Genomic DNA, 72089 nt, shown 5'->3' with positions numbered 1-72089 from the left:
CAATCACCCTACCCTCCTGCATCAGAACATATCCAATACCTACCCTTGAGGCATCACAATACACGGTGTAAGAACCTAAAGCTGATGGCAGAACTAACACTAGAGTTGTGGTCAAGGCAGTCTTGAGCTTCTGGAAGCTCTCCTTACACTCATCCGACCACCTGAATGGAGCACCCTTTTGGGTCAATTTGGTCAAGGGCGATGCAATAGATGAAAATCCCTCCACAAAGCGACGGTAATAGCCCACCAAACCAAGGAAGCTCCTAATCTCCTTGGCTGAAGACGGTCTAGGCCAACTCTGCACCGCATATATCTTCTTCGAATCCACCCGAATACCCTCACTGGACACCACGTGCTCCAAGAATGCTACTGAACCAAGCCAAAATTCACACTTGGAGAACTTTGCATAAAGCTTCTCCTCCCTCAATCTCTGTAATACAATCCTCAGATGCTGAGCATGCTCCTCCTGGCTACGAGAGTACACCAGGATGTCATCGATGAATACAATAACGAATGAGTCTAAATAGGGCTGGAATACACTGTTCATCAAATGCATGAACGATGTTGGGGCATTGGTCAGCCCAAAAGACATCACTAAGAACTCATAATGGCCATATCGGGTCCTGAAAGATGTCTTAAGAATATCTGAATCCCGAATCTTCAACTGGTGATACCCGGACCTCAAATCAATCTTGGAGAACACCCTTGCTCCCTGAAGCTAGTCAAATAAATCATCAATACGAGGCAAAGGATATTTGTTCTTGACTATGACCTTGTTCAACTGCCTGTAATCAATGCATATCCTCATGGAACCATCCTTCTTCTTTACAAATAGAACCGGTACACCCCAAGGTGACACACTAGGCCGAATAAATCCCTTATCAAGGAGTTCCTAAAGTTGTTCCTTCAACTCCTTCAACTCCGATGTTGCCATACGATACGGTGGAATAGAAATGGACTGAGTGCCCGGCACCAAATCAATACCGAAGTCAATATCCCTATCAGGCGGCATGCCCGGTAGGTCTGCAGGAAACACATCCGAAAAATCCCATACCACCGGAACAGAATCAATGGTAGGAGTCTCTGCACTAACATCCCTCACAAAAGCCAAATAAGATAAGCAACCCTTCTCAACCATATGCTGAGCCTTCAAATATGAAATGACCCTACTAGGTATATAATCTATAGAACCGCTCCACTCAACCCTCGAAAATCCCGGCATCGCCAATGTCACGGTCTTAGCGTGACAATCTAGAATAGCATGACATGGAGATAACCAATCCATACTTAATATCACATCAAAGTCAATTATACTGAGCAGCAAAAGGTACACTCGGGTCTCCAGACCCCATATAGACACCACACACGACCAATACACACGGTCTACAATAATAGTATCGCCCATCGGAGTAGATACATGAACAGACGAGACTAGAGACTTACGGGGCATATCCAAAAAATTAGCGAAATACGAGAAAATATATGAATAAGTGGAACCAGGGTCGAATAATACCTAGGCATCTCAATGGAAAATCGAAACAATACCTGTAATCATAGCATCTGAAGCGATGGCATCTAGTCTGGCAGGGAGTGCATAGAAACGGGCCTGACCACCACCTCGGCCTCCCCCTCTAGGGTAACCCCTAGCTGACTGGGCGGGTAGTGAAGTAACTGGTGCTGAAGTCAAAGACTGACTCCTCTGCTGAGATAGACCTCCATGACGATGTGGACATTGCCTCCACATATGCCCAAACTCCCCACACTCAAAACAACTCCCAGGTGCTGGTGGCGGGGACTGAAGGGAGCCCCAAGCACGGGGATAACTGGTAGAAGAACCTAGTATAGAGGAGCCCTGAACTGATGGAGTATGGGACGAACTATGGGCTGGAAGGGCACTGAGTGATGAGTGGCCCTGATGAGAACTATGAGAACCATGGCCCGATGATGCACCACGGTGAACTGGGTTGGCTGGCTGAGCATGCCTGAATAGACGGTCTCTGTCTTGCTGGAACTGACCCCCATAAGGAGCACCACTAAATCCTCCCTATCCTCGAGGCCTCTTGGCCTCCCTCTCAATCCTCTCCTGACCGCGAACCATCTCAATCTGCCAAGCAATATCGACCACCTCATCAAAGGTAGCACCAGACACCCTCTCTCTTGTCATAAGCAACCATAGCTAAAAAGTGAGACCATCTATAAACCTCATGATCCTCTCCCTGTCTGTGGGAACCAACCAAATAGCGTGACGGGCCAACTCCGATAATCGCATCTCATACTGCATCACACACATATCACCCTGATGAAGCTGCTCAAACTGTCTGCGCAGCTCCTCTCTGCGAGACTGAGGCACGAACTTCTCCAAAATGACCACGGAGAACTGTTGCCAAGTAAGGGGTGCTGCGCCAACAGGCCTAAGCCTCTCGTAAGTCTCCTACCAATTGAGTGCAGCCCCAGAAAACTAAAAAGTAGTAAATGGGACCCCACAAGTCTCCAGAATACCAGCTGTACGAAGTATCCTCTGACACCTGTCCAAGAAGTCCTGGGCATCCTCTCTCTCTGTGCCACTGAAAGGTGGAGGCTGGAGTCTGCCAAACCTCTCCAACATACGATGATCATCCTCAGGCATAGCAGGAACCACATAATCCTGAGCAGCTGCAACTGGCTGGGCTGGTGGTGCCCCTGGTGTCTGGAGTTCCTGAACAACCTGCTCAGGTGTGCGGGGGGCGGGAGTCTGAGTGCCTCCGCCAGCCTGAGAAGTGGTTGCGGCCGTCGAAACAGATACCGCCTAAGCAAGGCCAGTACACACTGTCAGAATCTGAGCTAAGGCCTCCTAGAGGTCAGGAATCATAATAGGCACAGGCGGTGCCTGAGCTGGTCCCACTGGAAAATCTACCACGGGGACCTGGTCCTGATCTAGAGCAACTAGGGGGTCTGTAGGTATTACCCTGGCTGCTGCGTGGGCTGCACCTCTACCCCTACCACGGCCTCGACTGCGGCCTCGGCCTCTCGTGGCCCTGGGTGGTGGTACTGGTGGCTGGTCCTCCTGTACGGTAGTGCGAGTCCTCACCATCTGTGAGAGAATGAAACAACAAAAGTTTAGTTACCATAATCAACAGATTCGTATGACAAGAATTCAAGAATGTGAGATTTCCTAAAGGTTCTGCAGCCTCTCGAAGATAAGTACAAATGTCTCCATACCGATCCGTAAGATTCTACTAAACCCGCTCATGACTCATGACACCTATGTAATCTAGGCTTTGATACCAACTTGTCATGACCCTAAACTCAAACCTGTCATGATGACGCCTATTGATGGTACTAGGCCAGCTGACTCCCACAATACTACGATAATTCATTCAAAGATATGCCAAAAGACGTCTTGGATAGCAAAATTTCATAAAAGAAACAATGGTTGAACTCAACAATAGAAATGCGGAATAAAAAGCCCCAAACATCGGGGTATCACTGAGTCATGAGCAACTACTAAATCCTGGTCCAACAACAACAAGACGAACATAGTCTGGAAAAAATCCAAAATACAACTAAGGGGAAGATAAAGAAGAAGAAACCAGGGCTGCGATCGCCGAGCAGCTACCTTGCAAACTCAAATGATCAGCTACAGGAATATCAGCAGCCGCTACCGTGACCAAAAATGCCTGGATCTACACACAAGGTACAGGGAGTAACGTGAGTACACCAACTCAGTAAGTAACATAAGTAAATAAAGGCTGAGAAGTAGTGACGAGCTAAATGCGGGTACCGTTCATATCACAAATATTTAGTAAAGTGTGGCATGCTTTGCAACCAGATTTCAAGTCAAATCATCTTGTTTAAATCAAGTTCAAGTAAGTCAATTAGAAATATCTTTCAACAGTTCTCAAAAAGGACTCAAAGCAACTATGAGCATGGATGATGAAATCATATACTGCCTCTCGGGCTAACATCACTCAGTCCTCCCAATCACTCCAACCTCACAATCACTCATGCCTCACAATCACACAACACTCGGCACTCGCACTCAGTACGTACGTGCGCTCACTGGGGGTGTTCAGACTCCGGAGGGGCTCCTACAGCCCAAGCGCTATAATCTGCGCGGACAACTCACGTGCTATAATATCATATCAGAATTCGCACGGAAAACTCACGTGCTAAGGTATAATACCTCACAAATAGGCCCTCGTCCTTACTCAGTCATAAACCTCTCCAGTCTCTCTGGCTCTCAGAAATCAAAGAAATCAGCCCAAACAACATTAACATGATGCATCAAATAGAATAACAGAGACTATGCTATGATGTAAGAATCCATGAACATGACTGAGTACGGGATATCAACTAAAGCATTGAGAGGACATCAAGAAATGACCTCTAAGGGTCAAAACAATACTGGCATAAAGCCTAGACATGGTATCTAGCATGATTTACAGTAAATCTTTCTAAAGCACATAAAGAGCATATAGCTACAACAGGTTGTTCAACTTTATAGTTGCTATAGGATGGACCAAGTCACAATCCCCCAATGATTCATGCCCACACACCCGTCACCTAGCATGGGCGTCACCTCCAAATAGTCACATGACACAAAAATCTGGGGTTTCATACCCTCAGGACTAGATTTACAACCGTTACTTACCTCAATTCGAGTAAATCTCTACTCCGCAATGCCCTTGCCTCTCGAATCAGCCTCCGAGCGTCCCGAATCTAGCCACAAGTAGTACAATATCATTAATATATGCTAAAGGAATCAATTCCACAAGAAAACTACTAAATTAGACTCAAAACCCGAAATCGACTCAAATCCGACCCCCGGGACCATATCTCGAAATCCGACAAAAGTCACAAAACCTGAAATCTCATTCACTCACGAGTCTAACCATATAAAATTCATCAAAATCCAACATGCTAAGGGTACTTACACTCTCCAAAATCCCAAGCCCTAACCCCCAATGTTTACTTCGAAACCCCAAAAATTAGATGAGAAATCAATGGGAAAACACCATAGCTGATGGTACTTAGGCTCAAGGGACTTACCTTAGTGAATATCCTTGAATCCCCTTCAAAAATCACCTCAAAAGATCCAAAGTCCGAGTTGATGGAAATGAACAAAAATCATGAAGTCCCCTTTTTATACCTTCTACCAAGTGAAACCGCATATGCGGTCCCCTTATCCGCTTCCGCGATGCCGCACCTGCGGAAATTCCCATCGCAGGTGCGGAACTCACTTAAGATCCCAGGTTCCACATCTGCGGCCAAATCTCGTAACTGCGCCTCTCCCTCCGCTTCTGCGGAGCTAGCCAATTTCCTCCTTTCCGTATCTGCGCCCCAGGTCTCGTACCTGCGGTTCCAGTCCAACTCAACACTGCTCGCATCTGCGACCTCCCATGCGCTTCTGCTGTCTCGTACTTGCGGCTCCCTCTCCGCAGGTGTAGAAAACACCAGCAGCAGTTCTGCTGCATTTTCCAAGTTCCAAACTTTCCGTTAACCACCCGGAACCACGCCGAGGCCCTCGGGACCTCAACCAAACATACCAACACATTCCATAACATCATACAAACTTAGTCAAGCATTCGAATCACTCAAACCAATATCAAAATACCAAATTACACTCGGATTCAAGCCTAAGAACTTCTAAACTTCCAAATTTCGCAAACGATGCCGAAACCTACCGAGTTACGTCCGAATGACCTCAAATTTTACACACACTTCACAGATGACACCACGAACCTACTCCAATTTTCGAAAATCCATTCCGACCCCGATATCAAATTTTTCACTATCGACCGAAATTGCCAAATTTCCAACTTCTGCCAATTCAAGCCTAATTCCACTACGGACCTCCAAATCACATTCCGGACGCACTACCAAGTCCAAAATTACCTAACGGGGCTAACAGAACCATCAAAATTTAAATCTGAGATCGTTTACACATAAGTCAATATCCGGTTGACTTTTTTAACTTTAAGCTTCTACTTTAGAGACTAAATGTCTCAATTCATTCTGAAACCACTCCGGACCCGAACCAACTAACCCGATATATCATAATGTAGCTGAAGAACACAGGAAGAGGCATAAATGGGGGAAACGGGGCTATAAATCTCGAAACGACCAGCCGGGTCGTTATATCCTCCCCCTCTTAAACAAGCGTTCGTCCTTGAACAGGTCTAGAAACATACCTGGAGTCTCAAATAGGAGTAAATAACCACCCGGAACCACGCCGAGGACCTCGGGACCTCAACCAAACATACCAACATATCCCATAACATCATACAAACTTAGTCGAGCCTTCGAATCACTCAAAACAATATCAAAATACCAAATTACCCTCGGATTCAAGCCTAAGAACTTCTAAACTTCCAAACTCTGCAAACGATGCCGAAATCTACCAAGCCACGTCCAAATGACCTCAAATTTTACACACACATCACAGATGACACCACAAACCTACTCCAATTTTTGAAAATCCATTCCGACCCCGATATCAAATTTTTCACTGCCGACCGAAATCGCCAAATTTCTAACTTCCGTCAATTCAAGCTTAATTCCACTACGGACCTCCAAATTACATTTCAGACACATTCCTAAGTCCAAAATCACCTAACAGAGCTAAAGCAACCATCAAAATTCATATCCGAGATCGTTTATATATAAGTCAACATCCGATTGACTTTTCTAACTTAAGCTTCTACGTTAGAGACTAGGTGTCACTATTCACTCCGAAACCACTCCGGACCCAAACCAACAAACCCGGTATATCAAAAATATAGCTGAAGGACACAAGAAGAAATAAAAATAGGGGAAATGGGGCTATAACTCTCGAAATGACCGGTCGGGTCGTTCTATCTACTCTCTGAGAAACTAGGGGACTATCTGTATACATGGAAAACCTAGGATAATGAGCACCCCGATTTTCCAGTGGGGCAAACAAAGCAAAGACATAACTACGAGGAATCGAATTCGAAGCTAGGAGCCTCCCGTATCAAGGTCTGAACAAAACACCTGATCTCGGAGCCATCGAGACCACGCCCCTAGACCCGGTTCGAACTCCGATACCTCAAAAAGTATTGCCAAACATTCGCACATGATTAACAAAGTATAGTGATATTCATGCCCAACCAGATATCACGGCGTGAATCTCGGTCCGTATCGGCAGTGGATCAGTGAATAGCGAAAAAGAAGATCATTACCTTTCTTAGAATTGTACTTAGGGTAAAATTCCCCTACTATATAAAGGGAAAGTTTATTATTCAATAAACACTCTGTGACACGCATATCAAGGCAATATACATCTGTTTTCTCTGCTTCTAAAAGTTATTCACAGTTCTTACTTTTTTTCATAGTTCTTCACCAGTGTTTGGTTCCAAACCGAATGCAGGCTACTTGTTAAGCTTTTAACCGAGCCTAGGAATCAATATCACTACTGGTTTGGCTGTTTATACTATCTTTAATTTGCTTAACTAACATTATAAATCACTTGTATTAAATTAATCCACATATTCTTAAAACCGCGTAAAAATTCAATTGCTATCCATTTTTAGGGGTAAACATGTACAGTTTGGTACCCACCGTGGGGCCAAGGATAATAGTAGCAGTTTGATACAAATTTCCATAACACATTATATTTTACGCGTGCTCTATTAGATTTTAATTTCATATCTACCTAAGAATGTCAAACTCTTAGTCTGCTCACTTGAACGTTGATGCTGAATCTGGTCATTATGGCGAAAACAACAATATAGTACCTAGCAACAAGGTGCCGCCTGCTGATCTCAATGGAGTCCCAATTGCATACCCAATCGATGCCAACTCACATGTGGACATTGACGCCAACCGACTATGAGAACAGCGTTCGTGGAGGAGCCCGACCAATGACTCGGGTACGCCCGAAAGTGAAGATAATGGGATCAATTTGTGGGTGATCTTCGAAATGTTATAGGCCTAACAGGCGGCAATAGCATAACTGCAGAATCAAAGCCACGCCCCAGTAGAGTTGAGCCCGAACCATCTCGGGAAAACACCCGAAGATATGAGCAAGTCACAAAAAGGTCGGGTGAAGCTGAGCTCAGGACCAACCTTGTTAAAAATGCTTGAAGAATTTACAAAGCAGGTGGAATCGCGGGAGAATAAAATTGAGGCTAACGATAAAAAAGTGAAGACTTATAACTCCAGAGTTGATCAAATTACGGGAGCGCCCCCGATACTGAAGGGCCTGGATTCCAAGAAATTTGTCCAAAAGCCTTTCCCCCCGAGCGCGGCACCGAAGCCAATCCCGAAGAAGTTCTGTATGCCCGATATTTTGAAGTATAATGGGACCACTAAACCAAATGAGCATGTAACCTCCTATACGTGTGCCATCAAGGCAAACGACTTAGAGGATGTCGAGATCGAGTCAGTTTTGTTAAAAAAGTTCGGAGAAACCCTGTCAATGGGAGCAATGATATGGTACCACAACTTACCCCCAAATTCTATTGATTCATTTTCTATGCTTGCAGATGCCTTTGTGAAAGCGCATGTCGGGGCCATCAAGGTCTAAACCTAGAAAATCAGATCTTTCAAGGTAAAACAAAAAGATAATGAAATGCTCAGGGAATTCATATCGAGGTTTCAAATGGAATGGATGGATCTGCCTCCTGTTAGGGATGATTGGGTTGTTCAGGTGTTCACTCAAGGACTCAACCCCCAAAGCTCCTTAACTTCATAGCAGTTGAAATAGAATTTGATAGAGTACCCAACGGTAACTTGGGCTGACATCCATAATAGGTACCAGTCAAAAATCATAGTTGAGATGATCAGCTCGGGGCCCCCTCCGGGTCCGTTTATCCTATTAGAACTAATGACAGATCTAAGAGAGTCGTCAATCATGAACCAAGACCGAACAGAGACTGGTATCAACCATATAGCGGAGGTCGAAGGGGTAACGGATCTGGGCGTAAGCCTGCGAGAAACGAAAAGAGGAATGATTGAGGCCATAGTAGTCGGGGACTCATGGGCAAAAACGGTTTCGACAGCCACTCAAGGCCAGGGAGGCACCAAGGTTATCGGAATATAACTTCAACGTCGATGCTGCCAGCATCGTATCTTCCATTGGGCGCATCAAAGATACCAAGTGGTCTTGACCTTTGCAGTCTGATCCTACCCAAAGAGACCCTAACTTAATATGTAAGTATCATGGCACTCATGTCCATATAATTGAGGACTGCCAACAGTTAAGAGAAGAAGTAGCCTGGTTATTCATTAATGGGCATCTCCAGGAATTTCTGAGTGATCGAGCCAAAAATCACTTCAGGAATAGGGACTCCAATAAACAGACCGAACAATAGGAACTCAGCGCGACATCAACATAATCATTGGATGAGTCGATGATGTGCCCCAGGGACCCCTACTAAAGTGCACTAAGGTGTCCATCACAAAGGAAAAATGACCACGAGATTATATCCCGGAAGGAACCAGTTTGTTCAACAATGAGGACGCCAAAGGCATCGTTCAACCGCATAATGGTGCACTGGTAATATCAATAATTATAAATAAATTTCGAGTAAATTTGTGTTGATTGATCTAAGTAGCTCGGCCAACATCACCAGATCGAGGTTCATAGAACATTTGGGTCTACAAGACCTTATAGTGCCAGCAGTTTGGGTGTTGAACGAATTTAATATGGCATGTGAAACTACTAAAGGGGCGCTAACCCTACCGGTGAACACCCCCGGAACCACTCAGGAAACAAAATTCTATGTGATCAAAGGGGATATGAGATATAATACTCTATTCGGAAGACCATGGGTTCACAACATGAGGGCATTACCCTCGACCTTACACCAGGTATTAAAGTTCTCTACACCGGGAGGAATCAAGACAATGTACGGAGAACAATCAACCACAAAGGAAATGTTTGCAGTCGATGAAGTACTCCTGGTACCCGTCGTCTCAACGTTAAAAGGCGGGGAGTCGGGTAGAAAGGCCGAAGTTAAATAGCAATCACCGATGTCGGACCAGAGGGACGAGAAGTTGATGAGGAAGATGATTATGGAATTCCTAGATCGTTCATAGCTCATGATGATACAGACGCCACCAAATCTATGGTCTAAGAGATGGAGCAAGTTATATCAACCGAACACCTGTCGGATCGAAAGGTATACCTGGGCACGGGGTTAGCCCTCGGGCTCAGGAAAGAACTCATTAATTTCCTTAAAATTAACATATCTTGTTTTTCCTAGTCCCATTTTGATATGACAGGGATCCCGCCGGAGATAACCACTCACAAGCTGAGTTTGGATCCGAAGTTCCACCCGGTTAAACAGAAGAGGAGGCCTCATCCCGAAATCAAGCATGCATTCATCAAAGATGAGGTATCTAAACTCCTTAAAATAGGTTCCATTCGGAAAGTTAAATACCCGAACTGGTTAGCTAACATAGTGGTAGTGCCCAAAAAGGGAAATAAATGAAGAATGTACGTAGATTATAAAGACTTGAACAAGGCAAGCCCCAAGGACTTTTCCTTTGTCTAACATCGATCGCATGATCGATGCAACGGCCGGGCATGATATACTCAGTTTTTTCGACGCCTACTCCAGGTACAATCAGATCTGGATGGACCCGGGCGGTCATGAAAAAACTTCCTTTATCACTAAATTCGGCACCTACTATTATAATGTAATGTCGTTCGGACTAAAAAACGCTGCCACTTATCAACGCCTAGTAAAATGGATGTTCGAAGAACAAATAAGAAAATCAATGGAAGTTTATATTGACAAAACGTTAGTTAAGTCCCTGCGAACAGAGGACCATTTGAAGCATTTGCAAGAAACCTTCGACATATTGAAGAGATACAATATGAAGTTGAACCCCAAAAAATACGTATTCGGGGTCGGATCTGGAAAATTCCTTGGGTTCATGGTGTCCAACCGAGGGATCAAGATCAATCCCGATAAAATCAAAGTTATAGAAGACATCACCGTGGTGAACAGTGTCAAGGCCGTTCAGCGAATAATCGGGCACATCGCCGCCCTAGGCCGGTTCATATCAAGGTCCTCAGACAAAAGCCATCAGTTCTTCTCACTATTGAAGAAGAAGAATAACTTTTCTTAGACCTCGGAGTGCCAACTAGATTTGGAAGAACTCAAACGGTATCTTTCAAGTCCACCTATACTGCATACTCCAAGCGGATAAGCAGTTATACTTTTACTTGGCGGTATCTGAAGTGACGGTAAGTGTAGTATTAGTTCGAGAAGAGGAAGGTACGCAATTTCCTATTTACTATGTTAGTATAACCCTAGGCGAGGCCAAAACAAGGTATCCTCACCTGGAAAAACTGGCGCTCACTTTGCTAAGCGCCTCCAGAAAGTTGAAATCATACTTTGAATGGCACTCCATATGTATTGTAACCTCTTACCTGCTAAGGAACGTTATGCACAAACCCGAGCTCTTGGGTCAGTTGGCCAAATGGGCCATAGATATTAGCAGGTACGATATCGAGTATCGAACTCGAACCGCCATCAAATCACAAATCTTGGCACTTCGTGGCCGACTTTACCCTGGCCTTAATACCTGAAGTCGAAAGGGAATTGTTGTTAACCTTGGGGACTTCCTAGGGAATTTGGACCCTCTTTACGGACGATGCTTCGAACGCAAAGGGGTACAGACTCGGCATCGTGTTAAAGTCGCCTATGGGAAACGTAGTTAGGCAGTTTATTCGAACTGTGAAATTGACTAACAATAAGGCCAAGTATGAGGCCATGATTGCAGGTCTCGAATTGGCTAAAATCCTTAGGGCCAAGGTGGTCGAAGCTAAGTGCAATTCCTTCCTTATGGTAAATAAAGTCAATGGGACATTCAAAGTAAAAGAGGAACGAATGCGAAGGTATTTAGACAAATTGCAGGTAACGCTGCATCAATTCAAGGAATGAACCCTACAGCACGTGCCCTGAGATCAAAATAGCGAGGTCGATGCTCTGGCTAACTTGGGGTCATCGGTTGATGACGATGAATTCAGCTCAGGAACAATCGTACAGCTTGTGAAATCGGTAGTGGAAGAAGTCCATGACGAATTAAACTCGACAAGGTTAACTTGGGATTGGAGGAACAAGTACATAGACTATTTGAAGACTGGGAAGTTACCCTCGGATCCTAAAGAATCGAGGGCTCTACGCATGAAGGCGGCGAGGTTCAACCTGTCCGAAGGGATCTTGTTCAGAAAAACATTCGACGGCCTGCTTACCATATGCTTGGGGCTGGGAGACACTGAATATGTCTTGAGAGAAGTTCACGAAGGCACCTGCGGAAACCACTCTGCGGCAGAATCTTTGGTTCGAAATATAATCAGGGCCAGCTATTACTGGATCAATATGAAGAAAGATGCACAAGCCTTTGTACGAAGATGTGACGTCTATCAAAGGCACACACCGATGATCCACCAACCAGGAGAGCTATTCCATTCGGTCTTGTCCCCGTGGATGTTCATAAAATGGGAAATGGACATCGTCAGACCCTTATCGTGTGCACCAGGTAAGTCTCAATTCATACTATTTATGACCGATTATTTTTCTAAATGGTTTGAAGCTCTAGCATTCGAGAAAGTCCGGGAAAAGGAAGTAATTCACTTCATTTGGGACCACATAATATGCTGGTTCGGGATACTGGCCGAGATCGTGCATGATAACGGGAAGCAATTCATTGGCAGCAAGGTAAACAAGTTTTTCGAAGACCACAAGATTAAAAAGATACTATCCACACCCTATCACCCTAGTGGGAACGGACAATCAGAATCTACAAATAAGACCATACTCCAAAACTTGAAAAAGAGGTTGACCGATGCCTAAGGGAAGTGGGAAATTTTTCCCGAATTCTTGTGGGCGTACCGTACAACTTTGAAATTTAGTACCGAGGCCACCTCATTTTTATTGGTTTACGGTGCCAAAGCACTATTACCAGCCGACGTGGGAGAATCGAGTTTCAGGTTCCGATATGCGATCGAAGAATCAAACGGTGAGGCCATGAGCACGAGCCTGGAATTATTGGATAAAAGGCGCGAGGCCGCCCTACTCCGATTGGCCGCCCAGAAACAGCATATAGAAAGGTATTACAACCAAAGAGCCAACCTCCGACACTTCAAGATCTGGAATTTGGTGTTGAGAAAAGTAACACTACACACCCGAAACCCGAATGAGGGAAAGTTGGGGCCGAATTAGGAAGGGCCATATCGATTCATCGGAATTACCGGCAAAGGATCGTACAAACTCGAGGCAGGAAACGGAGCACAACTACCAAACAAATGGAACATGACGCACTTAAAAGCGGTACTTCTGCTAAGGTACGATCTCATTTACTTTTTTATAATATTATGAATCGGGCAAAAACTTGCAGGCAGCAGCTAGAGGAGAATGTGATTAATAGGTCTAAAAGCACGCGTTGCACTCTTTTTCCTTTGAACCGGTTTTGTCCCAAATGGGTTTTCCGACAAGGTTTTTAATGAGGCAACAATCATACTAACTTAGATTCGAAGACCGGTTTTAACCTGGAGTCAATGGTCGCATCAACAGTATCTAGACCCTCTCAAGATCGACCTCGAATACTGGGGGCCATCACCCTCGGATTAAGATTTCTTAGCAAGGAAAGAGGGAAACTTTGTGCTTGAATAAATTAGGCTCGGTAGTTAGAATTTATTGTAAGATCCAAACGGTAAAGTGAACTGTGCCCGTATAGGTCGCCTTAGCCATAATACAAGTTTTTACACACTTTCGATCATAAACTTTACACACATAAATGAAAGGAAGTTTCCACCTTGCTATTACGTATTTCTACCTCTTAAAGCATCGAGCCTAAGGGCTATACCTATTCGGGGACTATCGGGCCTAAGGGCTATCCCTATTCGGGGACTATCGGGCCTAAAGGCTACCCCTATTCGGGGACTATCGAGCCCAAGGGCTACCTTTACTCGGGGACTATCATCCAAAATAAGTCCGGGCAACTCGGGCTACCAAATCCCAAAGGCACAAAATCCATTAGGTAGTGCCTAAACACTAAAAGCTACGGCCACCCTAAAAAAATGGTTTGGATACATCCAAAGCCCGTAATCAAAAGGTTTCCCTAGGCAAAAGCATCGTCCAGAATCACTTAAGCATCTTAGGAAAATTTTTGGTCACTCCAAATTTTCAAAGACTCGAGCAAATAAAGTTGCATTGAATTCAGGTCCAAGTTCTGTTCGGACCTTCGAAAATCAAATAACTTATTACCATATTTGATTCTATGCTAAGGCACTTTCGTCAGAACCGTCGGAGCCTTCTGATCCATCGGAACCCTCGGAGACCTCCGCACCTTCAGGCTCAGAAATTTTCTTCGCCTCGGCCTCGAGCTTTTTTGCCTCCTCGATCTCGGCCGACAGGTCAAAGCCTCGGGCATGCATCTCCTCGAGGGTCTCCCTTCGAGACAGTAGCCTCATATATTTAACCTTGGTCTTCAGGCGGTCCTCAGCTGCTTCGACATCGGCCTTGTACTGGGCCACCATCTCTTTAGCATCAGCGGAGGTTATGTCCAACTTGGACTTTATTGCTTCATATTCCTTACTGAGGGCGTTCCATTGTTCTAGAGTCGAGCTCAGTTGTGCTCGGAGATCTTCATTCAGTTGGGAACACTTGTCGGCTTTCTCCTTCACCACCCAAAGTTGAGCCTCTATAGATACCAGTTGTGCCTGGGCAGTTTCCTTCTCCGAAGTCATCCGGTCCATTTTGCCTTTCCATCCATCATCCATGGCATGGACCTCGTTCATTTTAACTTGGAGTTGGGCGATTAGGTCGATCTTTTGATGGACCTACGAGGTTTGGTCGTTAGTCGCCATGACTAGTTACTCGTTTCTAACTTCAAAGACCTTTACCTTTTCGACCAGGTTGGCATGTTCCTGCCTCAGGGTCGAAGCTTCCTTCTGAGCCCTATCCAGCTCGACCTAAAGGTCCTTGATGGCCCCGTCTTGTTGCTCACTGAGGAGCTTGTACATATCCCTTTTTGAGCCTGCTCCTTGACCTTGTGCTCGAGCTGATTAACCTCGACCCAGTACCGGAGGAAACTCTCATGATGAAGTACCAAGACCTACAAAACGGTTAAAGATATGTGAGATATCAAAGCCTAAGTAAAGTTCAAAAGACGTAATGATGCTTTACCCAGTACAGCGCCTGCTGCGCCTCATTGAAAATACACGGCACATTCACCTCGTTCATTTTTGCATGGTCTTCCTCGGTCACCAGGCATCGGAGATAGCTGGCTATTCCCACGGGAGCTTATAAAACCCGGGCATCCTCCGTGACAATAAGGATAACCGATCTCTTGCGACCGGGGTCCACACTCGAGGCGAAAAACTGATTAATCAATTTTGGGCTCGAGCTCGGCCCGCCAACTTCCTAAGATGTATCCTTCTTCGAGACTTTCAGGTCACCTAGCCCAGAAAAATCTTCTAAAGTGGACGAGTTCACATAATCAAAGAAAGAATGAAGGGGATATTCGCACCATAAACCCTTTTATTGGACTTCTCTTTTCCTTCTGGGGCCTCCTCGAGCATGGACTCGGTGTAGGAGGGTGTCCCCATAATTTCTATTACGCCGGGTGCTTCCTTTAGAGCAGAGCCGGCGTCTCGGGGGGTCTAAGCCCCCGTCTCCATCCCGATCTCTCGAGTGTGAGGAAGGTCGATCTCACGACCCGCCTCCTAGGTTGTGGCATGCTTCCCGGCGAGGGTTGATCCATGAGCCATAAAAACATCATCTTTTTCTTTTCCCCTGTGGCAACCCTGGCTATCTCGTGATGGAGGGATCAATGGACAAGGATACATCCTCGTCTCCTTCCAAAGGCCTAATCTCGGGAGTCTTAGGCAACCCTACAAAAGAAAAAAGATCAGTATGATGTAAGTTAAAAGAATGGTAATAACTATTCGGAGGAAGACCTTACCATGAGGACGGGCCTCCCATCAACCCTTCAAAAGCTTGCACCATGAGCGTTCGGAGTACGATATCTGCTTATAGATGCCTTTGATCCACTCCTTGAGCCAAGGATTAGCATTTGGATCCCCGACAACAGCTGCAGAACCACAAACATGAATGATAAGAAAGAAAATGATGAAAAATTGATACTTAAGGAGAGGCTGCACTTACGAGATGCATTCTACTTCTCGGGGAATGGCATGAACTCGAGAGGGATCAAGTCTTCGGTCTTCTCCCAAATGAAGTGTCCCTGCCAGCCTCGGTCTCGATCTTCATCAATGCTCGAAAAGGGGGCTTTGCTGGCCCGGTGAGTAAGCTTGATTAGTCCCTCACAAAAACTTCGGGGACTGTATAGACGGAGCAAGTATGGTGAACCGACGAGACTTGATATTATTCACAAAATAACGGAGGAGGATCACGATCCTCCGTAGAGACAGGTGGATCTGCTCAAGGCATGCCTCGTATCTCTTGCAAAAATCCAAAATAATTGGGTCTACCGGGCCCAATGTGAAGGGGTAAGTGTAAACACTTAAATACCCCTCCACGTGGGTAGTAAAAGCATCATTGGGAATGGAGACTACTACGTCTTTGACTTCCGATTTACAGTCCTTTCGGACCACATGAAGAACGTCTTCGGTAACGGAGCATATGTACCTTGATGCTCCTACACCCCGGTCCTATTTGGATAAGGATATCTCGACCTTGAAGTCGTCTGCAATTGAGCAGCCCTCGGGAATAAATATTTTCAAGGGGGGCTCGGGGACCAGTTCGATGGCAGCCACTTCGGGAGCAGCCATCTCGAGGACAACTATTTCGGGAGAAACAGCCTCGGTATCATCGGCCAGTTGGGAAGATGAAGAGGCAGCCTGTTGAGGAACTGATTTAGACGTTTTAGCAATTTCTATCTGAAAAAGTTTGAAAATTTAAAGAAAAAGGAACAAGTTTGGAGGATGAAGAGATGAGTATGATGATTTGAGGAAAATCTGGATAAGAACCTGGAAATAACTATGAAAATTTGAAGATCAAGGATAAAGATATGAAGGTTTGAAGAAAGTTGATGATAACTTGAGAGTTCGAAGGTAGAAGCTTGATTGGAAAGTGGAAAAAGAACAAGGGATAGAAGCTTTTATAGGGGAAGTTCGCAACGCTTCGCATTTAGAGGCAACCAGCCGATGGTTGACGCGTGTCCGAAGTTAGAACGACGCGACTGATCGGACGTTTCGACTTCTTCGTCGTTTTTGTGATAACGTATGGAGGAAGGAACCGGAGAACATATATTGTTTCTCGTCGTTTCGGCAAATCTGCTCTCTGAGAAACCAGGGGACTATCTGTATACGGGTAATACTGGGGCTAATGAGCACCCCGATTTTCCGGTGGGGCAAACAAAGCAAATATGTAACTACGAGAAATAGAATTTGAAGCTAGGAGCCTCCCGTATTAAGGTCTGAACAAGATACCTGCCCTCGGAGCCATCGAGACCATGCCCCCAGACCTGGTTCAAACTCCGATACCTCGGAAAGTATTGCCAAACGTTTGCACACGATTAACAAAGTGTCGTGATATCCGTGCCCGACCAGATATCATGGCGTGAATCTTGGCCCGTATCAGCAGTGGATCAGTGAATAGCAAAAAGGAAGATCTTTACCTTTCTTAGAATTGTACTTAGGGTAAAACTCCCCTACTATATAAAGGAAAAGTTTATTATTCAATAAATACTTTGTGACACGCATATCAAGGCAATATACATCTGTTTTCTCTGCTTCCAAAAGTTATTCAAAGTTCTTACTTTTGCTCATAGTTTTTCACTAGTGTTTGGTTCCGAACCGAAGGCAGGCTACTTGTTACGCTTTTAACCGATCTCGGACTCGATATCACTATCGGTCTGGTTGTTTATACTATCTTTAATTTGCTTAGCTAACGTCATAAATCACTTGTATTGAATTAGTCTACATATCCTTAAAATCGCGTATAAATTCAATTGTTATTCGTTTTTAAGTATAAACAGAATAATATTTAGATTTTAAGTGCAAACTTGAATCTGTTACATGGTAATTACTTATTAGAGGTTTCTCTGTTAGTTTAATTTGTACTTACTTTAGGGATAATTTAAGAAATCCCCCAATACCTGTAATACTAATTTTTCTTATGGTTTGAAATATAACTTTCCTCTTGATTAACTGAAGAACGAAAAGAAACTTCTATTTCTCCATATGTGACTCCACTTTGCAGGAGATAATGGAGATGAGTTTTAATACATAAGTGTAATTTCATCAAATATCTCCCTCTTTTTCTTAAACATTGAATTAAGCAATGGTTTGACGATTTTTGTGACATTAATTTAAATAGTACTATATTTGTAACACAATTCTAAATGAACTAATTTCCAACCTTACTCTAGACGAAAGCGCCATTGTTTCATAGCGTGTATCTTACTCCATTAGAATCAGAATCATGTGTTACACGCTACATTTTATTAGTTTAGCATGATGTTTATACATATACCAGTGGTATTTTATGGAAAAAATCTTTGTGGCATTATACACTAATTAAATAAAGATTAGGGAAACGTAAAAAAAGGTTTAGAACTACCTCAAAGAATAATAACAACAACAATAACACAACAACCCAGTATAGTCCCACTAGTAGGGTCTGGACCCAGTATAGTTCTACTAGTGGGGTCTGGGGAGGGTAGTGTGTAGGCAGACCTTACCCCTACCCTCGGGTAGAGAGACTATTTCCGATAGACCCTCGGCTCCCTCCCTCCAAGAACTCCCCACCTTGCTCTTGGGGTGACTCGAACTCATAACCTCTTGGTTGGAAGTGGAGGGTGCTCACCACTAGAGGACGTAACTATTTTACCTTTGGTACACCCATTAAGGAAATACGAATTTCTAGAGAGAAAAAGATGTATTCACTAAATTAACCTTAATTAATTGTTACCTTGACACATTAAAATATGTAAATAAGGGCAAATCTTGAAAAAATAAAATTAATTCCTTCTTGATTATATATAAATAGACACTTATTTTAAACCAAATAAAAAGGTAAAATGGTCACTTATTGTGGACCGGAGGGAATATTCAATAATTAATGTCAAAAAAAGGGAGGGAAACTTTGAAGAGATTCCATCATTTAAAATTGTCATGTTACAAAAGAATTGAGGTAAGGGAGATGAACGTAATATTTCAGAGCATAACGAAAGTTATTATCATAAAGATAAATTTGAAGATAATTCTCTGAAATTATTCCTATTTTAATTTTATTTTGATTATCTATGCATTTTGTTGCGTATTGAGTTGTATATTGTTTTTGGGAGGTCTACTCGCTAATCAGCTTGTTTTTAATCATATCATATCATATTATACTAAAATTTGAGGTACAATTGTCCTTAGAGAAAAATAAATCTTTAATTAAGTAATTTACTTTTACATGATATGTTAATCGACATATTTAGAAGTAAACAGCAGTACTTTAATACTTCAAACACTCAATTCAATGAATCCAATTAGGGTTGAGGGAATTCATATTCTCCTTTAATTACTTCACTGTCACGATCCAAAACTTAGCCCGTCATGATGGCGCATATCTCAATACTAGGCAAGCCGACAATCTCAATAAACCACATATCTTTTAAATACGAAAACATAATGATTAATTTCAGCGGAAGAAAATCTCACAAGTACAAATATAAATACTCCCAAAATCTGATGTTACTGAGTACATGAGCATCTAATATGAATACAAGTCTGGAAAATATGATCTATAATAGTCTGATACCAAATACAGTAAACAAGGAGATAGAGAAGGAGAGACAAGATCTGCGGAACACGGCAGCTACCTCAAAATCTCCTGAAAATTAACTGCGCGAAAGGATTAATACCCGCTATGTTCGGGAATACCTGGATCTACACACGAGGTACAGGGTGTAGTATGAGTACAACCAACTCAGTAAGTAACAATAATAAATAAGGAACTGAAGATAGAATCGAGCTACACAGTTATGGTTCATTTCCAGTAATTCTAGCAAAGAATAGACATGCTATCAAATCTAGCAGTTTAATGTCAAATCAATTTTTATACAGTTCTTGTTCATGTAATCCGTAGATAAAAATCTTTCAGAGATTTCACAGTAATGACAGATAGCAACTAAGTGCAACAACAAATGGGAATCAAGTACAACCTCTGAGGACAACAATCGCTCACTGGGCTCCCAGTCCTCATCACTCACTCTCAATGGGTACCCGCGCTCACTGGGGGTGTACAGACTCCGGAGGGGCTCCTACAGCCCAAGCGCTATAATCTGCACGGATAACTCACGTGTTGCACGGACAACTCACGTGGCATAATATAACTATCTGGATCCGCACGGCCAACTCACGTACTGCACGGCCAACTCACGTGCTATAGTATAATATAAGGATCTGCACGGCCAACTCACGTGCTATAGTATAATATAAGGATCCGCACGGCCAACTCACGTGCTGCACGGACAACTCACGTGCTATAGTATTAATATCTCACAATCAGGCCCTCGGCCTCACTCAGTCATAAATCTCTCCAGTCTCTCGGGCTCTTAATAATCATGAAATCAGCCCAAACAACAATGATATGATGTATCAATAATAACAACAGTGACTGAGATAAAATGCGCAAGTAAAAGCTGAGGCTGAGTACATATAGCATTTAGCAGGCAATTCAACAAGTACGTGACCTCTGTGGGTCCCAACAGTACTATCACATAGCCTAAGCATAATTTCTAACATAATTTACAGTCAAATTTTATCAACACATAGAGAGCATATAGCTAACAACAAATTATTTCAACTTTACAGTTTCCCGGGACGGACCAAGTCACAATCCCCTCGGTGCATGCTCACACGCCCGTCACCTAAAATGTGCGTCACCTCCAAAATAATCACATGATACCAAAATTCGGGGTTTAATACCCTCATGACAAGATTTAAAACTGTTATTTACCTCAGAGCGTAAAATTCTTTACTCTGCTATGCCTTTGCCTCGCAAATCGGCCTCCGAATACCTCGAATCTAGTCACAAATAATTCGTTTCAGTCAATAAAATTTATTGGAATTAATTCCATAAGAAAATGCTAATTTTTCATTAAAAATCTGAATTTTAGCTCAAAAATCGTTTGTGGGGCCCACGTCTCGGAACTCGACAAAAGTTATAAAATCCAAAAGCCCATTCAACCACGAGTCTACCCATACCAATTTTACCAAACTCTTACCTCAACTCGACCCTCAAATCTACAAATCTTTTTTCCAAATTTCTAAGTTCTAATCTCCGATTTACACCTCAAAATCATGTAATCTAGTCGGATTATTCGATGATAATTCAATATTATGGAGTAAAAATGATCACAAGGGACTTACCTCAAGTTTTTCTTGAAAATATATCAAAAATTGCCTTTCCTCGAGCTCCAATTTATCAAAAATGGGGAATGGGACGAAGTTTCTGTTTTTATAATTCTGCCCAGACAACCTCGGTTCTGCCTCGATCTTGGCCTTCGATCTTGGCCTTCGATCTTGGCCTTCGATCGAGGTCCTCGATCCTAGGCCTCGATCCTGGGCCTCGATCCTGGCCCTCGATCCTGGTCCTAGATCCTAGGCCTCGATCCTGGCCCTCGATCATGGCTTCGATCCTGATCCTCAATCATGGCCCTCGACCCTGGCCTTCGATCATATTTTCGACCATGCCTTCGATCGTGGCCCTCGACCCTGGGCTCGATCATGGCTTCGATCGTGTCCCTCGACCCTGGGCTCGATCTGGGCTCACATCTGGGCTCGATTTCTGGGCTCGTTTCTGAGAGATTTCTGGGTTCGAATCTGGCAGAAGAAATTTCCAACATAAGAAAATTGCAGTAGTTGCTGTAGTTTAATTTTTGATCTGTTAACCATCCGAAACTCACATGAGGCCCTCGGGACCTCAACCAAATATATCAACAAGTCCTAAAATATCATACGAATTTAGTCGAATCACCTCAAACAACACTAAAACTTTGAAATTTTTAATTTCTACAATTCAAGCCTATTAAACTTTGAAATTTTTAATTTCTACAAATAACGCCGAAACCTATCAAATCACGTCCGATTGACCTCAAATTTTGCACACAAGTCATAAATGACATAACATACCTATTAAAATTTTTAGAATCGGATTTTGACCCCGATATCAAAAAGTCAACCCCTCGGTCAAACTTCCCAAAAATTCAACTTTCAGCATTTCAAGTCTAATTCCTCTATGGACCTCCAAAAATTCTTCCGGACATGCTCCTAAGTCCAAAATCACCATACGGAACTATTGAAATTATCAGAATTCGAATCCGAGGTCGTTTACACATAGGTCCATATCCAGTCCACTTTTCTAACTTAATTTTTTAATTATAAGACTAAGTATCTGATTTCACTCTGAATTCCTTCGGGACCCGAACCTACTAACCCGATAAGTCATAAATCAATAGCAAGGCATAAATTGAGTAGTAAATGAGAAATGTGGTTATAATATTCAAAACGACCGGCCGGGTCGTTACATTCACAAAAACATTTCTCACCATAATTATTATGGAAAACGTTTCTCCCTACTTTTCTCATAATTTTCTTAATTACATTTCAGTTATGTTCTTTCATCTTCTATGCTACAAAGAATTATTTTTTGTACAGTCCTTTTATATTTTTTCTTGAAGCTTATAATTTTTTCTTTCAAATTTTGTGTTACTCATTACACACATGTTGTAATATTATTTATTCTCGTGTCTTTCTGTTTGTCAAGTTCTTTTTCAATTATTAAAAAGTAAATTTGAAAATTAAGATATTATTTTTCTTGATACGATAGAGTTTTAATTTTTTTACGAAATACTAAAACATCAAACAACCAACATCTGACACATTATCGTACTATATTTCATAATCCAATATATTTATATAATACAACTAATATTTTTTTGGTCAAATTCACTGATGAAGACTCATAATTTTAAATTAGACATAAGGTATATGTATGTAATTATGATTTGTATACGAGCAACTATTATCTCTAGCACAAACAACTACTACTTCTTTATAGTTGTACACCATGATAATGATCTACTAAACATCCAAAGATGGCATACATTAATCGAATTTATGTATAGCTTCTACGAAATATTACTTTCATTTGGCATTTAACTTTTTGATATGTATGTTGCTGCAAGAAGGACGAGGCTACAATTTCTTTTTAAAAAAATCAAAAACTTTAAGACTAGGGGTGTGTTTGGTATGAAGGAAAATATTTTTCGGAAAATATTTTTTAATTTTTCCATGTTTGATTGGTTTAAATATTTTGAAAAATATTTTTCTCATGAACTTATTTTCTTTCAATTGGAGAAAAATATTTTCCTTATCAAAAAGAAGAAGGGAAAACATTTTCCAAAATTTTTTTTCAACCTTCTCCACCTTATTCTCTATCCTCACCAACCCCTACCAACCCCATCCCCACCAACCCCATCCATCCCCCTCCCAAACCACCCCTACCTCACACCACCTCAACCCTTCCCCCCTCCCCCATAACCCAACCCCTACCTTTTAATGTTGTAAATAAAGTACTTTTCTTTATTTCAACAAAATAAGTATATTCTTTTCATGATAAAGAAAAAATATATTTTTTTTATTTTAACAAAACGAGTACTTTTTTTCATGATGTAGAAAAAATATTTTCTTTTATTTCAACAAAACGATTATTTTCTTTTCATGATATAGAAGAAGTTTTTTTTTAATTTCAACAAACTAATTATTTTCTTTTCCTGAAATAGAAAAAGGTTTTTTTTTCATGATGTAGAAAAGTATTTTGTTTTTATTTCAACAAAACGAATACTTTCTTTTCATGATGAAAAAAAAGTATTTTCTTTTATTTCAACAAACTGATTATTTTCTCTTTATAATGTAGAAAAAATATTTTCTTTCATTCAACAAAATGAGTAATTTCTTTTTATGTTGTAAAAAGGATACTCTCTTCTTCAACAAAAAAAGAATTTTCTTTTTAGTTATCGAGCTCAAATTGCAATGTTGTTCTTGTGTGAAAAAATAAAGTAGTACATTAGTTTCTTTGGGTTTTCGTGAATTTTAAAAAGAATAATTAAAATTTTGAAGAAAATAGAGTGCCGGAGAAGGGGAGGAGGGGGAGAGGGGGAAGGAGTGCACGAAATATGAGGATTTTGGAGAAGGTGGGTTGAGGAGAGTAGCATAAAAAATTATTTTCCTAAAAATATTTTATACTATCTAATCAAACACTAGAAAATATTTTTTGGAAAACAAATTTCACTCACCAACCAAACAAAGGAAAATAAGTGATAAAACCACTCATTTTTCATGAATACATTTTCCTTCATACCAAACACACCCTAGAACATTTACTACCATAACCGAAGTTTTTCAAATTCACATCTAAATTATGTTTTTGACATATAAAAAAGGAATTATTGTCAAGTTGAATACTTGATATAATTATAAAATTGTATTAATTGGAGTCATTCGAAGATTACTTTTTAAATTCACTCGATAGCAATTTTTTAGTATGATTGTCCTTTGCAATGACAATAGTATTGGTTGAATAAGTCCATTAGTCATCTGCTTGTAAAAAAATTGTATTAAAAGAAAACTAGTATTATATATATCGACCCACCTCTATTAAACAGGAGCATTCTGGTCAAGTACAACAATCACTTATATATAAAAACATATTAATTTAGAGCTTAGCATTGTCTCTCAAATAAAATGTCACAAGCATCATATATAAAACCAAGATACGCAATGTAACTTGCAATAGCAACCATTAAAAAGACTAGAATATTTTCATGTTGTATTCCATTGGCTTCTTCAAATTTGAAAAAAGATTAGAACATGAGAATTTTTGCATAATATTAACCCAACAACATTATATATTTAGGCAGAAACTATACAAACCCAAATAAAAGTTTGAATTGAAATCCCAAAAATTAATGTAATTGATTAACCCGAAAACTCAAACCAAGGTAAAATATGCCATGTTAAGAACAAATAAAATTTAAAAGAATCAAAAGGAAGTCCAAGTGACCAAGACATAAAAGTGATGGATAACTTATTATGAGACTTGAGTGCAAAATTCTATTAAAAGCCTTAAGACGTCATTAATAATACATAGGTAATTGTTGGTCAGAATAATTTACAGAATTTATTGCGTCTAAAAGAGTAATCATAATCAAATGGTAAAAATTAATATCTTGCAAGGTCAGGCGCCTCAATTCAAGAATTGAATGTCAAAAATTAGCAGAAAGAAGAAAGACTATCTTGGGAAGCTCCATCACGTGATACTTTAAGCTTCTACTTTCACGTCCGGTACACTAAACTCCCGCTATGTGCGGGGTCTGGGGAAAAGGGCCAGACCATAAGGGTCTATTGTATGCGGCCTTATCCTGCATTTTTGCAAGAGGCTGTTTCCACGGCTTGAACCTGTGACTTCCTGGTCACATGGCAGCAAGCTTCTACTTTCACACCAAAAGTTGATATCACTTTGAATCTTCATCTGTTGCCTTTGAGCAAGATGCAATGCCTGTTTGCTTGTACGAGCCTTCCCAATTTTGTCCATCGAAACATTTGAACTCAACATGAGTTAGCGTACCAGGGTCGACACACCTTAATGTAATGGCTATACCATCTGGATTCGATCGTGGAATGTAGAAAGAAGTTATACCACAAACTTTGCAGAAGGTGTGCTTAGCTGTGTGAGTCCCAAACGTATAGGTTGTGATGAACTCCTTGGAGTCTCCGAGGAGTTCAAATCTCTCCGAGGGAACTATGAAGTGTGTGTTTCGTCTCATGGAACAGTCTGAGCAGTTACAATCCCAGGCCACAACGCTAGATGATGCATAGACTCGCCATCTTACTTTTTTACAGTGACATCCGCCAGTATGTAGTACCAGCTCAGAATCCATTCTTCAGAATTGTCAATACCTGCACTGACTCTGCAGCAGACAACATATATTACTTATTTCATAATCTGCAAATGACAAATCTAAGGAATTATCGTACTAGCAGGCAAAAATTAGTATCTCCTTATATCTAAACTCAGCATGTGTTACTTCAATTAAAGCTGATATGTAGAAACTCCAGAAGAAATTAGCATGTGAAAACTGAAAATGGATATTTAATAAAATTGTTCGTACCAATATTTAATTACCTGCAAACCTTATAACGGGCTCTCTTTTCGATTATGAAATTTGAAAACATAGCTCTTTTGTGTAAATGAAATGTATGAGAAAACACATTTTAGTATGATCAGAATGAAATGATTGAGTCCCGGCATTGTGTAGTAAAATGTAAGAGGAGCCACATATTATTAAGATCCCAATGAAATAATTGAGACCCTTCCAAGACCATCAACAGAAAGAATGGAATGATGTGCTCTGACAGTCATTTCGAGTAGAAATGTCTGCTGAAACTAGTTTCTACTTACAAGTTCCAGAAAACGAGCTTGACGATATCCAACAAAGAACTTCCTGATCTGCAAATAAATCAAAAAAGATAAAGAGGTATTCATGATTTAAGAACTGCTATTGCATTATACTGCCCTTGATTAAAAGGATACAAAATCTCAGCAACAAAAATATAATTCTTTGCAGGTAATGATTTCGGATCACAATAAAGCTTATGAGGCATGACAGTTGTAGACGTCAGAAAATCCAATCAGAACCACCATGGGCGGGCTTTCCTATTTGTTTAAGCCAGCTAAGATTGATGTTTATTTTATTCACTGATATTTGTCAAACGGGATTGATGCAACACATAGATTGTGTTTAACGAGCATATTTTGCTTCAGATGAGCAAAAAAAACACTACTAACACTGTATTTCTAGAAGATATTCATCATCGGAGAAAAGCAATGACAATCCAAGATCCATAATGAGCTCATTTGTACCTCTTCATAAGAATTGATCAAAATTAAGTAGGCTTAAAGAGCATACCTTGGTATAGAAGCCTTCTTAGTCCACTATGTCAACGACCAACGAAGGTATTTTTACAAAAAACTATATTAATCATTGAAGTATCAGAAACTCATTCCTATCAATTCAAAGTCTTCCCTCCTTCCCCTCGAACACTTCTTTTTTAAACAGACCGCATATATCAAATCAATCAATTAACTATGCCTCAATATTGAATGAGTTCTTAACAAAGAACATGTCTTCCTTTTCTCTCTCATGTATGTATTTTGTGAAGCTTGAAAGGAATTAATGGTACATCTGATTATTCAGATAGCTTTAGTGAACCCATGCCCGATATAGAGGAGCCATTGTAGAAAGCTATTACTTGCATTATTCTTATGTTGTGCTAGAAAAATACCAAATGTATAAGCTTGGGTGAAATTACTGTTGCTAAATGCAGTTCACACATGAAAAGTCACTGAAGATAGCCAATACACTTATGATTTAAAATGTCGTGTATCCAAATTGAAGCATCTGTTAGCAGTTTGGATACTAAATCCATGGCGGCTAAATGCATATCAGTGGGCTAAAGCAACCACTGACTGCGATCAACTATAGGAGTGTTAATGTCTTCCTTCTGTTTTCCTAAACAACCATACAGAAATAACCAAAAGCATATAGGATTGAAAAAACCAAGCGAAGTAAGAAGAAAGAGAGGTAATAAGCCTTTGACTATGCCGCTTGCCTGCAATCTGCATTATGATTTTGTTGCGAAAACATTAGGGAGCTCAGCCCTTGATCTTAGCCAATATCTAGATGCTCTGCTGTAACTATGTGGAAATAATTTTCAACACAACAACAGCATACCCAGTATAATCCCACGTAGTTGGGTCTGGGGAGGGTAATGTGTACACAGAGATTACTCCTACCTTGTGGAAATAAAGAGGTTGTTTCCAATAGACCCTCGGCTTAGGAGTGGAAATAATTTTCAACTAAGATCAAAATTAGAACGACTTCTGTTTCATCTCTCTGAGTTGGTGGTAAAAGTTTTAACTGAACTTATAATCTAAGGAGTTTAATAGTGTCAAATCCAGCTATGCAAAAGATGGTAAGCGATCCACTGAAACTGCTCAGAAATTCTTTAAACTCTCCGTAGATACAACTTACATTCTAATCTAATCATTAACTTGATAGGAAATAGGAAATCACCATAAAAGATTGCACTTCCACTGCTTGATAACATCTTTCCAGCCTATTCTTATTGCAATCGTCTACTGTCACTCTTTGTATATATTCAAGCATGGTACAAAAGTTTAGCATAGAATTAGTGTACATCTTCTTAGCTCAAACACGAATAAATACATAGGGCAGCCCGGTGCACTAAGCTACCGCTATGTGTGGGATACGGGAAGGACCGGACCACAAAGGTCTATTGTAAGCAGCCTTACGTGCATTTCTGTGTTTCCACGGCTCGAATCCGTCCCCTTCCGAATAAATACATAAAAACTCCAAAATTTTACAGCTCATCCTACTGGTAACTCAAACTTTTTTCTAAGCCCAATTTGATTAATTGCCTGTAAACTTGGAGCAGAAGTACAACCTGCCCAACTGTTCAAGTGAGAAAAAAAATGAACTTGGAGAGGCTAATCACATCTATATATGGGATACAAATTGCAATCACAATGATATAATCAAAACAATTTAAGCAATATGACACAAATTTTCAAATCAAAAAGAAAGAAATACTAGTTCGAATCTTCAAATTAGAGATTTTGAGAGCAAACAAGAAATTACCTAGTACCAATAGAAACTTAACTACCCAGCAAGTTGAGCATAGCAGGTATAAATTCATAAATAGTACACCATTTTCTTGGACACCAAAATTGGAACTCTTGTGTTTTTTTTTTTTTTTGGAAAAAATAAATTTCTCTTAAGGCTATCGTCTGGCCGGGACTATATATCATTGCTGATCCAGTGTTTTGAAAGAAGGGATCTTTACACAAATAGCCGTTTATATTCATTATTTACTTTTTCTAGCCATATATATAGTTTATACATAGATTATACATAATTATACACATCTAATACATAAATTATACATATATTACACTTTCACCGGCTATTTTTAGTTTAAGTGGTTGGGTGAGCGGCTATTTGGGTTAATTCTTCTTGAAAGAATAGTCCACTATAGGTGCTTGGCCCAGCTTTGCATTAAAATAGCACGGGCTATTTAGTTTTTGGACTAGTGATTAAAAATAGTCAACATTTGTAAAGTCATTGAAAAATAGTCATATTTTGATGAAACACGGGAAGTTACAGCATAATATTCTAGATTATGGAGCTTCTATGTGTAAACGTCCAGCATATTATATCGGAACTCTAGCACATTATGTTGGAATCTCATATGTAGGAAATACGAAGTCCAGCATATTATGCTGGAATATTTTCGGATTTTTAAGAGTGTCTTTGTTCAAATTTTATTTTTACATGAAAAAGTACCTAAATTTCGATTATTTTTTAAACTATGACTATCTTTTAAGTAACAGTTGTAAATTAGGCTATTCCTGATTTTTACATGCTTGGCCCAGTTTTGCAGATCAATAGACTTGTGGGGAAATGGGCCTAAATTTGATGTTTGTTTTAGAATTTGGAGAAAGCCCATTTTGTGGTGCAATATGTTAAAGAAAAACACTAGTAGTCAAAAAATATAAATCTCCGTTTGATCAGCAGTAAGCTAGTAAAAAATGCGAACTTTATTACTATGTCTTATATAGCACTTGACTTTTTTTTCTTTTCTCGATTTAAGATTTGCCTAAAATATCATATTTACCCCTTCTTCGGAAGCTCGCTAGCTCAAGATCTTCCTAGTCTCTCTCCTTGAGATACCCTCATCAGCCCGCCTTTCGTCATAGCGTGACAATAGTATATTGCCATGCCCTTCTTCTCCTATTTTATATCATCAAATACCCTTAATTTAATTTTCTTTTTTGGGGCAAGCAAGCTGTTGGCACTGATGAAATGAATACGTAAATTCTACTTTTGAATAGTAAAAAAGTAGATCAAATAACAGGACACTGGTCTGTTAAAAGTTTCAAATACACAAGCAATGCATAATATAGGGAAATGTAACAATAGCCACTTTAAGCCCGCTATTTAAAATATATCTATAATTTATAATGTATTTAAAGATTAGCTAATTCACCCAAACTTCAGGACTAAGTATCCTGAATTTGAAAATTCAAGACTTAGTGTCTTGAATCTTTGAGCTGCTAATTTGAAATTCAAGACTAATTATCCTGAATTTCTGAACTACTAATTTAAAATTCATGGCATAAGATTCGAACTTGTTGACATAATTTTTGAACTTTAGGACACGATATCTTGAAGTTTGACCTTTGAGGTTTATACTCTAGGACGTCGTGTCCTGAAATTTGAGCGAAATTGACTAATCTTTAAATTTATTATAAAATATGGATATATTTTAAATAGCATGGTTAAAAGTGGATACCTAATGTCATTTCCACCATAATATATTCCAAATTCTATATGAATTAATAGAGAGGACCACGTCTAAATTGAAAGTTATTTTAAGCCACTACACGAGCTTATATTAGAAAGAAAATGAGGCATAAGGCTATCAAAATTTCCATACTTTTGGGTGAGTGCACTAGTAGTCACTTTTAAGCATGCTATTTAAAATATAATTAAAAATTATAATATATTTACAGATTAGTTAATTTGCCCAAACTTCCGAACTAAGTATCCTGAAGTTTTGTATCCTAAATTTTTTAGCAGCTAATTTAAAATTTAGGATTTATTGTCCTAAATTTTTGAGCTGTTAATTTAAAATTCAAGATTAAGTGTCCTGAACTTATGAACTCTTAATTTGAAATTCAAGATTAAGTGTCCTAAAATTCTGAACTGCTAATTTAAATTCAGGACATAAAATTCTAATTTCTGGATACAATATTCCAACTTTAAGACACAATATCCTTAATTTCTGAACTACTAGAGAAATTCAAAAATAGTCAGATTTACAAGTGGTAATTGAAAAATAGTCACAGTTTCAAAAGTAATCGAAATTTAGCCACTTTTCATGCAAAGATAAATCTGAACGAAAATATTGTTCAAAATCCGGGAAATATTCCAGCATAATATATTGGAGTTCCTGTATATTATACTGGAACTCCAGTATAATATACTGGAACTTCAGTATAATATACTAGAACTCCAGCATATTTATACTGGAACTCAAGTATAATATGCTGGAAGTTCATACACATGTGCTCCAATCTCGAGTATATTATGCTAGAACTTTCCGCGTATTGGAGTTCCAGCATAATATGCTGGAATTTCATACACAGGTGCACCAATCTCCAGTATATTATGCTGGACCGGTCCGTGTTGCATCAAAATAGTGGCTATTTTTCAATGACTTTGCAAACGCTGGCTATTTTTCAATTACCAGTCCGAAAACTGGCTAGCCCGTGCTATTTTTACGTTTAAATTTAGGACATAAAATTCTAATTTCTAGATATAATATTTAAACTTTAGGATTCAATGTCCTGAAGTTTGAGTGAATTAGTTAATCTTTAAATACATTATAAACTATGGATATATTTTAAACCACATACTTAAAAATGGCTACCTAGACATCATTTCCACCATACTTTTGCCGATTTGGTACTAGGACCAAAAAATCTTAATGTTCATGTGCATCAATCTATATCATTTTTTGCTAGAATTTTCCATCAGAGGCAGATCTAAAATGGATTGCGATCACCTAGGTTCAAGTGAACACATTGCTCCCGACTAGAACTATTTATACGTATACAAAAAACAAAAACAAAAAAAAATATTATAATAAGACTATACTCATTCTGAATCTAGTAACATAAATCTTGGATTTGCTTCTAGCAACCAAATTCGTATGTCTTATTTTAGAAAAGAGTAGACAACTTCGTATTCAGTCAAATGTCGTATATAACACGGGGACATAAGAAATACCTTTCAAAGGTCAAAGCCTAAAATCTGATGAATAGAAGGAAAAGATGACATTCTTGCATTGTCTCAATCGTAATAATTTTCTACGTTTGTATCCTCTTTATAACTTATAAATACAATTAAATTGTTCAAACTCAGTCGAATTAATATTCAAACTTCCCTCTCCTAGGTCCCTTTTTCTTTCTTTTAAAGTAGAGGATAAGCATTGGAAAAACGATGCATAATTATATGTGAATGGGTAAGATAACGTGGTCCATAATGGCGTGCAAATATTTAGTATAGCAATATGGGCAATATGCATGTATTTAAATTGGTTTTAAATATGGTCCTCAAATGCTTTAAAAGAACTGAACTGAAGATTAATTGTGAAGCGTAGACTATCTCTACTCAAATGACTGATGTTGATGGAAAATACTTACATTTCGACTAGGAATTTCATTAATAAGTCGTTTTGATCCTTTTGGAACAACTCGTTACTCCTACAAAATAAAAAGTCTGGAAAATAGCTTGTTGTAGAATTGATGGGTCTGATAGTTACAAGATTCCAACCAACATGCATATTGAAAGAAATTTTATTTATGGAAAATTAATTAGTTTTCTGAATGTTGTTCTGTAGTATATTTATGAGTTTAAGTTTTGTTTCCCGATAATGCATAAGTTTTAATTATATCATTAGTTAAGTTAACCTACAATAAAACATAATTTTTTTTTCTATGATACCGATTCAAGTAATCCGGAAAAAAATAGCAATAACTTGTTATAATCGATTTAATTTCAATATCAAGAGTATTACGTATAGAAGTTTGAAAGGGTGCGTCCATAAATTTTTAAAATCTCATAAGCTCTATGTCAAATACATAATTAGACAATAACATCTAAAAAGATTTCATATATATTACGCTATATAATTCATTTGCGAAATTGATCGTAGCTAACATAATTTTTTAATAATATAGTATTAATCTGTCACTAATTAAGATTAGCAACATATTTTGATGTTTAGCTACAGAATTTATCTGTCGCTAATCCCTGAATTTTTGGTAAATATAATGCAAAAGAATGGAGACAAACTGCCTAATGGGCGGACTATTTTTCTTTGTATTTATCCGGTTGGTATGCAATATAAACAGAGTATTTACATATTCATATTTAAAAATGAAAAATGAGAAGAATATACTACATTATAATCCATGGGACAAGTTCTAATTTTAATCACTAGGTTAAGAAGTTGTTGCCTTTAGACCTTAGCCTTAGGGCAGGTCCCTACCATCAATTGACCAACAGAATAATAAAAAATCTTAACACGAATTTATTATTTCAGTTCATTGAACGAGAATGTTCGAGTGCATAATAATAAATTCTAATTTTTTTTTATCATTTGTAATGTTGTGAGAATGTTAGACAACACAACAGACATTCTGCAGATTTATTTTTATTTTTTTTAAAAGAGAATCTTATAAGGTTACAGTTCTTATATTGAAAACTGTTGTTAGCTGATTGATTTCTTAAAAAAATATCTTTATATAAAAGTCAGCCGAATTTACTGTTTACTTATTATAATCGTTATACATAAAATATACAATGATTATATAAATTTTATATGTATTATATGTCTTTAAGTGGTTGGTGGACGAATATTTAGGTTAACGTAATAAATGTAGTTTCTTATATTTAGTAGATAATTTAATCATATGGAACTAAATAAGGGATACATCTTTTGGTGGTACAATGATTCATTTTGTAAGGAAAATAGTGACGTCCAAAAATAATAATAAAATGGTTCAATTTTGTCCGTGGAATATTTGATATATAATTGTAATTTTACTTTCCATTCTCGAACTCACTTTGTTATATTTTATTCATGCTTTTATTATTAGCAAATCCATTATAAAATTAAATGGGTGGATTTTATTTGTCCAAATACTTCAAGGAAGAATATCCAAATTCAACCTTTTAATTTTGACTAAAATATAAAATCATCTGTCATGTCGGAGCTTCATTAGGGGTCAAGTGTACAGAAGAATATTTATTTTAATGAAAAGGATAAGATTAGATTATAACGGAGGAAAAAAGTTACTTAAGTTTGAATAGTACAAAGACAAATTCGAGCCATTTTTCCAAGAGAAAAAAAAGGTTTAAAATTAAAGATACTATTGGAATTGGAAAAAATGTGATAGGATTATTCAAATATTCTAGGATTCTAATATCATGAATTTGTATAATAAAAACTAATGATATCATAAAAATAAATTATTTAAGCAATTTAATCAAGCAAGAAAACTTATAATTTAGTGTACTTGTTCCAAACTCTGGACAACCTGTTGCATAAAGTATTTTGCGTTTGATCGTTTATGCAGGATCTGGGAAAGGTCCTAGTCTCCCTCAGTGTACTTGTTCCAAACTCCATAGCTGCAAAATCTAAGGTTTTAATTTCTTCTTTTATTTTCTCTAACATTGCAATCCAATTAAAGAAATGGTATATCCAAAAATTTAACATTAGTCATAGTACCATTAAGTGATCATCATGTCTCATTTAAGGGAGGCAGCAACTTGAATGGATAAAATTTACCTGCCACAGAGTTTGTTGCATGCATTCATTTTCAAATTTATTGTTTATTCAATCCTCATTTAGGACGAATATAAATTTTGTATTTGTATTAAAAAATAATTAAATATATAAAATATTTAATTGCGAAATTTAAAAATTAAAAGGATAGGGGAGTCACGGCCCCCAACCAAGGTAGTGGTTACATTTACTATGTCCCCTTATTCCTTACGTGCTACTCAATAGTTAAAACGAGACGAGGTTCGGTAACTTTTAACTCTTGACTCTATCTCTATATAGTCAAACTTTTCTATAACAACCTCGTTTGTTCTGAATATTTTTGAATGTTATAGAGAAGTGTAATTATTATAGAAAACATATACTATAACATAACATGAAAATTGATTTTGAAAAAAACTTGACTTTTATAGTAAAATGTTGTTATATAGGGACGTGTGACCGTATAAAAAGATGGTCAATGGACCTTTTGTTCCAACTTTGCAAAGTAATTTTTTTTGGTCTATTTGGATTCAGTCTCTTTGGTACTTTCTCATATTCTTTTAGCATTTTATGTATTTTAACGAGTTTGAACTTTGTGCACAATAATATACAGATTTTCTTACCCTATAATTAAGTCAAGCTAATTACTATAATAGTAATTAACTCTTTATAGAAAGTGTGATATAGTAACTTGAAATATAGAATAACTTTGTTGTAGCCAACTAAATTGCGTTAAAACCTAAAAGTATATCTTTATTGTTAAAATATTATACATAATTTGAATCCTTCTAAAGCAATATAAAGGATTATCTTGTTAAGACTACCTCACCTTAACCACCAACCACTAACCTCCAAAAAGTTATTTATTTAAAGGAAATTAAAATAAAAATTTCCCATACTTATGTTGCATTAGGGTTTGTGGCAATTGGACAATAATTTTTATTCGTCTTGGTTAATATAGTTACTTGCCTCAATCGACAAGGCAGAGTCAGCCTTTCCGTTGCAAGTTCGATCAACTTCATTAGCTTTATTTCAAACCTTGCATTTGTCTTAAGAAATTTATTGAATTAAACACAAATTATTAAATTATAACTCAATAACTTAAAAAGACAAGAACTCGAATTCTTAAGCTTTAAATTCTGACTGCGCATGTAATAGCGATTCGTGCTAAGTTAGAATATCCTTATCTTTTTCTTGTAATTAATAAATTAAATAACAAAGCTTGGCCCCAAAATTTCGTTCCTCGTTGTTTTTGTCTTTCAGAAGTACATTAAGATATATGCCCACCTCAGAAAAATACACTATTTATATAGTTTATAAAGTTAAGAAAAGTTTAGATGTTACTATCTGCCATAGGGAGAATCTTCCACCAATTTCTCCACATCTGTCCAAGACAATTAATTAAAAAAGTTGAAATTAGCAAGAAAATATTAATGGTTTTTATTACTGACCTCTAAATCTAATGATTAATGTGACATCTCGTCTTTTTCATATCATAGGAGGAGTGTGAAATTGCAACCTTTTTTTTTCAAACTCATTATGCATGCATATTTAATAGAAAGCCCGTGACTCACTTTTTTTCCTTTTTGATGACATTAATCCGTGAAAGTATATATATATATATATATATATATATATATATATATATATATATATATATATATATATATATATATATATATAGTAGTTCAGTCTATAGTTATATATATATATATATAGTTATCAATAGTTTTTTTTGTTAAATTATAAAATCTGCTTGTCTTTTTCCATGGTCGAGTCAGCTTTACGTGCACTTCGATTTACCGCGATGAGGAGTTTCTCCGTTCTCAGAGTTCATTAGAAGCTACTCCTATTGCCACCGCTATTTTTTTTATATCTTACTCATGAATTTGAGAATCTAATTAATATTCCTTTAAATTATATCATTTGGTTATAGTAAAATATTTATGACTAGTTTCAAAAAAAATTAATTAATATATGCATATAAAACCATCAATAAAATATGTTGTGAAATCATGCTTATTATATGGCCAAATACACGACCAAGTACTGGTAAAATAAAATTCTTTTTCCACCTCATAGCTCGGGGTTTAACAAACTAGAAAAGTTAGCCATAATAATGATTAGCCAAGACGAATCTTTTTCGAAAGTAGCTGAAATAAAGGAAATTTAGATAGAGATGTCTATTAATTAACATCAATCAAGTGCTTATCAAATTAAATCAAAGTTAGATGGAATACTTAATTAGCTAAGACAAATCCGAGTAAGAGTAATTTTCTTGAGTGTGACTCTCTTTCCTTATCCTAAAAAAGAAGACTTCTTGATAGTTTGTTTGTCGCACCATATTCATTTTTTTTTGTTTTGGAAAATGACCATTGTATAACCGCTGTAAAAATAATAGGCGAAAAATTATATAAAATATATAAATTTTGTATGTTATATACACTTTTTCGCCTATCAAATATAAATAATTTCTGTTCGGGCTAAAAGTGATAATAACTCTTTTATTTTTCGCTTTGGATTCGTGGGCTCATAACTTCGTATTATGATTTTCTTTATATCTAAAGCTCAAACTTATTTTTTATTAAGGGTGAAAAATCCTATCCTTCCCACCAAAATGTTTGATAGTTTGTTTTAACACATATAGTAGTGGTAATATGTGGATAGCCCTTTATGAAAGATTTGGAGAAAACATAAATTAATTAAGATAGTTACTGTTCTTTTAACATTTTCTCTTTTTTTAAAGTTTTCTTGAAAGATCCAACTAACTTTTTTTTGTCTTTTTGAAAGAATAGAACCAAACAAGCACATAGCGAAAGCTTGTACACCTTTTTAAGCACAAACATTCAAAAACAATTTGTAGGTTTTAGAGCAAAATGTGGGTGGAGTTGATTGTGCCATATGGCTTGAACTTGCCCATAATTCAAACCTTGATTGTTACTTCAATTTATGGCTTTTTTATGTTACGTGTTAGAAATTGAGAGACTCTTTAAACTTTTCACATAGATAGAGTGAAATGATCGATAAACCTATGATTTAGATAGTGACTAGGGTAGCTTCTCATTGTAAATTCACACGTATCTTAACGTGACGGTATGGATGAGATTTCTTTTTTCTTAATTAAATATTTCATGTTCGAAGCCCGAAAATTAAAATCTTTTTGATAGAAAGTGTTTCCTCTCTAATGTGTATATCTCTAATGTGTATAACTCGATGCTATCTGACTTAATTAGGCCAGTGGATTCCGGATTACGTTGACTACACAAAACAAAAAAGATTTACAAGGTGTCAATGATGAATTTAATTTCTATGCATAAGTTGTGTTTGAAATTATTTACATTATATATCAAGTAACTTAATTAAAAGATAATAACATGTAATAGTACATAAAATAGGATTAATAAGCTGGAAACAAGATAAATTATCTGTCACAACAAGTTAAAAAATATGGACTAACATAAAAGTTCTTTACACTGCTAATATATAACAGAAATTATCTGTAAAATTATTTGAGGCACACGCAAGCCGAACCAAATATTACCGTACTGTTATGTTATTTAAAAAAAATTGATGAACTTAAGAAGCTTTGATTGAACTCGACCCTAGAATGAAAACTTGGTACAGCAAAGAGGTCATTGATTTCATGTCCAATATACATCATTATTTGTACTTGGTTAAAAACCCATGATAGTTTTGGAAGACACCATAGGACAGAATTCAATGGAGGAAATAATTGCTAATTTTCATTTTCAATTCCATTGGTTTCATTTCACCTACAAGTTTGTGTTATAATTTATGAAAAGATGCCAATGAGCTAGTACAATCTCTTAATATCCTTCAGCTTCCATTTTATGTTTTTTTTCATGCAACAAACTAATGTTTTTCTTTTCCTCTTTTTTTTTTTCCAAGAAAAGAAAAAAAAGGTGTTTACAATATAATATCTGTCAATTATATATCCGGAGGAAATTTAATCTAGGCCTTATGTTATCTTCTTATTGAATAAAGTTTTTCTTATTTGATATTAAGCTATGATTAGTTTTTTCTTGGATATATAAGTTCATGATCTGTATATACTATATATATCCTAAGTTGCTCGAACATAAGTGCGGGTATCGAGCATGAGTGCGAATATAGAGGTCGGATTCTTCGAGATGTAAATTTTAAGACTTGGGAATACGGATCCTAGTTCGGATATGGGTGCGGGGATCCGACTAAAAATAATTAAAAAAATAAAAATATAAAAATATCTCTAAATTATGAGAAATTTTGTGGAATTCTTACATATAGCTTGTAAAGTGTGAATTTCTTTTTTATTCTTAATTTATAGATAAATAAAAAGATTGATTTCCTAGATAAGGTATGCTATTTTCTTTAAATTTATCCTAGTTTTGATTCTGATTCGGGAATCAAATTGTATCTCATATCGACACGAATGCGATACCTAAACTGCCATGTCGGAGCAACTTAGTATGTCTAATCCCATTAAAGGATTAAAATACTGTTACAGAATAAAATATAGGGAAAATAATGAATATTTATAATATGATTCATATAATTGCTTATCCAAACAATTTGTAAAGTCTTGGTAATTAAATTCTCATTATTCCTTTATTATTATTATTATTATTATTATTATTATTATTTAATTTGCAATATCCGAATTGTAATACACTCTTACGCTTTTTCTGGGGGGGGAGGTAAATCTATCATTATCATTATCATAAAATTGAAAACGATAAGAATTAAACAATAGACACTTATTGCTAGATCTTTTTTTATAATTATTTAAATCAAATCAAAGCAAAATTAAAATTTCCACAGAGTGTATTTTCTGCTCAATTTGTCTCAGACAAGGGATGTCAATTGGCAAGTTATGATTGATGTCTGCAAAACACCAACTATTTGAAATAGACCTTATACCAATCCTTCTAATTTTCTTAAGCATTTACATTATATTATACACTATGAAATTTAGTGCCAAATTATGTGCTTGAACATATTAATTTTCAACTGTATGATTGGCACAATGGGGCCCCACCATTTCAACTGGATCCCATTAACAGAAACATTAGTCAAGAAAAGAAATATGAACAGAAAATGACTGGTAATAGGAGAAGATTCTATATATGTTCTAGACCACCTTATAATTTTAAGCAAGATTGATTTCCACTTTATTGCTTTTGATAATTAGCTTTTAATTTTCTTAATAATAAAGGAAAATTTTAAAAATATAAAAAGCAAAAGATAGCCAAAAGACATATGTTCTCCCCTTTTTTCTATCGAATTTTATCATTTTTGTGTCTAAAAGATACCAACTCTTGGTTAGGTGAACAACAAAGGATTATAACTAAGAAAAAATTAGGCCATAGGCTGTTTCTTTTACTATTATAGTAATATAGCCCCTTAATATTTATAAAATTTATATATTTTAACTTGATATAAGTCTATGAGTGGAGAAAAAAGGTGGAGCTAAAGAATTACAAAATTTAGAAAAGAGAAAATTATGAACAAAGAAGAAAAAAGAAATAAGAGAAAAAGAAGAATGCAATGATTACTGTTCTTGATTGTCCTAAAACGATAAGTAGAAAATGTTTGAACATCAAATTAAAATATACTGTCTCCGCTCACTTTTAATTGTTAAATATTCTAAAAATAAATTTTCATTTTTACTTGTCACTTTTCGCATATCAAGAGAAAAATAATTTATTTTTTCTGTTTTGTCCTTAGAATTAATTACTCATTCCAAATTATTTTCCAAATCCATTAACACTATACACCAATTAATATGGTTATCATGATAAATTATACACTTTATTTATTATTTTTTAAGGGGGTGTAAAATCCAAAATGGACAAGTAAAAGTGAACGGAGAGAGCAATTAAGAAAGACTAGTGGATGAACAAAAATATAACTTTTTTTCATTACTTTCATGGTCGTGTCTCGTGGCACGATATTACCCGAATTAATGAAATGGTTCGTCAATTTTATAAAATACTTGGAAAAAGATATGGAGAAAATTATAAAGAAGATAGTGAAAGGAAAGAAACAATTAATGGCTAGTGAAATGGTTCGTCAATTCTCTAAAATAGTTGGAAAAAGATATGGAGAAAATTATAAAGAAGATAGTGAAAGGAAAGAAACAATAGCTAGAGGACAAGTAATTGCTTGCCAAACATCCACCTTTTTGGATGTGCCTTGTGCTTTGAGAAAATTAAAAATTTGTTCCTTGTGCTTAGAAAATCATGTCCTCATAAAAAGCTAATTACTTAAATTTCTAAATTTGTCTTCCTGATTAATACAATAGGATATAAAATTATTTTATCTATTTTTTGTTATTTTCCACCTTTCAACTCCATTCACTTGTTTTAATTGTGGATGTTAATAACTTAGCTCTCCTTAGAAACAGAATGAAAGAAAAGGAGAATTCCCTAACTGGAAAACTACACCTTTTTTTAATTAAAAAAAAAATCTTCTTCCAAATAAAAACTCTTTTTTATTTTTATTTTTCTCGTTTTTAAGGTAATCGTAGGTTGGTAGAAGGGTCATTTCATAGGGAAAGAGTATATGGCTCAAAACTAAAGGAAAGAAAGAGGAGTTCTCTAAGAAGAAAACCAAAAGCTTTTTAATTTATTTTTTAAAAAAATCTTTTTATTTAATTTTAGGTATTTACTTAATCTTGTTAGGTCTAGTTGATTTTCTTTTAGTATTTAAGGCTCTTTATTTTGTAGGCATATATGATATTTGGACTCCGGGAGGGAGAGATGTGATTCAGGTGAAATCCAATATTATAGATCCAACTTTTAATCGAGGAATCCTTTATCATTGATTGTGAATGACTGATTTTTTTTCAATCTTTTCGACCTTAGTTTCACATGAGCAAGTTAGAAAAATTTAGAAATAGAATCATTTGAGTTAAATTCTTTATTTCTTCTTCTTTTTTTTTTCTTTTTTCCTTTTTAGGTTCTCATAGGGTGGTAGAAGGATTATTTCACAGGGAAAGAGTTTATGCAGTGGCGGAGCCACCTTATAGGAAGGAGTGTCAAATGACACCCCTTCGCGAAAAAATATATTGTGTAGCTAGGTAAAAAAATAAATTATATATAAATATAATATGTATTGACTTCCCTTAATTTTCTGGTATGTTTACTTTTATATATTTTGACACTCATTAACGAAAATTCTGGCTCCGCCACTAAGTTTATGACTATGAATTTATCAATGACTATAGTAAGATGATTAAAATTTCCTTATTCTTAAATGAAGATTTTAGTTTGAATTGTTGGAATAAAAAAATTCCTAACAAATATATAGTACTGCTTCCACCTATAATAAACCTTACGTAAGGCGAATACAAATTAGTAATATCAGTTGATCTTTAATATCACATAGAAAAAGGAAAGAAAAAAAAAAAGCAGTGGCTCAACTACAATTTAGTAGCAAGCAGTAGGTAACTATGATCATTATAAAACAGCTTACAAACAACTCAAAGTATTATCTTCAAAACCGCGTTTGGCTTTTGCTTTTCTTTTCCCCTTATTTCCTCTTTGTCTTTCCTTTTGTTCTTTTTTCATCCTTACAAAAACCATATAAATAGCCAAACATCCACTCCACTCTAACTCCCAATACCAACCACCCCCTTCTTCACCCCTACCCAAATTCTTGAATTTTCTTCATGGAAATTTACAAAGCTTTCTTGCTTCTATTTCTTAGTTTTCTTCATATAACAATAGCTAAAAACTCCCATGAAAATAAACCATTTTCACTTTCTTTTCCTCTTACTACAACCCCTTTATTATCTCAAAACTCTTCTACTAAATCCATTTTTCAATCTTCTAAAGCCATGACTAGAATTCCATCTTTAAGTTATAAATCAAATTTCAAATATTCAATGGCTTTAATTGTTACACTTCCTATAGGGACACCTCCACAAAATCAAGAAATGGTTTTAGATACTGGAAGTCAACTTTCTTGGATTCAATGTGATAAAAAAACTCCTAAAAAACCACCTCCTACTACTTCATTTGATCCTTCTTTATCCTCTTCTTTTTCTGCTCTTCCTTGTAATCATCCACTTTGTAAGCCGCGAATTCCCGATTTTACCCTCCCAACATCGTGTGACCAAAACCGTTTGTGCCACTATTCTTACTTCTATGCTGATGGTACTTTAGCTGAGGGTAATTTGGTACGAGAAAAATTTACCTTCTCCAATTCCCAAATTACCCCTCCTTTAATTCTTGGTTGTGCGACGGAGTCTAGTGATGACAAGGGTATTTTGGGAATGAATCTTGGACGGTTCTCTTTTGCTTCCCAAGCTAAGGTACAAAAATTCTCTTATTGTGTGCCTAGTAGACAAGGGAACTTATTACCTAGTGGAACGTTTTACCTAGGTCAAAATCCCAATTCACATATGTTTCAATACATAAATCTTTTGACTTTTCCTCAAAGTCAACGCATGCCAAATTTGGACCCCCTAGCTTACACTATTGGTATGGTAGGGATAAATATTGGCGGGAAAAGATTAAACATCTCCGAGAGGGTTTTCCGGCCTAACGCTGGTGGTTCCGGCCAGACGATGATTGATTCCGGCACCCAGTACACTTTCCTAGTGGAAGAAGCTTATAATAAAGTCCGAGAAGAAATTATTAAGTTAGTAGGTTCGAAATTGAAGAAGGGGTACGTTTATGGTGGTTCGCTTGATATGTGCTTCGATACTATAAATTTTGTACAAGTCGAACAATTAATAGGCGATATGACGTTAGAATTTGAAAATCGAGTTGAGATTATGATTAATAAAGAGAAAATGTTGGATGACGTAGGTGGAGGAGTTCATTGTATAGGGATTGGACGATCGGATTCACTTGGAATAGCAAGTAATATTATTGGAAATTTTCATCAACAAAATTTATGGGTAGAATTTGATTTGAGTAATAGAAGAGTGGGTTTTGGAAAAGCAGAGTGTAAGTAGGGTATTAGAGTAGTGTAGTGGGTGTTTCGAGTACATATTTTTATGAAACTTTTTAAAAAGGTGTATATGTCAATCCGGAGTAGTTGTTGGGGGCTTGTGTTTTGTACATGTAAAATATTTTCTTGGTCAAATAGATAATTTCATAAAATATGGATGTACACTATGTATAAATTATTTTCTATTTTAATCTTCTTCCACATTATTGAATATTATTGGTAGGATCGAACTCTTGTTTTTTGATATCAGCTTGAACGCATCTAAGATTATGTGTTCAACCGGTCAAAATCTATAACCTCTAGTTAGTCTAAGCTAGTGTTTGGGTATATATTTAATTCAAACTTGGAAAAAAAAAATTTGAAGTTGTGTTGAAAAATAATTTTTAAAAGTTAAAATTATGTTTTGACCTGCACTTTATTTGAAGAAGAGTTGAAGTTTTGTGAGTGGAAAAAAAAATTCTCCCAAAAATTACCATAAATCAGTTTTCGGAAACTTGAAAATTTTTGTATATATATTTTTTAAAATATTATCATATTTTATAAACAAACAATATTTTTATTTTTTTTTGAAAAAATAAAACCAAAATCTATAGTCAAATGAGAGCCAAATATCAAATAATTTTGCTTACTAAAATTAAGAATAAAAGAATTTTATTCATTTTACCACAACTCTAGATTGCATTACTAGTCAATTTGATGACTGTGACAAGACGAGATCATTAAAATTCGTTAGTTAAAATCTTAGAAACTATATATACTCTCCTTATTCGTACCAATGCTATAGATATGGATGACTACACATGAACCTAATTAAAAGGACAAGAAAAAATAAACACACAGAGGAAAAAAAATTGTACCTGTGTCCTTGTCCATTAATTAGTTTGCCGTGGCCAGTCACGTAAAGATTTAATCGTTGGACAGACTTTAGTGGATAGTCGTACTAACCACCACTCCTCCATAATTTTTACTGTAGTTTGAGGCTAGTAAAAGAAATTAAGCTAGCAGTTGTACATAAATTTGTATAAAATTTGAAGATTTTTTTTTTAAAGATGATATGAAAAATAATTTTTGAAAGTTAAAATTATGTTTTGATATATATTTTATTTTAAAAGAAGTTGAGTTTTTTGAGTAAAAACTTGAAAAATTAACCTGAACCACTTTTTGAAACTTGAAAAATCCATCTTTAAAAACTGCCCAAAAACTGATCACTTTTCATAACCATACAATGTTTTCGAAATTTTTTAAAAAGGTTAAAAAAAAAAAAATTGTGGCCAAACGGGAGCTTACCATTGTAGAAATTTATGTTGGTCAAATAATAGCGGCGAACACAAATTTTTTAAAAACTGAAATAAGTAAATATGTGAAAAAGTTAAAAATATTTAATATCTAATATATATATGTCCACCTGTCATCGCCGACATACCCATAAATAAAGATCATTAGAAAAGCGTAAGCCGTTATTAAAACATCATAAAGTTGATAATTCTCACCAACAATCTGATCGTCGGGTCAAGCTAATTCCATATAAATCATTTATATATATAAATATAATTTTTTTTGGGCTAAAAGTAAAATTGAGGTGTTTAACCAAACTTTTAGAAGGAAAAACGTGTTTTTGAGGTGAAGCAGAAGTAATTTTTGAGGAGCAGAAAAATAGAGCTTCTCTCTAAAAGCACTTTTCTGAAAAGCACTTTTGAGAAAAATACACTTAAACAGTTTTTAAAAATTTGGCCAAACACTAATTATTGTTCAAAAATACTTTTAAATTAATTAGTCAAATACACACCAATTCTTACCAAAAGTACTTTTATAAAAAATAATTTTCAAAATAAGCCGATTTTAAAAGGTTAGGTCAAATATGTTATTAATTTCCAATAGACACAGTTCGTATGAACCCCTTCCCCTTCTAACTCTGCCGATAGACTCAAGCAAAAAACAATGATTACATGCAAAATAATGGTAGGGTCTACCATATCGGCAATTTGCATGCAACTAATTAGAATTAGAAGACAAGCACTTTGGAGTCTTTTGCCGGCCTTTGTTAAAAGTGTATTCCTAACACTTGCATGATTAAGACGATTTCAGATGTTAATTGAAGTCATTTAAATTAATCCCCCTTTCCATTCTTTTTTCTTTTGCACAAGTCTATTTGTACTTGCGTCATTATGTCTCGAATAGTTTACTAGCGTCTAATTGCATTTAACCACGTTTAGAGAATGACCCCCTTTTCGGTTTAATTTTTACACTATACATAAAATTATTTATAATTATTAGTTTTAATTTTTTTTCCCTTAAATTATGTGCCCAATTACCTACAAACTAGAGATGTAGTTACGGATGGAATAATATTTTTATCAAAAAGAAAAATTAATAGAAAAGGGGAAACCATTTACCTTGGGTGGAAGGCAGTAGATATTTGGCTTTTTATATAATATCGTGAATCCAACTTGCTCTTGTCTTGTCAAACAATTATTACTATTTTGGTCGGTACCTTGACTTCTCTTTATTCTTGCCAACAAAATAAATTTTTAGGTAATCAGTAAATTGTAGACTTAGAAGAAACTTCTTAGCTGTAAAAACATATGCGTCTAAGAAAAAAAAAGATATTACTGTCATATGTACTTGAGAGAAACTTCTTAGCTGTAAAAACACACACTTGCAAGTAAGAATTTTTTTTTTTTTTTTTTTGAGTTTTCACTTGGTGTCTTGTATCCGTGTTAGAAATCTAATTAATCTGGATTCGTGTTGCGTAAGGCTTATTAAAAAGGGAAGCGTTTTCTATGAGTATTTTTTTCGTACTCTCGAATGCGAAACTTTTGATTATAGATAGAGGAATCATATTCATCTCACCATAGTGTTTATAATAATAATAAAAAAAAAGGATATAATTACTATCACATCATTAAATATCTTTGTTCTCGATTCTTTAGCAACATGACTTCTCAACTAGAAGAGGACCTTATTCTTTTCTTTTTGTTATAATTGACCAAACATTTGAAAAAGAAATTCTTTCCTTCTTTGAGGTCTAAAATTATTTTGTTCTTTTTTTACTATTACTGATCCTTTGATCTTTAATAAAGGAGTGTATTTTACTATGGAAAATAGGAGAATTGAAAGTGACAAATTTTAGACGTTCGATAAGGTTTCACAGGGTGTCTTTAATTTTATCTTTTTCCCGTGCCAAGAAAAGTAAAATCTCAATAATTTTACTAAAAGTTAAGTCTTGAAATTTAAATTACTTGTATGTATTAACTTACATGTGAACAAGGATATGAAATATTTTAAAAATAATTTACCGTTTCTAATCGATTTTCATGGTGCTTGTTGATTATAATTTTCATGTCATTAACTACAATCGACATTCTTTTTATGTAAACTAAAAATGAATGACAGGAGTAATAATTCACACTAGATTATAATATTTTATGTATTTTGTATCTTTTATGTTTTTTTTTTGGGTACTTTTTATATGTTTATAATAGTTGACTAATAACCAACATTTTGCTAGTTTATTTATTTTACAAAGGTACTCAAAAAAGAATAGCTGGCTCCTATTACCATATAATTAAATTAGAATATCTTTTCTCCCCTCGGTCGAAATTTAGACAATCTTTTGTTACTCTATTTTGAAAATGTCAAAAGAAATTAATAAAGCATCACGAGACTTAAATTTAGAAGAGCAAGACATTAGCTGGTACCAAACCTAAACGATAAATGCAAACCAAGTACAACTAAAAGGAGCTAGTGTAAATATAGAATAGCAAACGGCAGATAAAGAAAAATGAAATGAAATTTAAGAGGAAACAGCTGGCTATAGCTATAAAGATAAAAGAAATAGGGTTTAGGTTCAAAGTTGTCCAATGACTTTGGTTTAGTAGTAAGAACTTATATCATGAGACATGAAGTATGCGTTAAATACCTGACGCACATCATAAGTTTGAACTCTGTTCAACAATCTAATTTTAAGTCGAGAAAGATGGACGGGTAAATTTATTATCCATTAAATTACCAACTGTATAACACTGACTTTTCGAGGGTTTTTAATTATAAAAAAAGAAGAAGAAAAAAGGTGATTGAGAGATCGTTTTCAAAGTTTTGATTTTAATAATAATAATAATAATTGCCAACTGTAGTTTACACGCACGCTTGGAGAATCTTACTTTAAGTAATTAAATGAAAAAGGAGACTGCAGAGAAATAGTAGATAAGCAAGTATATAATAAATAATAGAAAAAATATTTTTGTCTGCTATGAACAAACGCCCACGAATTTTGACTCGATATCTTCAACAAATTTGGTCCCCCCACCCCTACCCAACCACTCCATAATTCTTTAAATCTTTTTTTTTTCTTTCTCTTTTTGTTCAAAAAATATGTAAGTAAATCACATATATGTGGAGTCAAAATTTAAATTTGATATATATATATATATATATATATATATATATATATATATATATATATATATGAACATATAATGATGCAAAAAAAAAATTTATTTTAATTGTTGATTCTGATCCGAAATTAATATACGCCTAAGTCGGAATAGTCGCCAGTTTGATTCGTTTGGATCTTAATTTTTATGATCATCTTTATTGATATTGACGAAAAATGAATAATTTGAATAAGGAGCAACCACTAGTAGGTTACACTGTGTTCGTCATAAAGTTAAACTATGTAAATAGAGTAAATATAATTTTTTTATTTATTTGTAAGCTGTTAAATTCTCATGACATGTAGAAAAATCAAGTATAGTAGTAAAGAGGGTACAAAATTGCGTTAGGTCATAGGTTCAAATTTCAAACTATGACATCGTAAAAATTATTTTGAATTCCCTTATATAAATTCTTGATTCCGCCTATATTGATGTGACCCGTCACCACGTCCAATTCAGGAGTGAAATCAAGGCATTTTACAATTTTGCGCGTTGAAAATAAAATCTAACTCTAACTTACTAGTAATAGTAGTAACTTACATTATTTTCTAAGTTATTAATCTAGGCTTTTATCACTTTTAGCTCGCGTCAGAAACTATTTATATTCGGTAGTCGAAAAAGTATATACAATTTGTATAATTTTTGTATATAACATACATAATATATATACATATATATATACAGAAAAATATATAAAATTATATATTTTTTTGCTATTATTTTGAGAGCGACTATAAAATATTATTTTTCTATTAATTAATTAATTAATCTACTTGTCAATTGTAATTGGTTATTTAAATAACCTGAGGCTGAGTGTAACATATTTCAGTGAATGCAAAAATCCCAAAATCTGGTAGAATTAATAAAATCTTTTGATATGGTGTATAAGATAATGGGAATATTGGGGCTTTTTATGTGTTTTATATGCTGAATTCAAACTAAAATTTTCTGAGCTCCAAATTTTTCAAAATCGACGGCAATTTTTGTTGTTACATTGTGCTGTTCCCCATTTCCCTTTATTGGGACAATCCCTATGCACTACTTTCTGATATCTGAATTTTATTTAAATTTCTATGAGAATACAATATAGTGGATTCTTTGGCTTATTATTAGTCTATGGGACCAGTTTAACTAGACCTTGGCAGTTGCTATCCATTTTAGACTTGAAAATAGTGACATTGTACTTTGTGTTTTCTTTTCTTTTTTTTTTAATATTCATCTGACCAACTTGATCATACCTCGATTAATTTCACACAATACATGTCGATCAATATTTGGACAAATAAAAAAAATCACTTACTCTTTCTGTTTCAATTTATGTGAATCTATTTTACTGGATATAAAGTTTAAGAAAAAAAAAGACTTTTAAATTTATGGTGTAAAATAAGATAAATATATTTTATGTGGCTATAAATCATCTAAATTGTAAAAATGAGAATTATCAATTGGACATTTTTTAAATTGCATAAGGAGACAAGGAACGGCCGGACCGGGGAAGGTGGACAATGAGAGTTGAACCGAGACCTATTGTATAAGAAACTCCCGCCACTACACTAGTATATGTGTAAGGACTTAATAAAATCACTTATTAATGGATCATGAATCAGCCCATTAGTAAAATAGGTGCTTACACTTATTTTTTGTGCCAAAGAAATAGGGAAAATACAAGCTATATCCATTTATAAGTAAATTATTACAAAAATTAGTCAATTCATAAAATATTACTAATATTAGCCAATTAGCTATTTGTAGCCAAAAATGTCAAATTTTTGCTTTCTTTTGAGTGAGTATTATTAGAATAAATTGGGTACATCTTAAGGAGCCCCAATCTCAGTTTTGGGGTGATTTGATTGAGTTTTGAGGCAATTTGAATTGAAAATTCGAAGTAGAAGATGAACATGAAAAAACTGATATGTGTACCACACTGTGTATCACAATTCACATATGCATCAAATGTGTATTACATGTATATCCATGTATACCGGCGTGTGAGATACATGCATGATACAGGTGTCGCAGAAAAAAAAAATTAAACTCGATTTTAACTACGAATTTTGATACCAAATCACATCCAGTTTTCCTTATATTTTGTATATTGACTCATCTATACGTTTTCAATGAATCTCAACCATACCCGTTGAAAAAAGTCCTATATATATATATATATATATATATATATATATATTTGTATTTTATCACTTTATTTACTACCTCATCCATGAATTTTCTTTCCGTCTTGCATCTAATGTTACTAATCATGCTTGAAAATATGGAAGAAGATTTGTGTATGATTCTTGGAGAGAAAGAACCTTATTTCTTTGGGTTTTCAATTTTTATGTGTTTGGCTAGTTTTGGTAAGTTTATGATTAATGGCTAGAGGTTGGTAAGTTCGAGAATTTTTTGGGACATTTCTTGTAAGATTCCCAAAGAAATATTATACTACTTAATATGAATTAGCACAAATTTGGGTGCTTATATAAGCACTTTAGTTGTATTAATATTACATGATGTAATACGTCTACCTGAGACAAAGAAAGAACTGCAAAATGTTAATACTAGTAGTATTAAGCATCCTACACCCATGCTTTGCCAGTTGGTTTACTACTTAAAACTTTATAATGCACATAGAAACACTTTGAGCCGAGGGTCTATAGGAAACAATCTCTCTATCTCTATAAGGTAGGGGTACGGTCTACGTACGCACTACCCTCCCCAAACCCAATGTATGGGAATACACTGGATTTGTTGTTGTTTTGTATCATTGACATAAGAACTTGAAAGATAAGTGCACATTAGCAATTGAAGAAAGTAAACTGGAAGTTGTAATGATTCAGATTAGTCATTTAGTATCCTCAACAGAGCTATAGTTTGTAAAATTCTTATAGACTGGCCTCACTGGTAGAAAGGAAAATCCCATTTTCAGGACCAACAACTCCAGCAACATCATCTATGTCAAAGATAAAGTTCTTTCTTTTCTGTTTTCTCACCTATCAGTTTATTTTGTGCTATCAAAGTGAACAATCACCGCCAATTTTTGCCGGTTGGACTATGTTTTCTTAGGAGAAACTGATTAAAACACCTTGGCTCTCAAGGCTAGAGTGTAAACGACACGATGTTGAGAGATTGTTGCTGGGATTTCGTGGTTTTGAATCCTCACAATATGGTGCACCGGTTCAGGCCAACAGATGTGAAAAGCTTTCTCAATTGGGACAAAATACCTGAGCGAGGTGGAGGCGCTGTTGTCTGATGAGTTCTCTCTTCATGGCTGTCTAAATTGTCAAGATCGTCTTTCTCAAAATTTTCACCTATAGCATCATCCCCTCTGTCATTAGTCCCGACTTCTGCAATCTCACCAGGTCTTTTGTCAAACAGTCCCTTAAATTGCTCACGAACCCTCCTCTCGACTTCCTGCTTGTCCAAATGATTGGGAATTACAGTCAAAAAACATAAAATGGATAAAAGGTTTATGTACAGTACACCTACTAACCTGTTCCTCCTTTTTCAGTTTCAAAAGTGCTGCCTTAGCACTCGCCTCGGATGACTTGTCGATGCTCATCATCTACAAGCATTGCATGTGTAACTTAGAATGTCTCAGCATCCAATTAAGCATAATATTTAACTCTATCTTAAATTGAGCCAGGAGCGCTTAACTACTCTAAATGTGGCACTGATCCCCTTTTGTCTTTGATCTATTCAGCACCTAAACTTCGAAAAATGACCTCATTAAAAGTTCTTACAATAACATTCAAAAGTGAGAGATGTCACTCGGTATTTGCTAGTCATTTCGGCCGACCTTGATGACAAATACCTAGGGGATGATGTTCATGTTACTCGGTATTTGTTAGTCATTGCACATTGATGATAGAGACTTGAGGGGAGTGACGTTCCGTGTTACTTATTCCAAAACCTCGGAAAAGACTTCTGAAATCTGTATTTTAAGACTATCTAATTAACATTTTTGCCATTGTTTACGGCATTTCTCACAAATGACAGTGGAAGCCTGGACGGACCTAGACCATCTGAAAGGTTAAGAACTATAATACGGTCAACAGGGTAAGTTTTCTGTTCGTAAAATTCCAAATGCCCCAGTACCTTTTACCTAATAGCCTAAATACAAGAAGAAGAAACCACCTTATTAAAATCAGCTCTTGCTTCTTCGAAATCTCCAGAAGCCATGTAGGCCATTCCACGCCGATAGAAAGCTTTCACGTGAACAGGATTTGCGTCTAACACCTACACAATACCATCAGAAACAAGTCTAGCTAGATTCGAAAAAGAGAGGCCTGCATATATGCCAGCTAGCACAAAGTTCGAGAGTCACCTTATTGCACGCCTCAATTGACTTCTTATGCTCTCCCAGTTTCAGAAAGCAGGCAGCAACATTAAGATGCAACAAATTCTTTGTACATTCACAAGGGAAAAAAAGCCTTTAAGAAGTCGAAAATTGACAGAAAGGAAATAATCAATCATTTTGATTGTAATGAAAGTAAAATTTTCCTTTTTTTTTCAAAAAAGTAATAATATACCGTCAAACCTCTCTATAACAACTTCGTTTGTTCCGATAGTTTTTGGTTGCTATAGTGAAGTGCTGTTATAGAGGACATATATTGTAACATAATATAAACATCAATTCCGAGAAAAACTTGGCTTTTATAGTAAATGATTGTTATATAGGGATGCTGTTATAGAGAAGTCTGACCGTAAAATCCTTTTTCTAATAAGTTAAAATAATAACAATATAATCTGTTCTGTGAACAAAATTACCCTAGTGTTCGAAAATTCCTTTCCCTCCTCGTCATCTTGAGGATGAACATGATTAAACTCGCGAAGCACCTGTAAGAAAAATACAAGTTCAAAATTCATCCCTTAAGTTTAGAATTCCTCATTGATCCAAATAGAAATGCCGCATAAAATGGAATATCTAACTTTATGGGACCCTTGTTTCTCATAAATGTGAAGTAGTTTGAGGAATCAATAGCTAGCAACGTCTTTAATTTCAAATAGATATTTATAAGAAGGCAAACTCCAAGGTTCTTGATTGCTTTAAAATATAGATCAAAACACAATGGAATGGAGGAGGAATCAATCAGAAGTCTTAAACAGGCAGTCCTTAAGAAACAAAATTCTGGCGATTATGCTTAACACACAACAACCACCCAGTATAATCCCACAAGTTGGGTCTGGAAAACTCTGGCGATTATGATTAATAAAAAACCAAATAACTCAAAAACTTATTTAGTAGCAACAAACAGTTCATTAGAGCTCTTTTGCTTGAACAAGGTATATGTGGCAAATTAGATCACGATGCTAACAGTACAAAAAACCAACATTAAGTCACATTATTAAGCCCCCCTAGAAGTGACAATAGAATGTAATAGAGCTCCAATTTCAACTAGTGAAAAAGAACAATCAATTTGAACACTGATCCCAACTGAAGTTAATCCGAGAGTTGGAGGGAAAAACCACCAAAACAACTTCTGATCAAGAAGAAAACCAAAAAACAAAAAAAGGAAGAAAGAAAGGAAAAAGAACAAGAAAAGAGAAGAGAGCACTTGCCTTCTCATACTTTGCTTTCGCTAGTTCAAATTTCTCTTCCTTGAAAAGCCTGTTACCCTGAAAAGGAACATGTTGCAGCAAAGGACTTCCCTTAAAATGAATACTAGCTCTGTTGTAACCAATTTTTATCCAGGTATGACAGCGTTTCCAACTACAAAAGCAAACTTTCTTAAAGGATCAAATATATCCAGATTACAGGTTAACAGTTGAGGCCCTAAACCTAGTCCAAGCATCCAGATTAATATTAGGACAAAGTGCCCGTTTAATGCATATACCAACCATACTCAAAGCTATAGACATGTATCTACCGTGGAAACTCAATAATCATTTAAAAAGCAGCAGAATATCTGTATTAATCAACGTTTCTGCAAACATACACTTGATACATACCGTGCCTTTGATCTTCTCTACGTCTTCTATAATTTCTCTGAAACTGAAACCAGTCCAGTCCTGCAATTTGGCACGGAGAGCACAAGCATTCAGTCCTATGAATCAGCAGTGCGTGCAGATTCTTTCCCCTTCTCTCACCTTACCATTTTACTATCTTATACATAGCCTCTATTGGTACTTTTACCTTCGGTGTGTTAAAGTCAAGAAGCTCAATTTCCCACTGTACGTAAGCACCTTCAGGAACATTAGCTGGCCTGAGCACATGAAAAATGAATTATAAAATGCTATGATTAGCGGGGAATTCTCATCAGAAAAGACGTGTTCGTGATGATCAGAATTCAAATCGAGAGCACCAAGAAAAGGCAAAAGTACAAGCCCAAGTTTTCTACCTCCTAACCTTTCAAATTTGTCATAAGCATAATCAGGCGGGCATGTTACGAGAGCTATCTCTCCAGGCAACATCAAACGAACACACATTTCAAACCCTTGAGGTACCTAGATGTTGAAAATAAAGAACTTAGTCATACAAACTGGAAGAATTAAAATCAAAAGAATGTTTAACTCCTAGATACAGTATCCTTGTAAGCAAGCTATACTGACAATGGTGAAATAAAAAGACAAACAAAAACAAGGAATAGATCATGTTATGAGGTCAAATGACTTACAAGCCCTTCTCCAGAGCTGAACTCTAAAGGCTGACCATTGTTATCGAATTTTGTATCGTAGAACACCGTCTTTTCTTCATTAAGAAGCAAGCCTTTGTAGTGTACACGCAGTAGACTGTCTTGCAGAGGGCAATCCATAGGAAATTCACCTAATTATTTCATAAAAGTGCGAATGCTTTTTTCAGTTAATATTAACCCTACCGTATAAACGCAACAGGTGTACATGGCATTGGAATCAAAAGGACATCTAACACCTCCATCAACAGGAACATCTTAAATACAAGAGTGAAGACAATAACTGTCGACTCCATACAGAAACCAAGCAAAACTATTATCATATTTTACCATGAATACAGTTAATATCCTATAACAAAGTCCCATAAAAGAACGACCTTGGTGCCTAAATAAGAACGTTTACACCTAGATTAGTCATAGACCTTTTGTCTGTCAGTAAGTGTTGACCACTAATTAAGGAGTCGTAGGATAGATTAGCGGCAGCCAGACACTATAGTAGATAAGTTATAAGTATCATGCAATATAATCTAAAATAAGATGGACCAGAAGGAGTGGGAAAACTCTTGCTGGGTTTTGTAAATCAACATCCAAGTGTTTTCACCTCACTGGACATCTATTCCTCCCAATCATTAAGATAATTGTCGTCTTGAAAGAATTGGCAAATTTGAGGTTACGTCAGATTCAATTGCATTTACCCAAAAGGGAAATAATTAAGCAAATGATGTAAGTAAATAAATGAGCTATAGTTTCTCAAAATAGTCAATCATAAATACTGCAGTTTAACAGTTGAGAAAGATAACCAATTCATGAAAAGGACATAAATTTAGGGAAGTAAATGCCGTGTGAAACAAGGGAATAAGATGAATCACCATGTGGATAACAAATAGACTGTACTGTAGGTCTCAGATAAGCTGTTTGATTCTGATATAAATACTATTAAAACCCAAAAATAGAATAGCTCAATTGTCTTATGTCACTCGGATATATTATACAGTACTTGACAGATCACAGTGATGAGGGGTGCTGAAGAGGTAACAATATATAAGCTCAAAGTCGTGTGTGGAACTTAAGTCTCAACGGTACCTCTTCCATCACGAATTCGGCGTTTTATGAGGCGTCCATCGCCAAGCACATCTCGCACCTGCGTCAACAATACCCGCATTTAGATTTTCAAAGCAGAAAAGCAGTAAAAGATAAATCGAGCAGACTTCTTCCTTGCCCATAAAATGTAAATCGCACTGAAGTTAAAAGTCTGCGCCACTTTTCCAAATTAAAAAGCAAATGCATAAAACACAATCAACCAAACAAATCATACCTCAATCCTAATCAGTTCGACTCAGCCATACAAATCTCATATTCATTCTCGCTTTATTCAGACCTGTTTCGTTCCAACACTAAGTAATTTGTTTCTTACAGGAATTAGGAGTTCATTAATACTATATGTTCCCTAGATCTCTCACTTATCCTTAGACATATTCCAACTAGATTGAAAAAGATGCCTGATTAACGCCAGATCTAATCTAAGTGTAATAATAACAACTAAGTCTTAATTCCATCTAGTTGATATCACATATATGGATCCTTTGCTTCCATTGTATTTTTTCTCTGGTTAACTTTACCCATCATTCCACAAATGAGTCACTACCCCCAAGAAGCCCAAAAATCTGAAACAAATATGAGAAACCAAAATTACACTAATTTGTGCTCCATGGAACCTACACACCACACCAGTGCTCTGAAGAAACAAGTTCCTTTCTTTGGCCTCAAGCATATTAGTCAACAATGGAGACACATAGACGTTTATGTTTACACTTGTGGTTATCTTTGCACCCATCCTTATGAAAGTGGAATTCAAGCATGAGATTATAAAAAAATGGTAAAGTAGTTACAATTATAATGAAATACTTCCTACCAATAGAGAAATTATATCAAGCACAAGACAAAAGATCATGATTACATTCAGAGGAATACACCAAATTATAGTGGTGAGGCTGAACAAACACCAAATTGAAAGACTGAACTCATTAAACATGTAACCGCGAGTTACTGAGTGAAATGGGAATATCATTGAAGACCTATGTTACACTGACTTGAGTATTGGTATGTATCAGGGTATAGGTTACAGGTGTGTATACAACACCTACATGTCCAAATATTAGGAAGTCTTAGTGTAGCTTTAAGGATCTGTCAAGTACCCATACTCATGTGATATCTGCTCAAAACGGGTAGGTATTTCATTTATAATATAGTGAATGAAAGTTGAAGATGAAGAACACAAAAAATATAGATAAAAGAATATGTTCTGCGATAGAAAGAAGCACCTCTGGAATAATCAAGATATACAGCGTCTACCTGAACAAAATGGACAAGTTCAACCTCGAAATGGACTTCGTCAACACCTTCTACCACAGGCATCAGAGGTGATTCTGTATAATATTGACTTTTAACATAAATCACTGCTTTCTCTCCACGTGACATGGTCCCCGTTCCCAGTTCGAGACCTTTGGGTACCTAAAGTTGGTGAAAAAAGAACCCAAGATTAGATAATAGATACACATTGGCAGTCAATATAAAAGGAGAATTCAAACCCTGGACAGCAAGATTAAGGAGTTTGGCATCTGAACTCAATTTAAAATGAAACAACAATACTAGTAGTAGATAGTAGCTTTTTCTTTAAATAGGGGAAAAAGCGAATAGACAAGGGATAAGCTAGTGTATTAAATACTGGAGCAAGAATCAGCTATCAAGAAGGTATAGCAAAAGTTCACAAGGTATTAGCGAACCTCAGATTTACCAAATGTGAAGAAATATGGTTCACCCTGAGTCCGCGATAGAATCACTTTCCCATCCCCCGACTTTGCGGAAATCCTAGAATAAATAATAATTCAGATTATACACATCTGAGTGACATTTAAGGACGGCTCAGATGTTCACAACTATCAGTGCAACATCCTTAGGAATTAGCTGCCTCAGGAGAAATAAGGGTTTCTACCAAGCTTTTACTTCGTAAGGTTCCCGAGGTGTTTCCCAGCTTTGTCCTTCTTCTATAACCTGTTTAGTAATGAAAAGAAATAGTTAGAAACAATCATTTTACTTATTCCATCTAATACACTTAAGTTCAATATGCTATTACACTGATAACCAGCTTCGAATAAAAACACCAGATTGTGACAGAGACTCAGACAAACACACATACGCACACTTGCACATATTTTACCCATGTGCTCAAATAAGTTGCTGTGGTGCAGGGTGGATAAAGTAAAAATATTCTTAATACCTTCTTTAGGACTCCCAGATCAGCAGTTATCACCTGAGAATTTAAAAAAGCAACTGTTAGAGATACATCTTACCATCAATGAAACCACCAAAATTTCTTAAAAAGAGGATTAAAAAGGTAATAATTCAAAGGTCCGAGAGAAAAGTTTTCGACAACTTTGGGAAATCTGGTACTGATCTGAAAAGGAAAGAAAATAACAACAAATGCATATATAAGAAACAAGATAAAAGGAAAGAACTCAAAATGATAGAAACTTCCTTAAGTTGGTAGCTGGCAGTTTTTTCTATGCTCCTTCAATCCTAGTCATTCTCCAAATTGAAGAAATATCAACAAATCTAAATAGTCAGCTATAGGTGTCCATGCTGGCCATGCTTTGTATGTAAAGTGTACAACCCTAGTATTCATATTTTTTTAATGCGTCCACCTTCTCTTCGTTCCTACATGTTTCTAATAAAAATAGAACTACCATCCTTGTGATACTTAAAGATATAGAATAACAAACTAAGGGGCAAAATAAATGATATCAAGAGTTGCCATAGTCGGGAATAAACAGCAGTGCATACAGCTCCAACAAGGCTATGAAGGCACCAACTCATATGAGCAATTACAAAAAGTAAAAGGGACTAGAGGGAACAGATTGCTCTTTCATTGTCATTAACATTATATAGGATTTACAAACATTCTTGCCTTGACTTTGGAGAATTCAGTCAGCTCAATCTCAAAATGAAGCTCAGAATCCTTGGGAAAGTTATCTGGAACTGCAACTGGACAATCCTCCTCTCCATAGTGCATTTCAGGTTTCATTTTGAACTGCGATAACACGAGCCACACTTAAAGTGAGCTAGGAATATGATTATTCATATCATCCATGCAAAGGTGTAAGAACAAAGGGAAAATGACTTCACAAGCTCATATTAAGGGGCATATATAAAGCAGGTGGAGTTGGCAACTACATTTAACTTATCAGAATGATCGGAAATTATTTTATCATTTTTATCCCCTTTAACGGTATTGGGTATCCAAAATATTACTTGAATAAAAAAAATGTATGCAAAATATTGGAGATGTATCATATTCTGAAGAGGTTACTAAACAAGTAGATTTAACCGCTGCTATAGTGCTGTCAACAGAAAATTAAGGTTTGACTGATTCACTACATCTTGTTGGAGGAGATTAATTTACCATTGAAGTGTTTTGCACTTATACTTCTATCCAGGGACAACAACAACCCAGTATAATCCCACTAGTGGGGTCTGAGGAGGGTAGTGTGTACGCAGACCTTACCTCTACTCTGGGATAGAGAGGCTGTTTCCGATAGACCCTCAGCTCCCTCCCTCCAAGAATTCCCCACCTTGCTTTTGGGGTGACTCGAACTCACAATCTCTTGGTTGGAAGTGGAGGGTGCTCACCACTAGAGCAACCCACTCAGTGATACTTCTGTCCGGGTAGTATCACTAAATATTCGTTCGGGTTTTTTTTTTTTTTTTTTTTTTTGGTGGGGTTCAAGATTACTTAACTGAAAAAAGTAGAATGTTATGATTTGTTTACTTTTAACAGACTTTAAATGGACAGATTTGCATTGTGATAACTAAATTTGAGGTTCAAAATGATCTACCATTGCAACTTCGCCCTTCAACATTGTCGGAATCCCCTCTAGCAATCCCAAAATCAACTTGCTCTTTCCCAAAACATGCCTTATTGGGGTACCCTTTCCTGTGTAACAAAAATGTAAAAGAGAAAAGATCGCAGTGCAATGAAGCAATATGAGTTGGCATATTGCAAATTAGAGAGCAGAGGTAAGAGTGAGTGAAGCAAAAAGTAAGTGTAATCATTCAAAGAAACAAAGTTAAAACAATTTTATGGCATGAAGTGATGGCAAACAAGCTGTAAAGTCCTATTGCATCCATGGGAATAAAACGGAGTTAACTTATATGACAAAATCAAAATGTAGAGGTGGGGTATATTTAATTTGTAAATCCTGTCATCATATAGTTATTTGTAAACTAAAGTATAACTTGGTATTCCTTATTCCAAAGCAAGAACAGTGAATTAAGCAACACGTCACATCCATAATCCTTCTGCATAAGTTGTTTGACAGTAAACCTATAGCTTCTCAAAGGTTCCATTATATCAACCCTACCTCCAAATTCTGACCGTGTTGATTCAACTGTAACTCCATCCAGTGTTCTAACTGTGCAATGATATATAACCTGTTAAAAGATTCATTGAAAAACAAAATAAGCTACCAACATTTTTCCCACCTAACACTCACAAAAACTGACCAATCCATCAATATGAATCATCATCACAAGCACATATTTCAGAAAAAGTACTACCTGTTCACCCTCAGCAGGTCTTGATTCACCACCACCAGGCCTCACCACAGCTTTCATCAAACTACCAGGAACAATCTTTTTCCTTCTGCATACAGCTCATCATTGAACAAAATGTGAATAAAACAGCAAAAAAACTTCAATAAAATGCTTTTCTTTTCATGAAAAAGGTGAACTGAGTCAGAATAAACATTTGATCCTTTGTCATCCGCAGTCTCTGGTTTCTTGGAAAAAACAAGTGATAAACAGCGAAAAACTTCATTAAAACACTTTTCTTTTCACAAATTTATGAATTAAGTGAACAGGGTCAATTCTTAAAAAAACAAAGATTACACCTTTTGATATCCTCAGTCTCTGGTTTCTTGAAAAAAAGTGATTAACAGCTAAAAAAACACTTTTTCATAAATTCATGAAAAAAGTGAACTGATAACAGAAAAAAAGATTTGACCTTTTATCATCCTCAGACTCTGGTTTCTTCTTTTCTTGTGGTGGCTTAACTTGTTGCTCATGATCATCATCATCTACTACTGCCATTTTCCCTTTAGCTACTGCAAAGAGTCATAATATATTCCAAGAACAAATTTTTATAATCAGTAACTCCAATTAAGATCAAATAATGAACAAAAACACATAACCCCACTTAATAAAAACAAACAAAAAATCAAGAATTTGAAAGATTTTACCTTAATGGATATGTAAAAATCGGAGTTAAAGATTGAAGCTTTTCCACTAGCTACTGCAAAGTGTAACAATACATAGCAAGAACAAATTATTATATTAAGTAACTCCAATAAAGATCAAATAATGAATAAAAACACATAACCTCACTAAATAAAAACACAAAAAAACCAAGAATTTGAAGGATTTTACCTAAATGGGTATGTAAAATTGGACTTAAAGGTTGAAGCTTTTTATTAAAAAATGGCTAGAAGTTAAATGGGTATTTTGGTCTGCTGATGGAGTTTTTGATGTTTGATATTCTTGTTCACCAACTACTCACTGACAAACAATAAAATTCCAACTTTTGGCTCCGACTCTGAGTAGTGACCAAATTTAGCGGAAAATTGAACAAGATTGGGCTGGACTTGGAGCCAGGGATTAGTGGGCTGCTACAGCCTGTTTGGCCCAGCTGGAAATGTTTTTTTGATAGTCTGCTTATTTGGAGAAGTGTTTTTTCATAAGTGCTTCTCGAAAAAGTACTTTTTGAGAGAAACAATTTGTATTTGACTAATCAATCTGAAAAGTATTTTTAAGCAATAATTTGTATTTAGCCAAGCTTTTCAAAAAATACTTTTTAAGTATCAAATTACGAATAAATACATGAAGAGATTTACTTAATAGTTAATATTATATGAATAAATAAATAATCTCAAATATTTATTATTAAAAATAATAATTAAGTTTTTTTATTTTATTTAAGTAAAACATGAAAATAAAATTTAAGAGTACTTTAATTCTTTCAAGATGATTTAAATATATCAAAATATTATTTAACAAATATAAAAGCATTCATCTCAAAAGTCACCATCTATTAGAAAGCTATCCTAAAAATAAAAAGAAATATTTATACATTAGGAGAGTTCAATAATATAATCTTTAATTCTAAGTATTAAGTTTAAAATAAGTAAGGTTATTTTGATATATACCATATTTTGCTAAGGTTACTTTTGGTAAGAAGAAAAGTCAAAACTGTTTCTGCTTCTCGGGAGAAACTTCTTTTTTTCGCTTTTCTAAAACTGCTTCTACTTCTTTCCAAAATCAGTTTTTTCCCAAAAAAGCTTGGCCAAACACCTCAAGTTGAGAAAAAAGTATTTTTTGAGGGGAAAAAACAGTTTTGAGGTGGGGAGAACCTTGGCAAAACAGGCTATGAGTGTTTGACCAAGAATTCACAAATATTTCCTTTTTTCCACTATATTTTCCTAATTTTAATTTTAGGATAAAATTAGTTTCCCTCAATTCCAAAAGAATAGAGCAGGGTTTTGAGTACGAGGATTGAATTTTTAAATTTTTTGGATAACTCGGATATTGATTATTTAAGTTTTAAATAAGATTTTAATATTTTAAAACTACATAAAACGCATTTCAAAGCATGAGTAATTTTTATGATATTTAAAATGCATGAAAATTTGCAATCAATAAATTAAGAGAGAGAGAGTTCTTCTTTTTACTGATAGAGATTTTTTTTAACATTGACTTTTCTTAATAGTCTTTTCTTTAAATATGAATTTATGATTAAATTTTGATTTTTTAAAATATTTGTTAGAGCTATATAATTTTTTTTCTTCCTGTGAGCTTAGATGTCTCTGAACGAAAATTTTCACAAATGTTTTCCTCCTGTTTCAATATAACAGTCCTAATTTAAAATAAATTTCTTTATTAAGTATAAAACTTTTAGGCAGAATACATATAGAAGTACAAGAACAATGTTTATTACCGACCAGAAAAATGGTCCTTAAAAGTCAAATTTTGGTCCCAAATGGTAAATAGCGACCAGGTAAATCTGATCGCTACTCGTCGCTATAGGCTCCGTCGCTAAAGGTCATTTTGCAACGAGATTGTGTAACTAGTCCCTAAAGAGTTTCAGTGACTGCCAAAATGCTGGTCCCTAAAACACTTTCAAGGACCATGTTTCTAGTCCTAAACAATATCACCGACCAGCTCCTAATTATCCTAGAAAATCTTTAAGGGCCAAAATTGGTCGTTAAAAATCAGCATGGCTGGTCATAATAATTATTATGGATAAAAATACTGTTAATATAAATATATAATGTTTTCTTGTCCTATATATTATACAATTTATAATATAGAAAAGGAATTGTATATAGACTATCAATAATATCTTCTTTCGTATATATTTTGCAATTCACTACCAAAAAAAATGGATTCACATTCCATTAGGTGCACAGAGTATGACAATATTATACAAATCCTTGTACTGTTTACACAATTTTTAAATAAAATAGCTGAATTCCCTGCCAAACAATATAAACTTTTTTTTAACAATCCTAGAAAATGATTATCAACTTGTCAGCTCATATGAGGCCTTCGAACCCTTCATCTTGACTTGTAAACTCGAGTCTGCAAACCCGGTAAAAAGTATAAAGCAAATTCACTTAACAAAAAACTATAAAGATCGACAAAAGTTAGTTAAATAATTTTACTATTAACATAACAAAGATTAATTCAAAAAAATTTAAAACAAATACTTGAAGTGAATTTTCTAAAACATAAAAAATATAGGTAAACATTACACAGGTGGAGATAAACCTCAACACTTATTCATTAGTAGTACTCTCTGCAACTATTCACATACAACTTGACTCTCATATACCGTTTAAATTGTTAAGATACCAAATTGTTATAAGTAGCTCCCACACATCTTTTGAGGATCATCGAACAACATGTGTTTCTAACAAATTTATCAATATTATAGAAACAACAAAAGGAGTGGCTAAATCAAGACCTTCATGAGAAAATGAAATTGAGTGATAGTAGGGCTATTCTTTATATAAATTCAAGAGAGCCAAAAGCCTGAAATCTATGAAAGCCTAAGTCTATTATGCAAATCCATTTAGATAAAACAGAGGCAACAAAGTTATTTATTTGAGAAACACAAACTCCTAGGCTAATAGTAAACATCATAACTTTTACAACATTCAAGAGATCAACGTCAACATTTTGTCAAGAACAAAAAACGAAAAGCCGAAACTACGCCTAACAGAATGTAAGGAAAATATTCAATTAGGCAATAATTTAATAACAAAAACTACTCTATCTTCATTCCTGCTATTGATCAATCTGGATGTGAATTATTCCACTTTCATTCCTATTATTGATGAAACTGAAACTGATAATATTCTTAAAGATATCATCTTCTTACATACAATAACTGTTGAAAAATCATTGAAGTACATATCTTAAAGATAATACTGAGATATAAATTATAGCTATACAACAGATTGGGTATTTCTACCTAAATCATTTTTGTTCTTATTATATTTTTTCATCAGGTACAAGTATCAGAACAATTAAAAAAGTATAAATTGAAGGGATCTTTACACAAGAACAATATGACAGTTCCTCTTTCATTATTCTTTATCTTTATTGCTGCTTATGCTTCAACAATCAACATGGCCTAACCATGTAATCTATCTTGATAACTTTTATCAATCACATGCTCTGCACAATGCACAACAAGAAAGCAGAACCAACACAATGTACAATAGATAAATGTATAATTTGCTCAAATAATGATTTAGCTATATGCTACCACACATTCAAATCAGAAAAACAAATTAATACTTCGACTAAATTCTTACTAACTTGTATGTGCCTCAAGTTAATGTCTATTCTCCCAAGTTGGGCGATGTTGAAATCTGAACATCACATTGCTGAATATTATTGAAAGCTGAATATCACATGAATTCAGGAGTATAAAGATACAGGTACAGAAGAAAAAATCGCAAATTCTCGAATTTCACAAAATAATATAACCCCAATTTATTTTAGCATGAACTCATTATGCTTTAATTTGATACCATTTTGAGTTGGTGCTCTTATGCTTCACGAGAAAAAAAGAAAAAGCTAATCTTCATTTACAAATTCTGTGTTCATTCAGAAGTAGGAAAACTTCCAACTTTAGCAGCGTAGGAAATAATTTGTTCCAAACTTTCAATTTTAGCCTAGGAGATAATTTAAGATGATAAAATAATTGCATCACAAAACTCGTTTATTAGAACAGATTTAAACAAATTAGATCTGCAAAAGTCAAGCCGCAAAAAGATTGAGGAAAGAATAGGAGTGGCGTCTTTTTCCCCGCATAATTTAGAACACTAGGGACCGTACATCCATAAGTTCAACGACCAGATTAAATCTCTTCGTAGAACAACAAGTTAAAACTGAAACTTGTGGACCATGAAGGAATCTCGTCCCTATTAGTGTACCTAAAGTTGGCACATACTTTCACTTAGATACCTTAATTAAAGTGTATCGATTAGCTACTCAACCTGTGTCTATTAAATCCCTTATAACAAATCAGTACAAAAAACATCATGCGTGAATCTCACACGCGATATGTGGCAAAATTAACAAATCATAAAAAGCCACGTGGCTGTTTATTCTTTGTTTAATGAATAAACAAAGAATATTTTAAAGAAAAAGAAAAAAATCTATTTTAAAATATTTACCGAAAAATATTTTTTTTCATATCAAACATGGAGACTAAAAATGTACCACTTTATTAAAGAATGTAGACTATTAGTGCTCCATGTGAAAGAAATATGACTATTTTGAGTTAAAGTCCTGGACTATTTCGGGCCTTTTAGGTAGCCCTATATGTATTCTGCCAAAAATTTACTAATGCCTGACAAATTAGTCCTTTCTATTGTCTTTTCTTTTCTTGAAATGATAATAATGAAATGTCACACTGTTTATAAAGTATAAGTTTTATTGATCTTGTGATATGAATGTGGATCATTGATTCATATTTTCATATTCCAGTAATGGCCATGGCTCGTAGAAGGAGATTTTAATGATGCCCTTACGTCAAGTGAAAAACTAGGAGGAAGGCCTATTAGCCTAGGTAGAACATCAAAAGTTTGGGAATATATTAACAATTGTAAGCTTATTGATTTAGGATTTAAGGGATGCAAGTTCACCTGGTCTAGTCATAGGAAAAGGAGGAAAGATTTAATTATGGAAAGACTGGATAGGATTTTGGCCAATGAAGAGTGGCTTTCGCTTTTTCCTCGTGCATCTGTTACCCATCTACCTAGGACTTATTTAGACCATAACCCCTTATTAATCAATCTTAATTCCTCTAATAGTGCCACCTAGAAACCATTTAGGCTTGAAATTATTTGGTGTACTCACCCGGATTTCATTAACGTTGTCGCCTCTAATTTCATTAACGTTGTCGCCTCTGATATATTGAAAGAACAATTCTTTTGAGGACCTTTTCCGTAGGAAAAAAAGACTGCTAGCTCGATTAGGTGGTATCCAGAATTCTAGTAACTATCCTACTAGTATGTTTCTTCAAAACCTAGAAGACTCCCTCAAGTTAGAATATAATAATATTCTTAAACTAGAAGAAGATTACTGAAAGTTGAGGGATAGAGTTTCTTGGTTTATGATTCCGACGTGCCAGGATTCCGAAAATTTTCGAAAATGAACTTTACCCATAAAACTACAAACTTAAATATATGATTTATTCCTAATTTCATGTCCAATTTCGTGGTCAAAATTCAAAAATATCAATTTTTAGGTTTTTCTTCAAAATTCAAAATTTTTACTAATTTCCATGTTTAAATCCAAATATAATCCATGTATTTCACTAAAATAATGTGGAAGTCACTTACCTTGCATTAGATGATGAAAATACCCCCTTGAAGAGCTCCAAAAATCGCCCCAAGTCGTGTGAAAAATGAGTGAAATGAATCCAAATCCCGTTTTAAAACTAGTCCGCCCAGGCCTGCTCCTCTTCGCGTTCGCGAAGGCCAAAAATTTCAGTCTCCAATTTACTCTACGCATTCACAACCTCCTCGTCACGTTCGCGAAGCCTTGTGACAACTACCCTTCGCTTTCGCGGGCCACTAGCCGCGTTCGCGAAGGCTTAACGCCTGGCTGCCTCCAACTCTCCCTTCCTCTTCGCATTCGCGGCCTCCAGCTCGCGTTCGCGTAGGCTTCCCAGCTTCTGCCTCACGTTTGCGTCTCCTGTATCGCGTTCGTGATGGCCAAATCACAGTAGCCCCAAAATTCCTCTTCGCGAACGCATGAAACCCTTCGCGTTTGGGAAGGAGGAAACCAGACACCATCATAACAGTGACAAAACAATGAGAATTGATCCGAACCACCCCGAAACTCATCTGAGGCCTCCAGGACCCTATCCAGTCATACCAACTAGTCCCAATATATTACACGAACTTGATCGGGACCTCAAATCGCATAAAAAATGCTAAAAACACGAATCACACCTTGTCACGACCCAAAATCTAACTAGTCGTGATGGCACATAACTCATCCCGTTAGGTAAGCCAATTACCAACTAATCAATTTTAATAATAATTATTAAAGCAATTTAAGTGAATAAAGATCCTGATCTTATACAATCCCCAAGAACTGGTAGTACAAATCATGGGCTTCTAAGAATAGAGTATACAAAGCGAAAATGAAATAAATACATAGTCTGTTTGAATAATACATAAACAAAGCTTTTATAAATCTAAGGCTACCCTGAACAAGAGGCAGCTACAACAAGAACGCAAGTACATCTTCAAATCCCGCAACCATCGAGCACAGCAACAACAACAGCCAACATCTACACGCAATGTGTAGAAGTATAATATCATTACAACCGACCTCATGTACTGAGTAAGTAACAAACCTAGCTGTAGGTTGAAAGTAGTGACGAGCTTCCACCAAGGTCGGGTCCAAAATCAATAGTCCACAATAATCCATAACAACATAAAGCAAATAATACCAGAAGTAACTCAGGGATAAAATACTCAGCCAAATCATGATTTCAACAAAAAATAGTAGTTCTTTCTTTCAAATACATCAGTGAAAACCCAAATCGTTTGCCGAAGTTGCCAATAATATGAATAATTTGAAAATAATAAATTTCTCCAAAAATATTTTCAATAATAAATAAGATGTTTCATTCTCCTTCCGGATAACTCGTGTAAAATAAATGCATCACTATGCCCATCTGTCAAAATGTGTGAGAAATCATGAATGATGTGATGTTGTATAACATGAGAAAAAATACATCTCTATGCATGTATATCATATGTGCATGCCAATGCGATACAACTCAATGAAAAAATCATAAACAACCCCTCGGGCAGAACATCACTCATATACAGCCCATCGGGCAAACCTCACAGTCACTCGTGCCACTCTAGCATACCTCACAGTCACTCGTGCCACTCTAGCATACCTCACAATCACTCTTGCCACTTGGGCATACCTCACAATCACTCATGCCTCCCAGTCACTTAGCACTCGGCACTCGTACTCAGTAGGTACCTGCGCTCACTGGGGGTATGTATAGACTCCAGAGGGGCTCCTTCAGCGCAAATGCTATAATCTGCACGGACAACTCACGTGCTATAGTAATAAAGTATGTTGCAGGCGGGCAGCCCCGATCCACACTCATCCTCACAATCAGGCCATCGGCCTCACTCAGTCATCAATCTCTCCAGTCTCTCGGGCTCACAATGTCATAAAAAATAGCCCAAAAATAATGATATGATGTATCAATAAATAACAACAGAGACGGAGATATGATATGCAATGAAATGAATATGACTGAGTATGAATTTTTAATTTAACACAATAATTCACAGCAATATGACCTATGTGGGTCCCAATAATACTGGCACATATCCTCAACATGATTTTTAATATATTTTTCAACTCAATTTCTTTAACACATAAAACCGCATGGAAAATGCCAAGATTATTTAACTATAAAATTCCATAGAAATAATTATGTCACTATTTCTATAGTGCACGCCCACACGACCGTCACCTAGAATGTGTGTCACCTCCCAACAATTCACAAAATACATATATTCAGGGTTCATACCCTCAACTCCAAGATTAGAAGAGTTACTTACTTTGAACAAGCCAAATCCAATGTCGAGCAAGCTAAAAAATGCTCCAGAAATTCTATTCTGCGCGTATCAACTTTCAAACGGCTCGAATCTAGTCATAACAATTTGACTCAGTCCACACAATTTATAAGAATTAATTCCATATCAAAATGCTAATATTTTCCAAAAATTCGAAATTACGCCCCGAAAATCACCCGTGGGGCCCACATCTCAAAATCCGACGAAACTCACAAAATACGACAACCCATCCAATTATAAGTTCAACCATACTAATTTCACTCAAAACCGACTCTAAATCGGTATTCAAACTTGAAAAATTTGTTTTGTGACATTATAGAAATTTCCTTCTATTTCTCTTGAAGATTCAATAATCTTACATCAAAAATGAAGATTAATTCATGAAATATAATTACAAGGGAGTTAAAAATACTTACCCCAAGTAGTGTGAAAAATTTCCTCTCCAAAATCGCCCAAACCGGGCTCCAAAATATCCAAAATGAGAAAAAATCTCGGAACCCTCGTTTTAAACACTGGCCATGCATTTCTGCACCTACGGTGCCTGGGCTCGCACCTGTGCATCCGCATTTGCGGAACAAATTTCGCGCCTGCGGACAATGCCAACACCTTCGCACATGCGGCATCGCAGATGTGGCAAATTCCTCGCACCTGCGAGCACTACCCAGTCCCACTCTTGGCCGCTTCTGCGGCTTATTTCACGCACATGCGGCTTCGCAGGTGCGATCACACCAGTTGGCAGCAGTTGCAGCATTTCCTTAAGTCCAAATTTGATCCGTTAACCGTTTAAAATACATCCGAGACCCCCGAGACCTCAACCAATTGTATCAACAAGTCCCATAACATAACACGGACCTACTCGAGGCCTCAAATCACACCTAACAATATTGATTACTCCTCAATTCAAAATCAAGGACCTTTGAACTTTCAAATTCTACATCTTGTTCCGAAACACATCAACTCAATCCGGAATGACTTCAAATTTTGTGCATTAGTTACATTTCACATTACGGACCTATTTCAACTTCCAGAATCGGATTCCGACCTCGATATCAAAAGGTCAACCCCCGGTCAAACTTCCCAAAAATTCATCTTTCGGCATTTCAAGCCTAATTCCACTACGTACCTCAAAAGAATTTTTCGGACACGCTCCTAAATCCAAAAATCACCATACGAAACTATTGGAATCATCAAAACTCCATTTCGGGGTCGTTTACACATAAATCGACATCCGATCACTATTTTAACTTAAACTTTAAACCTTGGAACTAAGTGTTCCAATTCATTCCAAAACCTCACCGGACCCGAGCCAATTGTCCCAGCAATTCACACAACAACTGTAAAGTACAATTTGAGCAGTAAATAGAAAAATGAGGTTGTAATACTCAAAATGACCGTTCGGGTCGTTACAACATCCCAATTCAAGCTTAGTGAACTTTAGAACTTCAAGTTTCTACATTCAACGTCGAACCTAACAAATCAAGTCCGATTGACCTCAAACTTTTCACACAAGTCATAATTAACATTACGGACCTACTCCCACTTCTGAAATCAGAATACGACCCCGATATCAAAAAGTCTACTCCCTGTCAAACTTTCCAAAAATCATCCAATTTCCAACTTTCGCCAATTGACACCAAAACGAACTACAGACTTCCAACTCAATGCACAGACATGCTTCTAAGACCAAAATCACCATACGGAACTATTCCGAGGCTCGGAATCCTAAACTGACATCGATAACATCAAAATCCACTTCATTCCAAACTTAAAAAATTCTTAAACCTTCAAAATGCCAACCTTCCGTAATAAGCGCCGAAATACTCTCGAGCCATCCGATATCTGACCCGAACATACTCCCAATTCTGAAATTATCATACGAACCTATTGGAACCTTCAAATCCCGATTCTATGGTCGTTTACTCAAAAGTCAAACCTTAGTCGATTCTTCCAACTTAAAGCTTCTGAAATTAAAATTTTCTTTCCAATTCAACTCTGATCTTCCCAAAATTCGATTCTGACCACACGTACAAGTCATAATACCTGAAGTGAAGCTACTCAAGGCCTCAAACTGTCGAACGATGTGCTAAAACTCAAAATGAGAGGTTGGGTCGTTATAGTCTTCAACTAGCTTTGGATATGAATCTCACTCCTCTAGAAGTGAAAATTGACTCAAACGAGGTAATAAAATACTTGGATCAAGGATACTCTAGTTACAACACTTTACTTCATGATTGCAGGTGGCTAATATCCAAAATAGGAAAGTTGAAGGTCATGCATAACTTCAGAGAAGGAAATGAAGTAGCTCACTTGTTAGCTAGGGAAGCAGCCTACGAGATCAACATCAATAAACCTATTTATTTAGAAGTACCATCTCCTCTTGTTATGACCAGGAAGACAAAAATGACGCTACCTTTGTTAAGCATGTAGTAGACGATGCTTGTAGGATGTTGGCCAAACTTGGCAACTGGGATGCCCTTAAGGGTATTAGTATTTTGTGTAACGGTGTGGAAGCACCTTAGTATGTTCTAATAAAAGTTCCAAATTCAAAAAAAAAAAAAATGGTAACATAATTAATATAATTTTTTTAAAATTTTAAAACTACAAAATAACTCTTACTTATTTTGTTCTACTAGTCTTATGGTACTCGCTTTGCGCGTGTATCCATGTCTGAGTATACAACTTTTTTTCAAAATTATATAAAAATTATTAAATAATATGTTTGCATTAAAAATATTTAAGTTCCTAAAAATTAATGATGAATATGGATTATGTGCAGCTGGCTTAATAAATAAGAAAATATGAATTATTGTAACTTTTGGTGTTCCGCCAATGATCGAAGTTATGAGATCGCTCATTCTCTATCTCTATTATAATTTTTAACTCCCTCCTTCTTTCTCTCTATCTCTATTATAATTTTGTTTTTCGTTATTTGTTTTGATAGTTGAGTATTGTCTTAAAATATTATACAAAATAATCAATAAAGGGAAAATTATTATTTGAGTAATTAACTAAAAGAGTTTTAAGATAACATCGAATGAATTATAGTCATGTTATGCCCAAAAGAATTATGAGCATATTATATTATTCAAATAAGAAAATGATTTATATAAGATAAAATCTTGATTGCTCTTAAAATCCTAAATATCAAGACTTCCAACATAAATCAAATAAGAAAGAATTTAAAAGGTAAAGATATTAATGAATATTCAGTTATAAATCTTAATAAGAAAGAATTTAAAAGGTAAAAATATTAATGAATATTCAGTTATAAATCTTAATCATTTTTGTTTTCACTTGCCAAATAGTATTTAGGAAAAATTAAGACTGGCCTTAGAGTGAGACACTCGTAAAATGCTCTTGGATTATATGTGGACTC

General features: G+C 35.7%; 3 protein-coding genes across 8 annotated transcripts; 1 reads left to right on the top strand and 2 right to left on the bottom strand.

Annotated features, from left to right (window-relative positions):
* Positions 1 to 25061: 25061 nt before the first annotated feature.
* Positions 25062 to 28841, bottom strand: LOC104084569 (uncharacterized). Of its 5 annotated transcripts, none has more exons than XM_009588471.3 (3): positions 28696 to 28841; positions 26436 to 26483; positions 25062 to 25944 (listed from the first exon to the last, which is right to left on the bottom strand). In XM_009588471.3, the coding sequence occupies exon 3, from the start codon at positions 25912 to 25914 to the stop codon at positions 25489 to 25491; it is 426 nt and encodes a 141-aa protein (XP_009586766.1). In that variant the 5' UTR covers positions 25915 to 25944; positions 26436 to 26483; positions 28696 to 28841; the 3' UTR covers positions 25062 to 25488. The 5 variants fall into 5 exon arrangements, with proteins under 5 accessions (XP_009586766.1, XP_018622318.1, XP_033508886.1 ...); XM_018766802.3 differs by having other exon boundaries at positions 26436 to 26478; positions 28696 to 28835; XM_033652995.2 differs by lacking the exon at positions 28696 to 28841 and adding an exon at positions 26983 to 28689 and having other exon boundaries at positions 26436 to 26943.
* A 13099-nt stretch (positions 28842 to 41940) lies between these two features.
* Positions 41941 to 43622, top strand: LOC104084568 (aspartic proteinase PCS1). The gene has a single exon (XM_009588469.4). It carries the CDS (start codon positions 42123 to 42125, stop codon positions 43413 to 43415), a length of 1293 nt encoding a protein of 430 aa, XP_009586764.1. The 5' UTR covers positions 41941 to 42122; the 3' UTR covers positions 43416 to 43622.
* A 7021-nt stretch (positions 43623 to 50643) lies between these two features.
* Positions 50644 to 61108, bottom strand: LOC104084567 (peptidyl-prolyl cis-trans isomerase PASTICCINO1). 2 transcript variants are annotated; one of them, XM_070175392.1, is made up of 22 exons: positions 60951 to 61108; positions 60764 to 60816; positions 60529 to 60628; positions 60084 to 60168; positions 59888 to 59957; positions 59363 to 59460; positions 58435 to 58557; positions 57748 to 57780; positions 57463 to 57521; positions 57254 to 57338; positions 56823 to 56981; positions 55554 to 55611; positions 54456 to 54604; positions 54188 to 54285; positions 53975 to 54044; positions 53791 to 53850; positions 53401 to 53457; positions 52609 to 52677; positions 52166 to 52243; positions 51976 to 52077; positions 51332 to 51403; positions 50644 to 51252 (listed from the first exon to the last, which is right to left on the bottom strand). In XM_070175392.1, exons 3-22 carry the CDS (start codon positions 60612 to 60614, stop codon positions 50998 to 51000), a joined length of 1866 nt encoding a protein of 621 aa, XP_070031493.1. In that variant the 5' UTR covers positions 60615 to 60628; positions 60764 to 60816; positions 60951 to 61108; the 3' UTR covers positions 50644 to 50997. The 2 variants fall into 2 exon arrangements, with proteins under 2 accessions (XP_070031493.1, XP_070031494.1); XM_070175393.1 differs by having other exon boundaries at positions 60764 to 60813; positions 60951 to 61094.
* Positions 61109 to 72089: the final 10981 nt, after the last annotated feature.

The sequence above is a fragment of the Nicotiana tomentosiformis genome, chromosome 5 (genome assembly GCF_000390325.3).
Source record: "Nicotiana tomentosiformis chromosome 5, ASM39032v3, whole genome shotgun sequence".
NCBI lineage: Eukaryota > Viridiplantae > Streptophyta > Magnoliopsida > Solanales > Solanaceae > Nicotiana > Nicotiana tomentosiformis.
The sequence above is the reverse complement of the archived record's forward strand: the minus strand, read 5'-3'. Positions and strand labels throughout refer to the sequence as shown.

What these genes read in the sequence shown, in the direction of transcription:
- LOC104084568 (XM_009588469.4), top strand. Translation starts at nt 42,123, where the DNA reads ATGGAAATTTACAAAGCTTTCTTGCTTCTATTTCTTAGTTTTCTTCAT.
- LOC104084567 (XM_070175392.1), bottom strand. Translation starts at nt 60,614, where the DNA reads ATGGCAGTAGTAGATGATGATGATCATGAGCAACAAGTTAAGCCACCA. An exon ending in GAGTCTGAGGATGATAAAAG is followed by an intron (nt 60,169 to 60,528) that starts GTCAAATCTTTT and finishes AGCTGTATGCAG; the next exon opens with AAGGAAAAAGATTGTTCCTG. An exon ending in TCACATTTGGTAAATCTGAG is followed by an intron (nt 56,982 to 57,253) that starts GTTCGCTAATAC and finishes CACCAACTTTAG; the next exon opens with GTACCCAAAGGTCTCGAACT.
- LOC104084569 (XM_009588471.3), bottom strand. Translation starts at nt 25,914, where the DNA reads ATGGATTCTGAGCTGGTACTACATACTGGCGGATGTCACTGTAAAAAA.